This window comes from Pristiophorus japonicus, chromosome 8, assembly GCF_044704955.1.
Source record: "Pristiophorus japonicus isolate sPriJap1 chromosome 8, sPriJap1.hap1, whole genome shotgun sequence".
NCBI classification, from domain to species: Eukaryota; Metazoa; Chordata; class Chondrichthyes; family Pristiophoridae; genus Pristiophorus; species Pristiophorus japonicus.
Window position 1 is genome coordinate 10,085,548 of NC_091984.1, and position 71,940 is coordinate 10,157,487.

A 71,940-nucleotide genomic window follows, 5' to 3' on the forward strand; every position below is an offset into this window, starting at 1 on the left:
CAGTGAGCTGCAGACTGTGTCTATTCTCAGTGAACACAGTGAGCTGCAGTCTGTGTCTATTCTCAGTGAACGGTCAGTGAGCTGCAGACTGTGTCTATTCTCAGTGAACACAGTGAGCTGCAGTCTGTGTCTATTCTCAGTGAACACAGTGAGCTGCAGTCTGTGTCTATTCTCAGTGAACTGTCAGTGAGCTGCAGTCTGTGTCTATTCTCAGTGAACACAGTGAGCTGCAGCCTGTGTCTATTCTGAGTTATTTATACTTTGTCTGGTTTGCTGTCTCTCCGGATGTGAACGGTACGCGGCGCACGAGCAACGTCTGCGAGAGGCAAAGAAAGAGAAACCGGAAAAAGACTCGAGCGCAGCTCCACAATCTCAGAGACTCCCACGCAGGCAGAGAGAGAGAGAGAGAGAGAAGAGACTTCGCTTTGGATTCAGAGAGCTGGAAATGTCGGCGACCTCCAACGTCGCCACCATGAGGAAAGTGGTGCAGCAGCTCCGCTGTGAGGTCGGAATTAAGAGGTTGAAGGTGAGCCCCGAGCGCCGAGGGCTGGTGCCGTGCCCAGCTTGGCATTGTAGGGCGTGGGTTGCACAGGCAGCCGAGCTGTTGCCGGCTCTCAACGCCATTCCTGGAACACGCAGCCTTGGCACCACACAGAAAGCAGGATGTAATGACGGCAATTGCTGCTGTCCGGATTATAGAAACCCGACAGCACAGAAAGAGTTCTCTCGGCCCATTGTGCCTGTGTTGTCTCTGTGATAGAGCTGTACATTGAGCCCCATCGCCCTGCATTTCCCCCCTTTGAAAGTGGAACTCCTTTCAGACCCAATCTGCCCGAAATGTCCCTTGGGGTATGTGTGTGTCTGGGTGGAGCTTTATTTCAATTTAACCCTCCGATTGGTATCTCTGCTCTGGGGCTAACTCATTATTTTATAAAACATTCCTTTTTTAATGAGCTTCTCCCTTCTTCCCTTTCGGTAAGGATATTTATTCAGGTGACCACCTGAAATCTGGAAGCTTAAACTCCCATCGGGACTGAGTCTTTTTTTCCTCTGCTTTTTAAATGCCTTGTCACATCTCGCTTAAAAAATAACACGCCTTAATGTGTTTAAATGAGTAACTGGTGTGTCTCCCATCCTATCCTGAATCACCTTCCTCCCCCCAGTGTTAACAGCTCTGGATTTATTTCTCAATGTTTTAGTTTAAGGTTAGATGTAGCACTGATCTGGCAGTTACCATATTTGAAAGGGATGTAGCTGGTTCTGAGTGTAAAGGTTACACAATAGCACCCGTGAGGGGTGTTTTTCTTCCCATCCAGTCTTACCTAAATTTATAAGTAAAACGTTCAAACACCAGTGAGCAAAACCATTCCTTTGTTCTGCCCCTTTGTTTGAAGAAAAATAGAAGGTAGCTATTTGATAAACACTTCCTTGAAATGAGCACATTACCAAAGCTCTGTAAACTTCCATGTCAGTGTTCCATGTCATTGTTATGAGGAAGCACAACTTCAGCCTTCCAGTTCATAACATTATGGCATTTTAAATTGCAGATCAGACAGAATATCAAATTAATCCTCATTAAAGCATTAAAGGTTAAACAAGGAGTTAACATTTGTTTAAGAACTAAGTGACATTGAAATTGATTGGGTGACAACTTTTGTTCTGAAGCCTCTTGTCCTTGTAGTATTCAGCAAGATAGTTTTGCTCTCCCATTCAGTGTCCAGCTATTGACTCTGTTTCAGTTTCTGTAATTGACACATTAACTCTTAGGCCGAGGCAAGGGTATTGCCTCACCCACATACAAGCAGCATACCAGGAAGTCTGTCGGAATCTTACTGACTGTTGAGTTGTGGCATGATTGGACCATTGTTGTTTTAAGTATTGCTGTGCTTCTGTGTAATTAGAAATTTTGTAAATAAATCCTATTAGCTTTAGCCTAAACAATACAGTCTGACATCGTGGTGTTCTTTTCACATCAGGATGGTCGAGCTGTACTGATTCCAGTGCAAAATATCACAATAAAACTATTAATTGTGTGACACACGTACAAAGCTGTAAATTTCACAACATGGAGGAGGAAACTGAGATTTGCTCCAACTATAGTGTTGGGAGAGATTCCCCCAATTGCTACAGTTGTTCTATAAGTACACTACGGGTCCCTTTGGTATCACGGCTCACATTCGCTGAGCCCTTTGATTACACTCAACACCATCAGGGTGAATCTTATGTCACCCTTGGTTTGGTAAGTATTTCCTTTTAATAATTTAAGATATAAATGTAATTTGTAATTTGATTTTCTTTTAAAGAAAAACCTTTGTTTACATTAGCAATGTATTCGAGCTCAGTGTTTGTTCAGTGTATTAACAGTTGTATACTTTTTAGAAACTTGCCTAGTGTGACCAAATTCATGATAATGCCCCGAAAATGACCGACACCTGGATTGGACTTCTGTGTAGGGTAATAGAGGCAAAAGCAACAACTTTAATGTAGAAAGCATCACAGAGTTTCTGGAGGGATTGAGGAAAAAATATGGATAAAAGGAAGACCGCAACTGGAGAAGAACTTGGAGTGGGAGGGGAGGATCCAGTTGTTGTGGTCCATGTAGGAACCAATGATATAGGTACAACTAAGAATGATGTTCTGCTGAGGGAGTTTGAGGAGGTAGGGTCTAAATTAATAAGCAGAACCTCAAGGGTAATAATCTCTGGATTACTAGCTGAACCATGTACAAATTGGCACAGGGTCAAGCAGATCAGAGTGTTAAATGTGTGGCTCAAAGAGTGGTGTGGGACAAAGGGGTTTCAATTCATGGGGCACGGGAACCAGTACTGGGGAAAAAGGGAGCTGTTCAGTCGGGATGGGCTTCACTTAAACCAGGTTGGGACCAGCGTCCTGGCAAATCGAATGACTAGGGCTGTAGATAGGGCTTTAAACTAGAAAATGGGGGGGAGGAAAAATTTAGATATCTAAAGAGAAAGGACAATGCAATAGAGCAGTGCAGCGATTTGGGTAAAAATAAGCAGCGTTTGACAGGAAGGGACAGAGAGTTTAATGGTAGCAGTGCAGCATAGAATAAGGTCAAAATGGGGAATAATGGTTAAAAAAAATAATTAAAGGCTCTTTATCTGAATGCACGGAGCATTCGTAACAAGATGGATGAACTAGTGGCAAAAATGGCGATAAATGGGTTTAAGAACATAAGAATTAGGAACAGGAGTAGGCCATCTAGCCCCTCGAGCCTGCTCCGCCATTCAACAAGATCATGGCTGATCTGGCCGTGGACTCAGCCCCACTTACCCGCCCGCTCCCCATAACCCTTAATTCCCTTATTGGTTAAAAATCTATCTATCTGTGACTTGAATACATTCAATGAGCTAGCCTCAACTGCTTCCTTGGGCAGGGAATTCCACAGATTCACAACCCTCTGGGAGAAGAAATTCCTTCTCAACTCGGTTTTAAATTGGCTCCCCCGTATTTTGAGGCTGTGCCCCCTAGTTCCAGTCTCCCCGACCAGTGGAAACAACCTCTCTGCCTCTATCTTGTCTATCTCTTTCATTATTTTAAATGTTTCTGTAAGATCACCACTCATCCTTCTGAACTCCAACGAGTAAAGACCCAGTCTACTCAATCTATCATTATAAGGTAACCCCCTCATCTCCGGAATCAGCCTAGTGAATCGTCTCTGTACCCCCTCCAAAGCTAGTATATCCTTCCTGAAGTCAGGTGACCAAAACTGCACGCAGTACTCCAGGTGCGGCCTCACCAATACCCTATACAGTTGCAGAAGGACCTCCCTGCTTTTGTACTCCATCCCTCTCGCAATGAAGGCCAACATTCCATTCGCCTTCCTGATTACCTGCTGCACCTGCAAACTAATTTTTTTTGGGGTTTCATGCACAAGGGGTGGAGCCTTTCCTGCGCCTCTTGCGGACGAGGTTGACGGGACTGGCTCTGCAAGGGCCGGGCGTGGAGGTCGTCCTCTCGGCTTACGCCGATGACGTGCTCCTCGCGATAGAGGATCCCGCTGACCTGCGGAGGATGCGTGAGTGCCAGGAGATTTACTCGGCCGCGTCCTCCGCCAGGATCAACTGGGAGAAATGTTCCGGACTCCTGGTGGGTCAGTGGCGGGTGGACTCCCTGCCGGAGGAGCTCAGGCCTTTTGCCTGGAGCACGACCCATCTCCTCTATCTGGGAGTCTACCTTAGCCCCGACGAGGGAGCCTGGCCGGCGAACTGGCAGGAGCTGGAGGCCAAGGTCGCCGCTCGCCTAGGGCGCTGGACAGGACTGCTCCGAGTGCTGTCCTACAGGGGTCGAGCGCTAGTCATAAACCAGCTGGTGGCCGCAATGCTGTGGTACCGGCTGGTCACTTTGACCCCTCCCCCTGCGTTTGTCGCCAAGATACAGAAGAAGCTGGTGGACTTCTTCTGGAACAACAGGAAGCACTGGGTCTCTGCCGCGGTCTTGAGTCTCCCGCTTGAGGAGGGCGGTCAGTCGTTGGTGTGCGTCAGCGCCCAGCTCGCGACTTTCCGTCTTCAGACCCTGCAGAGATACCTTTACGTCGAGCCCCCTCCTAGGTGGTGTGCTCTGGCGAGGTATTTCTTCCGCCAGCAGCTCGACCTCAATTATGACACGCAGCTCCTGTTTGTGAACTTGGGGGGTGCCAGGACCGCCCTCCGGGAGCTGCCTGTCTTTTACAGGGAACTCATCAGGGTCTGGAACAAAGTCTCCACCAAGCGCAGCTCTCCACCGGCTGGAGTGGCGGCCGTCCTGCAGGAGCCGCTGCTCGGGAATCCGTACCTCCACGGCCGAGGTTTTATGTGGCGGTCGGAAGAGAGGGCTGTGGCTGGTGAGGTGACCAGGGTCAGGGACCTGCTCGAGGGCGGAGGAGCGGGCTGGATGGCGCCAGTCACGCTGGCGCGGCGCCTAAATTCTGCCAACGTCCGCCGCGCGGCCGATGCCATCGAGTCGCTAAAAACAGCTCTGGGCCCTGACTCCGTTAGGTGTATCGAGGAGGCTCAAGCACGTGGGGAGATCCCGTCCGAACTGACCCCCGTCCGGACGGAATTCCTCATCGGCGCCAAACCCCGGAACCTCCCTCGGGGGCCGGCGCCTCACAACTTGAGCCGCCTCGGGGAAATCCCCTCCGTGCCTTTCAGTTCCGCGCGGAGGGGTTTCCTGTACGGGCTGCTCCTGCACACCCTCAACTTTGCCATCCTCGCCGGCCGTCCGGACACGCCATGGCGTACCATCTTGCCGTCCGGAGGAGGCGGGGGTCCCCGATGGAGGGCACTCTACGCAGGGGTCCTCCCACTATTCATCGGGGACTTGGCCTGGAGGGTGGTGCACGGAGCAGTGCCGTGCAATAAATTTTTAAGCCGGTTCACGGACTCCCAGGCCGCCTGCAATTTCTGCGGTCTGGAGGAGTCCGTGTTCCATGTTTTTATTGAATGCACGAGGTTGCAGCCCCTGTTCCACTATTTGAAGGGGCTGCTCCTGAAATTCTGGCTGCACTTCAGTCCCACTCTCCTGATCTTTGGGCACCCTGTGCGGAGGGGAGCGGGTAGGTCCGAAGGCCTCCTCGTAGGACTGCTCCTGGGCACGGCCAAGGGTGCCATCAGCCGGTCCAGGCAGCGGGCGGTCGAGGGGGTCGTTCAACCTGACTGCCTGCCTCTCTTCCGCTCTTACATCCGGTCCAGGGTGTCCTTGGAGATGGAGCACGCGGTGTCCACCGGTACGCTCGCGGCCTTCCGCGAGAGGTGGGCACCGGAGGGACTGGAGTGCATCATCACGCCCGGCAACCAAATTTTAATTTGATTTTACGTTTTAAAGTTTAATTTGTTTTAATTGCCGGTGCTTTTAGTGTCCCCCTTCCCTTTTATAGGGGGCACTGGGGAAAATTGTGATTTTAGTGCCCAAAAAAAAAAACCAAAAAAAAAGAAAAACACAAAAAAAAAACCAAAAAAAAAAAAGGGGGGAAAAAAAGGGCCTTGAAAATGTCTGGAGTGTCACCCAGGTCGGGTGGCACCGTTTATTGTTTTTATGTTTTCACAGGTGAACTCAAAAGAGTTTCATGCACAAGGGTCCCCAGGTCCCTCTGCACCGCAGCATGTTGTAATTTCTCCCCATTTAAATAATATTCCCTTTTACTGTTTTTTTTTCCCAAGGTGGATGACCTCACACTTTCCGACATTGTATTCCACCTGCCAAACCTTAGCCCATTCGCTTAACCTATCTAAATCTCTTTGCAGCCTTTCTGTGTCCTCTACACAACCCGCTTTCCCACTAATCTTTGTGTCATCTGCAAATTTTGTTACACTACACTCAGTCCCCTCTTCCAGGTCATCTATGTATATTGTAAACAGTTGTGGTCCCAGCACCGATCCCTGTGGCACACCACTAACCACCGATTTCCAACCCGAAAAGGACCCATTTATCTCGACTCTCTGCTTTCTGTTCGCCAGCCAATTCTCTATCCATGCTAATACATTTCCTCTGACTCCGCGTACCTTTATCTTCTGCAGTAACCTTTTGTATGGCACCTTATCGAATGTCTTTTGAAAGTCTAAATACACCACATCCATCGGTACACCTCTATCCACCATGCTCGTTATATCCTCAAAGAATTCCAGTAATTAGTTAAACATAATTTCCCCTTCATGAATCCATGCTGCGTCTGCTTGATTGCACTATTCCTATCGAGATGTCCCGCTATTTCTTCCTTAATGATAGTTTCAAGCATTTTCCCCACTACAGATGTTAAACTAACTGGCCTACAGTTACCTGCCTTTTGTCTGCCCCCTTTTTTAAACAGAGGCGTTACATTAGCTGTTTTCCAATCCGCTGGTACCTCCCCAGAGTCCAGAGAATTTTGGTAGATTATAACGAATGCATCTGCTATAACTTCTGCCATCTCTTTTAATACTCTGGGATGCATTAGCTTGGATGATGTGGAATCTATGTGGGTAGAGCTGCAGAACACCAAAGGACAAAAAATGTTAGTGGGAGTTGTGTACAGACCTCCAAACAGTAGTAGTGATGTTGGGGAGGGCATCAAACAGGAAATTAAGGGTGCATGCAATAAAGGTGCAGCAGTTATAATGGGTGACTTTAATATGCACATGGATTGGGCTAGCCAAACTGGAAGCAATACGGTGGAGGAGGGTTTCCTGGAGTGCATAAGGAATGGTTTTCTAGACCAATATGTCGAGGAACCAACTAGGGGGGAGGCCATCTTAGACTGGGTGTTGTGTAATGAGAGAGGATTAATTAGCAATCTCATTGTGCGAGGCCCCTTGGGGTAGAGTGACCATAATATGGTGAAATTCTGCATTAGGATGGAGAATGAAACAGTTAATTCAGAGACCATGGTCCAGAACTTAAAGAAGGGTAACTTTGAAGGTATGAGGCGTGAATTGGCTAGGATAGATTGGCGAATGATACTTAAGGGGTTGACTGTGGATGGGCAATGGCAGACATTTAGAGACGGCATGGATGAACTACAACAATTATACATTCCTGTCTGGCGTAAAAATAAAAAAGGGAAGGTGGCTCAACCGTGGCTATCAAGCGAAATCAGGGATAGTATTAAAGCCAAGGAAGTGGCATACAAATTGGCCAGAAATAGCAGCAAACCCGGGGACTGGGAGAAATTTAGAACTCAGCAGAGGAGGACAAAGGGTTTGATTAGGGCAGGGAAAATGGAGTACGAGAAGAAGCTTGCAGGGAACATTAAGGCGGATTGCAAAAGTTTCTATAGATATGTAAAGAAAAAAAGGTTAGTAAAGACAAACGTAGGTCCCCTGCAATTAGAATCAGGGGAAGTCATAACGGGGAACAAAGAAATGGCAGACCAATTCACCAAGTACTTTGGTTCTGTATTCACTAAGGAGGACACAAACAACCTTCCGGATATAAAAGGGGTCAGAGGGTCTAGTAAGGAGGAGGAACTGAGGGAAATCCTTATTAGTCGGGAAATTGTGTTGGGGAAATTGATGGGATTGAAGGCCGATAAATCCCCAGGGCCTGATGGACTGCATCCCAGAGTACTTAAGGAGGTAGCCTTGGAAATAGCGGATGCATTGACAGTCATTTTCCAACATTCCATTGACTCTGGATCAGTTCCTATCGAGTGGAGGGTAGCCAATGTAACCCCACTTTTTAAAAAAAGAGGGAGAGAGAAAACAGGGAATTATAGTAGGTAAAATGATGGAATAAATTATTAAGGATGTCATAGCAGCGCATTTGGAAAAAGGTGACATGATATGTCCAAGTCAGCATGGATTTGTGAAAGGGAAATCATGTGAAAGGGAAATCATGCTTGACAAATCTTCTGGAATTTTTTGAGGATGTTTCCAGTAAAGTGGACAAGGGAGAACCAGTTGATGTGGTAAATTTGGACTTTCAGAAGGCTTTCGACAAGGTCCCACACAAGAGATTAATGTGTAAAGTTAAAGCACATGGGATTGGGGGTAGTGTGCTGACGTGGATTGAGAACTGGTTGTCAGACAGGAAGCAAAGAGTAGGAGTAAATGGGTACTTTTCAGAATGGCAGGCAGTGACTAGTGGGGTACCGCAAGGTTCTGTGCTGGGGCCCCAGCTGTTTACATTGTACATTAATGATTTAGATGAGGGGATTAAATGTAGTATCTCCAAATTTGCGGATGACACTAAGTTGGGTGGCAGTGTGAGCTGCGAGGAGGATGCTGTGAGGCTGCAGTGTGACTTGGATAGGTTAGGTGAGTGGGCAAATGCATGGCAGATGAAGTATAATGTGGATAAATGTGAGGTTATCCACTTTGGTGGTAAAAACAGAGAGACAGACTATTATCTGAATGGTGACAGATTAGGAAAAGGGGAGGTGCAGCGAGACCTGGGTGTCATGGTACATCAGTCATTGAAGGTTGGCATGCAGGTACAGCAGGCGGTTAAGAAAGCAAATGGCATGTTGGCCTTCATAGCGAGGGGATTTGAGTACAGGGGCAGGGAGGTGTTGCTACAGTTGTACAGGGCCTTGGTGAGGCCACACCTGGAGTATTGTATACAGTTTTGGTCTCCTAACTTGAGGAAGGACATTCTTGCTATTGAGGGAGTACAGCGAAGGTTCACCAGACTGATTCCCGGGATGGCGGGACTGACCTATCAAGAAAGACTGGATCAACTGGGCTTGTATTCACTGGAGTTCAGAAGAATGAGAGGGGACCTCATAGAAACGTTTAAAATTCTGACGGGTTTGGACAGGTTAGATGCAGGAAGACTGTTCCCAATGTTGGGGAAGTCCAGAACCAGGGGTCACAGTCTAAAGATAAGGGGTAAGCCATTTAGGACCGAGATGAGGAGAAACTTCTTCACCCAGAGAGTGGTGAACCTGTGGAATTCTCTACCACAGAAAGTAGTTGAGGCCAATTCACTAAATATATTCAAAAGGGAGTTAGATGTAGTCCTTACTACTAGAGGGATCAAGGGGTATGGCGAGAAAGCAGGAATGGGGTACTGAAGTTGCATGTTCAGCCATGAACTCATTGAATGGCGGTGCAGGCTAGAAGGGCTGAATGGCCTCCTCCTGCACCTATTTTCTATGTTTCTATTTTCTATTTCATCAGGACCAGGGGACTTGTCTACCTTGAGTCCCTTTAACCTGTCCAGCACTACCCCCCTAGTGATAGTGATTGTCTCAAGGTCCTCCCTTCCCACATTCCTGTGACCAGCAATTTTTGGCATGGTTTTTGTGTCTTCCACTGTGAAGACCGAAGCAAAATAATTGTTTAAGGTCTCAGCCATTTCCACATTTCCCATTATTAAATCCCCCTTCTCATCTTCTAAGGGACCAACATTTACTTTAGTCACTCTTTTCCATTTTATATATCTGTAAAAGCTTTTACTATCCGTTTTTATGTTTTGCGCAAGTTTACCTTCGTAATCTATCTTTCCTTTCTTTCTTGCTTTCTTAGTCATTCTTTGCTGTTGTTTAAAATTTTCCCAATCTTCTATTTTCCCACTAACCTTGGCCACCTTATACGCATTGGTTTTTAATTTGATACTCTCCTTTATTTCCTTGGTTGTCCACGGCTGGTTATCCCTTCTCTTACCGCCCTTTTTCACTGGAATATGTTTTTGTTGAGCACTATGAAAGAGTTCCTTAAAAGTCCTCCACTGTTCCTCAATTGTGCCACCGTTTAGTCTGTGTTTCCAGTCTACTTTAGCCAACTCTGCCCTCATCCCACTGTAGTCCCCTTTGTTTAAGCATAGTACGCTCGTTTGAGACACTACTTCCTCACCCTCAATCTGTATTACAAATTCAACCATACTGTGATCACTCATTCTGAGAGGATCTTTTACTAGGAGATCGTTTATTATTCCTGTCTCATTACACAGGACCAGATCTAAGATAGCTTGCTCCCTTGTCGGTTCTGTAACATACTGTTCTAAGAAACAATCCCGTATGCATTCTATGAATTCCTCCTCCAGGCTACCCCGTGCAATTTGATTTGACCAATCGATATGTAGGTTAAAATCCCCCATGATTACTGCCGTTCCTTTTTCACATGCCTCCATTATTCCCTTGATTATTGTCCGCCCCACCGTGAAGTTATTATTTGGCGGCCTATAAACTACGCACACCAGTGACTTTTTTCCCTTACTATCTCTAAACTCCACCCACAATGATTCAACATTTTGTTCATTTGAGCCAATATCATCTCTCACAACTGCCCTGATATCATCCTTTATTAAAAGAGCTACCCCACCTCCTTTCCCTTCTTGTCTATCTTTCCGAATCGTCAGATACCCCTCTATGTTTAATTCCCAGTCTTGGCCACCAAGCAACCACGTTTCTGTAATGGCCACCAAATCATACCCATTTGTAATGATTTGTGCCGTCAACTCATTTACTTTATTTCGAATGCTGCGTGTGTTTAGGTAGAGTGTTTTAATACTAGTTTTTAAACCATGATTTTTAGTTTTGACCCCTCCTGCAGCTCCTTTATATTCAGTGGCCCTTTTTGTTTTTTGCCTTGGGTTTCTCTGCCCTCCACTTTTACTCATCTCCTTTCTGTCTTTTGCTTTTGTCTCCTTTTTGTTTCCCTCTGTCTCCCTGCATTGGTTCCCATCCCCCTGCCATATTAGTTTAACTCCTCCCCAACAGCACTAACAAACACTCCCCCCAGGGCATTGGTTCCGGTCCTGCCTAGGTGCAGACCGTCCGGTTTGTACTGGTCCCACCTCCCCCAGAACCTGTTCCAATGTCCCAGGAATTTGAATCCCTCCCTGCTGTACCACTGCTCAAGCCACGTATTCATCTGAGCTATCCTGTGATTCCTACTCTGACTAGCACGTGGCACTGGTAGCAATCCTGAGATTACTACTTTTGGGGTCCTACATTTTAATTTAGCTCCTAGCTCCTTAAATTCGTCTCGTAGGACCTCATCCCTTGTTTTACCTATATCGTTGGTACCAATGTGTACCACGACAACTGGCTGTTCACCCTCTCTTTTCAGAATGTCCTGCACCCACTCCGAGACATCCTTGACCCTTGCACCAGGGAGGCAACATACCATCCTGGAGTCTCGGTTGCGGCCGCAGAAACGCCTATCTATTCCCCTTACAATCGAATCCCCTATCACTATCGCTCTCCCACTCTTTTTCCTGCCCTCCTGTGCAGCAGAGCCAGCCACGGTGCCATGAACTTGGCTGCTGCTGCCCTCCCCTGATGAGTCATCCCCCTCAACAGTACTCAAAACGGTTTGATCTAATAGTTATTACAGAGACGTGGTTGCAAGGTGATCAAGGTTGGGAACTAAATGTTCCAGGGTACTTGATGTTTCGAAAAGACAGGCAGAATGGTAAAGGAGGGGAGGGTTGCCCTGATAAAGGATGACATAAGGACATTAGAGAGAAAAGATCTCAGCTCAGCGAATCAGTATGGGTGAAGATAAGGAATAACAGGGAGCAGAAAACACTGGTGCGAGTAGTATATAGGTCCCATAATAGTAGCTATACCGTTGGACAGAATATTAATCAAGAAATATCATTTAAAGTAATATTTCATAATTCTCAATAAAAATACATTCCATTGAGAAACAAAAACTATGTGGCTGACTAAAGAAGTTAAGGATAGCATTAGATTGAAAGAAGCTTATAATTTTGCAAAGAATAGCAGTATACTGAGGATTGGGAGAGTTTCAGAAACCAGCAAAGGATGACCAAAAATTGATGAGGGAAAAAAATAGACTATAAGATAAAACTAGCAATAAATAGAAAGAGATTATCATAGCTTCTACAAGTATGTAGGAAGAAAGTAGCAAAAGTAATATTGGTGCCTTAGAGGTTGAGGCAGGAGAAATTATTGTGGGGAATAAAGAAATGGCACAAATGTTAAACAAATATTTTGTATCTGTCTCCACAGTAGAAGATGCAAAAAAAATACCTAAAATGGTGGGGAACCAAGGGTCTAATGAGGGTGAGGAACTTAATGTAATTCATATTAGAGAAACTAATGGGACTAAAAGCCGACAAATCCTCTGGAGCTGACGGCCCACAACCTTGGGTTCTGAAAGAGGTGGCTGCAGAGATAGTGGATGCATTGGTTTTGATCTTTCAAAATTTCCTAGATTCTAGAACGGTCCCAGTGGATTGGAAGCTGGTAAATGTAACACCGCTATTCAAGAAAGGAGGGGGAGAGAAAACCAGGAACTACTGACCAGTTAGCCTGACATCAGTCGTCGGGAAAAATGCTGGAATCCATTGTTAAGGAAGTGGCATCAGGGCACTTAGAAAATCATAACATGATTAGACAGAGTCAACGTGGCTTTATGAAAACCAAGGGCAGCACGGGCCAGCCCACACTGCGATATGTGTGTGCACTCGGTCTGTGCAGCAGAGCTAGTCTCTGGTTAGTCTTGGGTAATCCTTGCCACTGGACCAAGACCTAGCTCTGTCAAGCCCGTGTGGTGGCTGGTGTGCAATGGCCACCACACGTTAAAAAAATCCAAGTACAGGCATCTTCCACCCTTCACGATGTAGTTTGGGATCTGGACTATTAGGCCTTTCATTGAAACACCTGTGAACTCATTCCTTTTTGGCATGGAAGCAAGTCATCCTCGCTTCTCGGGACTGCCTATGATGATGATGAAAAGGAAATCGTGTTTGACAGATTTATTATTTTGAGCATGTAACCAGCAGAGTATATAAAGGGGAACCCAGTGAATGCAGTATATTTGGATTTCCAAAAGACATTCAAAAAGGTGCCCCATAAAAGATTATTACATAAGATAAGGGCTCATGGGATTCATCATCATCATAGACAGTCCCTCGGAATCGAGGAAGACTTGCTTCCACTCCTGAAGTGAGTTCTTTAGTGGCTGAACAGTTCACTACGAGAGCCACAGACTCTCACAGGTGGGACAGATAGTCGTTGAGTGAAGGGGTGGGTGGGACTGGTTTGGCGCATGCACTTTCCGCTGCCTGCGCTTGATTTCTGCATGCTTTCGGCATTGAGACTCGAAATGCTCAACGCCCTCCCGGATGCACTTTCTCCACTTAGGGCGGTCTTTGGCCAGGGACTCTCAGGTGTCAGTGGTGATGTCACACTTTTTCAAGGAGGCTTTGAGGATGTCCTTGTAACGTTTCCACTGTATTAGCATTGTTCGAGGATTGGATAACGAACAGACACAGAGAGTAGGGATAAACTGGTCTTTTTCAGGTTGGCAGGCTGTAACTAGTGGGGTGATGTAAGGATCAGTGCTGGGGCCTCGGCTAGTTACAATCCATATTAATGACCTAGATGAAGGGATCGAATGTAATGTATTCAAGTTTGCTGATGATACAAAGCTGTGAGGAGAACACAATGCATCTGCAAAGGGATATAGATAGACTAAGTGAATGGGCAGTAAGGTGACAGATGGAGTATAATGTAGGGAAATGTGAGGTTATTCACTTTTTAGTAGGAAGAATAGAAAAACAGAATATTTTTTAGATAGTGAGAAACTTTTAAATGTTGGTGTTGAGAGAGATTTGGGTGTCCTTGTGCAAGAAACACAGAAAGCTAGCATGCAGGGCAAGTAATTAGGAAGGCAAATGGCATGTAGTCCTTTATTGCAAGTGGGTTGGAGTATAAGAGTAAGGAAGTCTTGATACAATTGTGAGGCCACAACTGGAGTAGAAACATAGAAAATAGGTGCAGGAGTAGACCATTCGGCCCTTCGAGCCTGCACCACCATTCAATAAGATCATGGCTGATCATTCACCTCAGTACCCCTTGATCTCTTTAGCCGTAAGGGCCATATCTAACTCCCTCTTGAATATGTCCAATGAACTGGCATCAACGACTCTCTGCGGTAGAGAATTCTATGGGTTAACAACTCTGAGTGAAGAAGTTTCTCCTCATCTCAGTCCTAAATGGCTTACCCCTTATCTTTAGATTATGTCCCCTGGTTCTGGACTTCCCCAACATCGGGAACATTGTGCACAGTTTTGGTTTCCTTATCTAAGGAAGGATATATTTTCTTTGGAGGCGGTGCAATGGAGGTTCACTAGATAGATTCCTGGGATGAGAGGACTGTCTTATGATGAGGGATTGCATAGAATGGGTCTACACTCTCTGGAGTTTAGAAGAATGAGAGGTGATCTCATTGAAACATACAAGATTCTGAAGGGGTTTGACAACACAATGCTGAGAGGTTGTTCCCCTGGCTGGAGTGTCTAGAATTAGGGACACAGTCTCAGGATAAGGGGTAGGCCATTTAATACAGATGAGGAGGAATTTCTTCACCCAGAGGGTTGTGAATTCTCTGCCCCAGAGACCCAGCATCCACAGCCCTCCGAATATATTCAAGGCTGAGATAGATAGATTTGTGGAGTTGAAATTGATGATCAGCCATGATCTTATTGAAAGGCGGAGCAGGCTCGAGAGGTTATATGGCCTACTCCTGCTATTTCTAAAAAAGATCAGATAATGAGCAGTGGTGCAAGCTATCAAAGGTGGGTTTTGAGAAGATTTGTAAAGGTGGAGGAGGAGCGGTTTATTGAAGGAGTTCCAGAGAGTAACAGCCAAAGTGGCTGATGGCGCCCCATCAATAATGGGCTGAATGAAGGGAATTGGGAATCCATACAGAGTCAAAGTAGGAAAGGGATGTGCGATTGAAGGAGGGAGGGGGCGGGCAAATCTGTGGAGGGATTAATTTAAGACCCTATGGAATAATTTAAGAAACATTTGTGACGAGGCTACTGTTAAGGTAATTCTGAACGGAGGAGTGGAATGGCTTTCCTCGTCAGTGTTTCGTGATTTTTTTTCGACTACCAATGTATCAAAACTTTACAAACTAGTTCTCTATTTGGTGATTCGGCCGGTCGCCATATATCTGTCCTCCCGCTGCAGAGTGCCACTTCCCATCCAGCTGTAGAGAACCGAAAACTTGTACAACTGTTGTTCCAGTATAGAGTGACCTTCAGAGCATTAGCCAACCGTAGCAGGAACTAGCGTTTGTTTTAATACTGATACTACAGTGATGTAAACATGGTCTTTCGTTGGTCACCGGAGATAGTCCTCAATCCTTGTTGTGAGGCAAAAAAGGTTGCCTTGAGAGAGCTTGACATTGCTGGTTTCTGAAATGATTCTAAACTGCTATCTGAGGGTTTTTACCAATTATGTCTGGTTCCAATGTAAACCTGGTGTTTGTGTCACATACAGATACCTTTTTTAAATAAATTTGAGAACAACATAAGTTATGGCAGCAGTAAAATAGTAATTTACTGGTTCAATAAAACGGCAATTAAAATAATGTTCAAAAATGCAGTTCACGACTTTGTCCTGCATAATCAGATCAAACTGGATGTCTTCTGTTTCACCCTCCCCTTAAACTTTAGGATCAAAAGAAGTTCACTCAGAGATGTCTACACTTCCTTGGTCATGAAATCTCATTTTGGGGGATTTAGATTACATCAAACTTTCTTCTGTTCTTTCTAGGCTCCAGATACCTCCTCCTACATGTTCATTCTCTTTCCTACATTCTCATTGGGCTAGAAATTGAGGTCGGGGGTATCCGACCAAATTTTTTTTTACGGGGAACGAACACTTCGACTCCGAGGCCTAGATGCGGAGTCCAGCGCAGAGGCCCACACATCCCAGGAGCATACATAAGAACATAAGAAATAGGAGCAGGAGTAGGCCATTTGACCCCTCGAGCCTGCTCCACCATTTATTAAGATCATGGCTAATCTGATCATGGACTCAGTTCCACTTCCCTGCCCGCTCCCCATAACCTTTTACTCCCTTATCGCTCAAAAATCTATCTCTGCCATAAATATATTCAATGACGCAACCTCCACAGCTCTCTGGGGCAGAGAATTCCACAGATTTACAACCCTCAAAGAAGAAATTCCCCCTCATCTCAGTTTTAAATGGGCAGCCCCTTATTCTGAGACTGAGTGGAAACATCCTCTCTGCATCCACCTTGTTGAACCCCTTCATTATCTTACATGTTTTGATAAGATCACCTCTCATTCTTCTGAACTCCAATGAGTATAGGCCCAACCTACCTTCATAGGTCAGCCGTTTCATCTCCAGAATCAACCTAGTGAACCTTCTCTGAACAGCCTCCAATGCAAGTATATCCTTCCTTAAATACAGAGACCAAAACTGTGCACAGTATTTTAGATGTGGCCTCACCAATACCCTGCACAGTTGTAGCAGGACTTCTCTGCTTTTATTCTCTATCCCCCTTGCAATAAAGGCCAACATTCCATTTGCCTTCCCGATTACTTGCTGTAACTGCATACTAACTTTTTGTGTTTCATGCACAAGGACCCCCAGGTCTCTCTGTACTGCAGCACTTTGCAATTATGGGCATCCTGGGATCACGTGGGCCTGGACCACCAATGAAAATGGAGTATTCTCATTGAAAGTAACGATTAATTTTGTTTGTACGGAGCTCCCATTATGATCAATGAGAATACCCTACAAAACACAAAACACAATACATAAATGAAAAAAACATCGCCTATATTTAACATTAATTGAAATTAAATTAAATGTTTTAGAAAAAAAATTGTTTTGAAAATATTTTAAAGATGTTTTAATAGGGTTAAAATAAACTTGCCTTAATGGACAGGGTTTTTAATATAAAAATTTAGAGATAACATTTAATGTTTCTGTTTTTTAAAACTCTTATGCTGGTAAAAGCAGGCTCGAGGGGCCAAATGGCTACTCATGCTCCTAATTCTTATTTCAAATACAATTAGGCACCACGATGGAAGAGTTAATGTAATTGAGCAACCTTTGATGGGCTGAATAGCCTTTTGCCGTGGTTCTTTTAATATACCTAATGGTCAGTGTTTCTCAGAACTTCCTTCCCTTATTCTTATTGAACTGCAAATATGTCATTCTATGCTCCCCTCTCCTGCATTGAAATCTGCATCTCTTAGTGTTTTACTTTAACTCATTCTGTCCCAGAATCCTAAGTGTGGAAATCCTTCTCCTCCCTTATTCTCCTCATTTTTCTTACAAGATGCAAGCCTTTAAAACCCAAGTTTGGCAGCATCCAATTGCTACTTCCTCGGTTACCTCACCTCTTCAAATATGGTGGTGTCTACTTGTGGACCTTGTCCCTTCATCTTGATTTCTCAATAATAAAAACACGGTAGGTTCCATGACTACTGCAGCATATCTGTCATTAAACAAACCGTCCTATCTCTGCTTGTGAGTTCTAACTTTTTTAGAAACTAGGAGATAGAGCAGCTCTATGAAACTACGAATCACTGCGATTGCAATCACTCGCTATTTCATTGAAATTATAATACCCTAACCTTTGACAGAATTGCGTAGAATTTTACAGCACAAAAACAGGCCATTTGGCCCAACAGATCTATGCCAGTGGGTATGCACCGCACGAGCCTCCTCTCACCATACTTCATCTCAGTCTATCCACATAACCGATTCCTTTCTCCCTCATGTACTTATCCAGCTACACCTTAAATGTATCTGTGCTAATCGCCTCAATCACTCCATGTGGTAGCGAGTTCCACATTCAGACCACTCTCTTGAGTAAGGAAGTTTCTCCTGAATTCCTTATTGGATTTAATAGTGACTTTCTTGTATTTATGGCCCCTAGTTTTCATTTTGAATTGAGTGGTCAAAGAATGCAGAAAAGCTTCAGGTAGGTGGTTATTGCCAGATGATTGTCCACCATCTACTGGTCAGTTCCTCGAAGAGCAGAGGGGAATCCTACAATGTAAACTATGCTAACGGATACAATTTCCTGAATTCTGCATCAAATAAATAAATAGTTTTTAAGTAGTTGCAGAAAGGGACAAAGGAAAATCAACGGTGAAATTACCCAACTGGAAGAGAGGCAATTTCAGTGATTTGAGAAGGGATCTAGCACGGGTAGACTGGAAACAAATATTGGCCAAGAAAACAGTATATGAGCAATGGCTGGTTTTCAAGGCAGAGATAGTTCGGTAGGTAAACCAAGCATATCTCCATAAGGTGGAAAGATGGGGCATCCAAAGCTAGAGCTCCCTGGATGACAAAGGAAACACAGATTAAAATAATACTGAAGAGGTTTATGGCAAATGTCAAGTAGAGAATACAGTTGAAAACCAGGTGGAATAAAGAGAGTGCAGGGGAAAATTGAAATAGGATACAAGGGCAAACAGAGAATGAGAGAGTAGATTAGTGGGTAACATAAAAGGGAAGCCAAAATATTTTATAATCCTATTAAAAAGTAAAAGGATAGTTACAGGAATGGTGGTGCTGATTAGGGACAAATTAGGAAATCTTCTTGTGGAGGCAGAGGGCATGACCTGAGGTACTGAATGAGTACTTTGCATCTGTCTTCACAAAAGAAGTGGATGAAATTAATGTCACAGTAGAGGACGAGGGAGTAAAGATATTAGATAGGATAAAAATAGATAGAATGGAGGGGCTAAATAGGTTGGCATCGCTCAAAGTTAACAATCACCTGGTCCATATGGGATGCATCCTAGGTTGTTGAGGGAAGCTAAGGTGGGGATAGCAGAAGCTCTGAGCACAATCTCTCAATCCTCCTCGGATATGGAAGTGGTGCCAGAGGACTAGAGGATTGCAAATGTTACATCCTTATACAAAACAAGGGGAGAGCGATAAACCTGGTAACTACAGGCGAATCAGTCTAATGTCAGTGGTGGAAAAACTGAGACCTATATCAAGGACAAAATTAGTTCTCACTTGGAGAAGCATGGATTTTGTTAAAAGCAAATCATATCTGACTTACCTGATTGAGTTCTTTGATGAAGTAACAGAGAGGGTTAAGAGGATCTGGAATGTGTTACCTGGCTGGGTGGTGGAAGCAGGTTCCAGAGGAAATTTCAAAAAACAATTGCGCATGTACTTGAAGAGGACTCATTTTCAGGGTTATTGGGGGGGGAACAGCTGTGGTGTGGGACTAAATTTGACAACTATTTCAAAAGGCACGACGGGCTAAATGGCCTCCTTCTGCACTAAGTTTCTATAATGGGGAGTTGTTGAGACCATCTCACAAGTTATGTTCTGTAAGACTTGAGTGAACTCCAGCCATGTGCTCAGCCAACAATTGGGGACCAGATTTCTTCCCTTTATTCCATTCAACTCATTCAACTTTCCCCTCCCCCCCACCCAGCCACCCCTTGTAAAAAAAAAAATAACCAAAATATCTGGCCCAGATAGGGTGGGTTAGCTGCACGTAATGTCTCTGCTTGCAGGTCTAAAATGCCTCATTTGTTTCTGTACTGAATTTCAATGAATAGCTTCTACCAACCAGTGGGCGATCTCTTGAGTGGCAAGCCAGAGTACTTTGTTTTATAACAATATATATTTGTCCAATGAAAATCTTCTCCCACGATCTTGCAACTCGAAGTTATAATGCTGTATTATTCTATCATAGAATTAGTTAACTGCGCAGCCCACGATTTGCTTTTACAAAATAATCGGGAGAACAGGGTGGAAAAATGTATCTTTTTTCTCGGTCACAGTGATCAGTATGGAATTGGGAATGTTCTTAAATTGGGAAGGGTGGAGAAAGAAATACTTGCAAGATCTTCCAATTTCCAGAATGACGAGAAAAGCAGTTAGCTTAATTCCAGGTCTGTATCTACACTGATGGTGAGTTACGGAGAGGGGTTGGAGGAGGCCGGTATGGTGCATGGGCCAACATGGACTAGTTGGGCTGAATGGCCTGGTTCTGTACTGTACATAATGAGTTAGCTGTTAATAACTGTGATTTTCCAAGTACTTTAATAAAATGGTGATTTGGTAAAATGCTGGGCAGTTCTAATGTTTCTCTTCACTCGAATTTCAGTGGAGTGTCGTGGTGAGCAGGTACAGTCATTGTTTACTTGAACTGTCAAACAGCCAGTAACACACTTTTTAAAATATTTTTGTCTTTCCACACTTTAGTTATTCAGAGAGTATCTTGAAACGGTGCTGGGAGGGGAAGGGAGTTTGAAGTTATGTATTTACACAAGCATATTTGTATAATAAAGTATGTTGGCTCAAGTGTGAAGTTCTTTTTCTCTCTTTCTTCTCTCTCGCTAGTGTTTCCCTTTCCCAGGGGCCCCCAGAAGTTATTGCAACTGGTTTGCATTTTTCCCAGAAAAGTGAACAGAATTGCGGACTGAAATTCCCCAACACGTATAAAAATCCTGGATTCCAAGACAATGAAAGCATAATGTGACTTATTTAAAATCATCATAAGTCAGTGGCCCTGCCAATCTTCATGGAATCATAGAAATTTACAGCACAGAAGGAGGCCATTTTGGCCCATCGTGTCCGTGTCGGCCGACCAAGAGCTATCCAGCTCTTGGTTCATAGCCCTGTAGATTACAGCACTTTAAGTGCACATCCAAGTATTTTTTTTTAATCTGGTGAGGTTTCTGCCTCTACCACCCTTTCAGGCAGTGAGTTCCAGACCCCCACAACACTCTGGGTGAAGAAATTTTCCCTTGTATCACCTATAAACCTCCCCCCCCCCCCCACCAATTATTTTAAATCTATGTCCCCTGGTTGTTGACCCCTCTGCCAAGGGAAACAGGTCCTTTCTATCCAGGCCCCTCATAATTTTCTAACCTCAATCAGCCTCCTCTGTTCCAAAGAAAACAGACCCAGCATCTCCAATCTTTCTTCATAGCCAAAATTCTCCAGTCCAGGCAACATTCTTGTAAATCTCCTCTGTACCTTTTCCAGTGTAATTACGTCCTTCCTGTAATGCGGTGATCAGAACTGCACACAGTACTCCAGCTGCGGTCTAACTAGTGTTTTATACAGTTTAAGCATAACCTCCTTGCTCTTTTATTCCAAGCCTCGATTAATAAAGGCATCCTTAACCATCCTACCTACCTGGCCTGCTACCTTCAGGGATCTGTGGACCTGCACTCCAAGGTCTCTTTGTTCCTCTACACTTTTCAGTGTCGTACCATTTAATGTGTATTCCCGTGCCTTGTTAGATCTCCCCAAATGCATGACCTCACACTTATCCGGATTGAATTCCATTTGCCACTGTTCCACACACCTGACCAGTACATTGATATCTTCCTGCAATCCGCAGCTTTCTTCTTCATTATCAACCACACAGCCTATTTTAGTATCATCTGTAAACTTCTTAATCATACCCCAACATTCAAGTCCAAGTCATTTATATATAACACAAAAAGCAAGGGACCCAGCACTGAGCCCTGCGGAACCCCAGTCACAAAAACACCCATCAACACCCTTTGCTTTCTGCTTCTGAGTCAATTTTGGATCCAACTTGCCACTTTGTCCTGGATCCCATGGGCTTTTACTTTCGTGACCAGTCTGCCATGTGGGACTTTATCAAAAGCTTTGCTAAAATCCATATACACTGCATCATACACACTGCCCTCATCGACCCTCCTGGTTACCTCCTCGAAAAATTCAATCAAATTCAACCTTAGTACAAATATAAGTCTAATGTGCTCAGAGAGGAATAAGATTGTATATTTGTGCACCTCCTTTCCTTTTCCTTGCGAGTGGTGTTTTCTAGACAGATTGCGAAAGAAAAACTTGCATTTATATAGCGTCTTTCAGGACTTCCCGAAGTGCTTTACAGCCAACAAAGTGCTTTTGAAGTGTAGTGACTTGTAATGTAGGAAACATGTCCCGTTCCTATGATCATATTTAATGACTTAGGAAAGTTGTACGAGACTGGAGGTCAGGTCTGACCAAAATATTAGCCAACAAATTGCCTATTTTCAGCAACGTTGAATGCAGTATAAAGTAACTATTTATCTTGTTTCTTCTTTCTCCCCCCCACCCCCCACCCCCACTCCCTCCAAAAAAAGGTGTCTCAAGCAGCTACAGATCTGAAGCAGTTCTGCCTGCAGAATGCACAACAGGATCCTTTACTGACGGGAATACATCCAAATACTAATCCTTTCAGGCCAGCTAAACCCTGTTTGCTATTGTAGCTGAAATGTGATTCTACTTTCTTTTGGTAAGTAAATCCATCTCTGGTTTTCCAAATAAACTGAGATATTATTCCTGTTCTAGATCTTCTAAATTAAAGTATACAGTGCCTTTAAATGTCGGTGTTTGACTTTAAGATGGAGGGGCCTGTTTTTGCTCTGGATTAGTTGGTGTGATATAGGCCAGAATTTACTGGAGCGGAGTATAGTTAGTTAGACTTGTTAGTGCACATTTAGCATTTAAAAAATTTATGCCCACAAAGTTGTTGGAAGTGTGAGCTGATAACAGCGCAGCGAGGGCAACAGGGCATCTGGGACCTTGATGAACAATGGCACCAACAGTGTATCTCCTTAACCAAGGATTGAGGAAGAACTGAGAAGACGGGTGAATTAAGAGTGATTGAGGAATTCTGGCGAGAACACTGGGAGAACTCCTTGTTCTTCTTTGGAATAGTACCATGGGATCTTTGTGTTCACCCAAGCAGCAAAATAGATCTTAGTTTAACGTCTCATCTGAAAAAGAGACGCTCCCAACATTGCAGCACTCCTTCAGTACCATATTGAAAGAGAGGTGTCCTACCATTCTATGGCTGTTTAGTGATATAGCACCTCTATCACTGATCAAACAAGAGTCCTTACTCTTTCATCATCATTATAGGTGGTCCCTCGAACGAGGATGACTTGCTTCCACATGAGTTCACAGATGTATCAATAAAGGACTCGATGTTCCAGTCCTGAACTCCAATTGAGGGGGTAGAAGATACCTATGCATGTTTGTTTTTAAACGTGTAGTGACCATTGCACATCAGCCACCACACAGGCTTGACAGAGCTAGGCCTTTATCCAGTGGCAAGGATTAACCAGAACGAATGGAGGCCTGCTCTGCTGCACGGACCTAGTGCGCACACATACCGCAGCCTTGGCTGAGCCCCGTACCCTCATTCGCCGCTCCTCCGCCACAAAAACATTTGCCACACCTCACACACTAAGTGATTCCTGATGGAATGATACTGGATTATCAAGTCCTTTCTGACTGAAGGGCTATATCAATAGTGAACACTTGCGATTAAGGGTGGGGCTGTTGAATTATTACAGTGGTATTTTATTGCCTTTTAAGTGGGGGTGGGGAGGAGAAGAGGGATGAGAGCCTAATCTGCATCTGTTAACATTAACGGTAAAGCGAGGTTGGGGGACAGGGGAGTGCTCCCACTCCAATACTGCCTTTGTCCTGCAGACAGATGTGAATATAATTTATGTTACACTCTCCTATCTACAGTTAACTTGTACAATAAAACCGTTCAGAAATTGTCTTTTATGGAGAGGTGGGAAAGAGACCTTGGGAGTAAATTTTAACTTTGGTGGGAACACAAAACAGGCATTAGCAGATTGGCCACCCATTGTGCCTGGTTTTCCTTTCCCTTGACCTGAAGTTGAATTTAACCTCTCGTGTCAGACGTAGTTCCCGTTTTTCAGGAATGTTGTGGTCACTAATGATTACTGGAAATTAATCTTTATTCCATGAATTTGTTTTCCCTCCTTGCAGGTTTTCTGGGTCTTAAGTGGGAAATTCACCCTTGGTGCATGTTCTGAAAACAATGAAGATGTTTACACTAATCCTGATTCTCAGTGGCCTTTAAACCAATGGATAAGCCATGTTGGATCTGTTTTTAAAAGCCTCTCAAAATCTGTGCCAACTTTCCTTACTGTCACTTTGTAAATTGCCTGTTCTTTGATACTGATGTACACCTACCTCGCTGAAGCAATGAGGTGCTGTATGTACGATTTTAGTTGCTGCTTGTGCACAATCCTGTTTCTAGAAAACTTTGTACACTGGTAGAGAAAAATTTCAATAAAGATCTGACTTGATTTATGTATTTTATATGGCTAAACCGATCGTAAAAATATACTGTATATACTAGTGTATAAGGATGAACACTTAGTACAACACAACCAACCCCACTCCCAAAATATCCATGACTCTCAACGAGGTTCAACCATACAATGCTTCTTGCCACCGAAATTCATACCTGTTCTTTGTTCTTTCTCAATTCAACCAGCGTGTTCTTGTCAGCTCGTGAGGATGGGATGTCATATGTGAGGCATTGGTTAATACTTTTAGTAGCTGTGATCTAGGGATGGTTCCTGTTTGAGATACAGTTATAGGGGTGACTCGATATGACCTCACTAAAGTGGATGAAGGATGTCTACTGGATATTGGCTGCATAACCTTTATAGATTTTTGCAACGGTCCACCAGACAGCTATCAGAAAGATTATTAAATTTCACAGTATTATTGGGGTAAGTAGGATAGTTGAAATTATATAAAGAGGGAGCAATTATTAATGGGACGGGCTGAAATCAGGACTTGGTGACAAATAGAGTTCCTCAAGATTCTGTACTTGTTCCTTTATTGCTCATTACTTTTATCAGCTTTGAGTAGCATTAAATTTACAGATAAGATGTATGAAAGAAGGACATTAGTAGGTTGCAAGCTGCATTAAGTGGATGGGCTGATAAATGGCTGCTGTAATTTAATATGAGGTTATGTACACGATGTACAGGTAATTAAAAAGACATGTATATGTCATGTCTGGCTGCCCATTAAAAGTAACAGTAGGAAAGAGGCCAGTGGTTAGCACACCATAGGGAAAGCAAATCGGGTTGTGGACAGTATTACTAAATCAATAAAGTATTATACTTTGATTATGAGCTTTGATTCTTTCTCGCTTTAAAAATATGGTTTTTGTTGCATCTAACTAGACATTGAGACTCTAGAGGACGCAAAGAGAATATCTCAAATTAGCCCTGATACGAGGTTAGGCTTGGAGAGTTTGCATTTTTCAATTTGAAGAAAAATCACTGAGGAAGGTTGGATACGATTTTTAAAATTATGAATGTTTTAGAATTTGCAGTTTTAGGGAAGATATTAAAGTGGACTGCGATGGGCCAGGTCAGTAAAATACGTGCGCAGTTCAGCATCATGGTTAAGTTTCCTGTAGGCTGTCCTGTAGAATTTCCCCACAGCTTTTGCTGCAATTGGTCATAAGCTTTATTTATCTTCCCCACGATTCTCCGTTGGAAGCTGTTGGGGATTGGGTTGCACCATTGAGCGGATAAGACCCAACAGCAGTTTTCACATTCTTTTCATATGTTTGTATATTTAAGCCGTGTCTCCCAACACCCAGTCCTTGCCACAGCCACTGCTAATTTTAAATTGTCTCAACTGGTATCTCTCTGCTGCCCCGTCTCCAATTTTAAACCAACGATGGAAGTTTGGTCTGAAGTAGAGAGGGAAGGCTGCTACTTAAATGCAACAGCTGGATCCACTACCTTTTTGCTCCACTGGGAGCAAAGCCCAAATGAAGATTTAGCCTGAATGAAGATTTAACCTGTATGACAGGCCCCCATTCCCACTTTTGGCCCAAACACACAATGCATTTCTAGTCTTAGACATTAGTATATACAGTACCTAATCAATTGAAAATTGTCACATCTTGTCTCCACTTCCTTCAGACTGTTATGTAATGTTATAAGCATAGCCTATCCCTTTAAGGATCAAATTCTTCAATAAAGTTTTAAAAGTGCAGATTAGGAGTTACTGTTTGGAAAGTTAATTATACTGCAAGTCTTATGGTCAACCAAAATGGTGGTGAAGGGAGCAAAGCTGATTCATCTCCTGTAGAACAGTTCCATATGCCCTGGATTGGGTTAGAAACATTCAATTCTCAATCAAATCAAAGCCAAGCTGCATCTGCAGAGTACTTTTTTTGGTTTGTTCGATTACTCTGCTCACTGAGGAAAATGTCAGCCTTTCAGTTTAGTTAACTTATGTAAGCACCAGGCACTCCCAGATCAGAACTAAGTTTCTTTTATTCTGCCTCCGGCAAGCACTTCTTAGTTCAGCAATGTATCCTACACAAATCATACTATAACTTTGGAATGAGACAGGCAATTGAGTAGCATAATGCATGATAAATTAATGGCAGTTTTGTGCTCGCGAGGAATTGGGTTGAGATCATCTCCACTTATTTCATGTAGGAACCATGGAGTAGGAAGAGGATACTTTCAATCCATCAGTTTGTGTGGAATTGGAACCCGGGTCCCAAAGTCGAACCGCTGCACTATCACATACCCAGTTGGTGACCACGAATACATGATAGTGTTATTTTTGTACCATTTCAAACTACAACATATTGGACAATGTTCCCAATGTGAACGATTCAACTGATTCTAGATGTACACATTTTCTTAATTTTAATGCCGAGAAAGTGCCTAATTCTGGAATGTTTAAACCATTTAATCTGAACTAAGCGCCCAGAGCAGCTAATCTAGCAACTTGCAACAGTTCAATCTTTGAAGCCACGAATACTTTTAACATATAATCAAGAGCATACCCTTCACCGAAATTCTGTATCCGCACAGGTCAAACATGCAACACTGAAAAATGAGCAAATAAATGAGCCACTGATGCAAATTAGCTACAAAGGCCGTGGTAAATGATTTATTACTCAAGATGCCTGCCTTTTTTTAACTGCCTCACGATTTAAAATAATTGGCAGAAAGGCCAGGGCGAGATGAATTATTTTTTTTAAACTCCGAGTTGTTGCCTGAAAGCAGATTCAGTCATAACTTTCAAAAGGGAATTAGATCTCTACTTAAAAGGAAAAATATTGCTGGGCTATGGAGAAAGAGCAGGGGAGTGGGATTCATTAGATAGCTGAGCTGGCACAGCCACAATGGGCCAAATGGCCTCCTCCTGTACTGTGAGATTATGGCATTTGGCATCAAATCACACAGTAAGTGTAGCGATTTGCAAGAGGTCATGAAATCACTTGTGCTAACCTCAGCATAATGCTGATTTGAGACCTGGGTGGCACAATCTTGGTGTAACCAAATACAGCTCATTTTGAAAGGCTGTGTCCACGCTTGGTGAATTCTCCTTCCAAAGGGTGACCAGCTGTGTTCCACACAAAACTCATGAATACTTCCAGCAACACATCCAAATCTCTGCTGCCCATGTCCTAACTCGCACCAAGTCCTATTCTCCCATCACCCCTATGCTCGCTAAGACATTAGCTCCCGGTTAAGCAACGCCTCGATTTCAAAATGTTCATCCTTGCTTTCAAATCCCTCCATGGCCTCACACCTTCCTACCTCTAATCTCCTCCAGCCTCACAAGCTTTTCCTCTCTTTTCCCCCCCCCCCCCTCCCCCCAGGAGATATCTGTGCCTCTCTAATTCTCCCCTTTGATTATAATCGCTCAACCATTGGTGGCTGTGCCTTCTGTTGCCTAGGCCCCAAGCTCTGGAACTTCCTGCCTAAACCTCCCTTTACAACGCTCCTTACAACCCAACTCTTTGACTAAGCTTTTGGTCATCTGCCCTAATTTTGTCAAATTTTGTGTCTATAATACTTCTGTGCAGCAGGTGCTTATATAAATAAAGTTATGTCTTATTTCATACATTACAATGAGTGCACTTCAAAAGTACGCTGTTGGTTTTGAAGTGCTTTTGGGACACCCAGAGGCCGTGAAAGGCACTACATAAATAAGTATAAAAGCAAAATTCTGCATAAGCTGTAAATCTTAAATTAAATTAACAGAAAATGCTGGAAATACTCAGGTCAGGTAGCATCTGTGGAGTTTCCCCTAAGGTAAGAGACCCATTTTTTTGGACGGCCATTCCCATTTACACCTCTTCTAGACCCATCTTTTGTTTCAGTACTTGACCTACTACTGTCCCCTTTGTCTTTTAATATCGCCTGCCTTCCATTTCCCAAAGCGCGGGAGCCTCTTTATCAACAAAAGCAGACATTGATACGGAGATTCAACATTGCCGCCAGTGCAGCCTTTGGCTGCCTGAGGAAAAGAGTGTTCGAAGACCAGGCCCTCAAATCTACCACCAAGCTCATGGTCTACAGGGCAGTAGTAATACCCACCCTCCTGTATGGATCTGAGGCATGGACGATGTACAGAAGACACCTCAAGTCACTGGAGATATATCACCAACGATGTCTCCACAAGATCCTGCAAATCCCCTGGGAGGACAGGCGCACCAACATCAGTGTCCTCGACCAGGCTCACCAACATCAGTGTCCTCGACCAGGCTAACATCCCCAGCATTGAAGCACTAATCACACTCAATCAGCTTCGTTGGGCAGGCCGCATTATTCGCATGCCAGACACGAGACTCCCTAAGCAAATGCTCTATGCGGAGCTCCTTCAGCAAACGAGCCAAAGGTGGGCAGCGGAAACGTTACAAGGACACCCTCAAAGCCTCCCTGACAAAGTGCAACATCCCCACTGATACCTGGGAGTCCCTAGCCAAAGACCACCCTACGTGGGAGGGCGTTGAGCACTTTGAATCTCAACGCCGAGAGCGTGAAGAGGTCAAGCGCAGGCAGCGGAAGGAACGTGCGGCTAACCAGTCCCACCTACCCCCTCGACGAATGTCTGTCCCACCTATGACAGAGTCTGTGGCTCTCGTATTGGACTGTTCAGCCACCAAAGAACTCACTTCAGGAGTGAAAGCAAGTCTTCCTCGATTCCGAGGCACCGCCTATGATGATGCCTTCCATCTGATCACAGACCTCCCCTTTTGTTCTTTCCTCCCCTACCCCATTCCCTGCCCTGCACTTGTTTAAAACCGGTTACATCTCAAACTTTTCAGTTCTGACGAAAGATCATCGACCTGAAACATTAAATGTTGCTCTCTTCACAGCTGCTGCCTGACCTGAGCATTTCCAGCTTTTATTTTATAAACTATATAAATGCAAGTGTCTTTCTGTATAGTATCTAAGCATAAGTATCTACATTTATGTTACCTATTCATAAACATCTGAACAGGATTACATCTAATTCTTTAGTATGATTTGTTGGTTGATTCCAAAATAAAGTACCTGTATACTAAATTCTTTCAATTTAGTATACTGTATTCGCTGTTCACGATGTGGTTTCTACATTGGGGAGACCAAATGCAGATTGGGTGACTGTTTTGCAGAACACCTTCCTTCAGTCCGTAAGCGTGATCCCGAGCTTCCGGTCAGCTGTCACTTTAATTCTCTGCTCCAGTCCCACTCCGACCTCCGACCCTGTTCCAATGAAGCTCAAGGAGCAGCACCTCACTTTTATTTAGACACTTTCCTCCCCTTTTAGTGCTCCTTAAGAATCTGTTACATTTTGAACTTTTGCCAGTTCTGACAAAGGGTCATCGACCTGAAACATTAACCCTGTTTCTCTCCACAGATGCTGCCTGACCCGCTGAGATTTCCAGCATTTTCTGTTTTTATTTCAGATTCCAGCATCTGCAGTATTTTGCTTTTGCAACAAAGCATTAACTATTTTGATGGGAGTTGATTTCACATTCGCCAACTTGGGCTGAAATCTTAATTTTGACCACCAATTGCATGTTTACTTAAATAACTTGCGTACATCCAAATTATCCATGCCCTATTCCAAATAAGATATCTTAATCTTCCTATTCATCTTTTCTCTAAAGAATAGTTCAATACTGCAAAAATCTCTCCCTAATTTAGAATCCCAAGATTATCTGAGATGCTGTTAGAAATTTCTCCTGTGAAATATCCTTTAGAAAATAGAATTAAACAATATTCTAAATGTGGTTGTACCTTTACATTTACAGGGTTAAAATAAGTCGTTTAAACAAATTCGTATTCACCCAACTTGAAAATGCAAGAGCATCACACACAATCCTGGATGGGTATATTAAAAAAAAAATGACTTAATTGATCCAAAACTTTATTCCCTTTACAAAGTACATTTACAAGGAGTCTTTTATATTTGATTTGACGACAGAGTAGGTTCTAGGGCAGAACTTTCACACAAGAGTGTATAATACTTAACGGAAACATTGCTCCAGGATTTACTTTTAAAGCTTCTCGTTGACATTAGTTTTGCATAAAAACTGTGAGGACTGTTTCGTTTGCCTTCAAGATAACCAAAATACATTGGAAGTAAAGGCAGTGCTGCTTCATGGCATCGACCACACCCATTACAAGTCCTACTTTACAAGTGGAACTTCCTTCGGCTCGTGTCCATTTCATGGCGCTGAAGAAAAAAAATGCAATGCAAGTCAATAATATTAAACAATGAAATGATCTGCATTACTCAGCACGTGTTAAATGGCAGGAAAATCCCCCAATCCCAATTAGTGGTAGAGATTCATTCCTCTACTGACCAAATTTATAACTGTGCATTGTGTCTGAAGGGTCAGCTGCCAGCACCCTCGCCTTGGAGTCAGAAGGTTGTGGGTTCAAGTCCCACTCCAGAACTGGAGCTCAAAAATCTAGGCTGACATTCCATTGCAGTACTGAGGAGTGTTGCACTGTCAGAGGTGCCATCTTTCAGATAAGACGTTAAACCGAGACCCCGTCTGCACTCTCGGGTGGATATGAAAGATCCCATGGCACTATTTCGAACAAGAGCAGGGGAGTTACCCCTGATGTCTGGCCAATATTTATCCTTCAATCAACATCATGAAAAACAGGTTATCTGGTCATTATCACATTGCTGTTTGTGGGAGCTTGCTGTGAGCATATTGGCTGCTGCGTATCCTACATTACAACAGTGACTACACTTCATTGACTGTAAAACGCTTTGGGACGTCCAGTGGTTGTGAGAGATGCTATAGAAATTCAAGTTTTTTTTTTTAAAAAGGGGAACAGATGAGGGACTTATGACATGTAGGAAGAGCTGTAGCAAATCACAATATTTTCATAATCCGGTCTCGATGGAATGGGCTAAATATGCATATTTATAAATTTATCTCGCATATTTATGGAAACAGAGGTGACAATAAGTCAAAGCTAAAAGTTAAAATTCTGTTAATGGCCATGCAGGCACCTCATTTCTAGCTTTAATCACAGCCACTAGAAATTTCAAGATGGCCAACAAATTATTCTGTATCATAACATACGTGACAAGGACATGCCCACAATACAGTGGAATCTACAGAACGGCCTTGTTACCAATAACATTTTACATATCCCTTACCCTCCCCCATTACATAAAAGCAACACAATGAACTAACTTGCATGATATTTCATACCATAACCCATGACGACACAGCTATTCTCAATAAACAAATGTAACTTAAATCTTCGTAGCATTTACAGGATCTTTACTCACTGATTTGATTTGAGACTATAGCCAGAATCTTAAAAGGGTTCAACTGATTACAGCTACAAAAATTAATGCCCAAAATCACCTTTGTTAAACTCTTCCAAAAAGATTAGGTCATATTAAAGGCAACAACAACAAAAAAAAAATAGATAACTGACCTTGTGGACCCATTCGTATTCTCCATATTTTGAATCAAAGGTCCCTTTCTGCAAAGATCGAAGTTTCAGGGTGAATCGCGGTCCAAGTTCCTGAAGGCCCACTTTTTTTTCATTCCTAAATATATACCTTAAAAAAAAAAAGCACTGTTAGAGTCTGGTTCTAATGAACTCATGGGACACCAGTTCAACATATTACTTTATTAGTCAAAAGTCCCCAATAGCTTAATTAGACACTGCATTATTAGATAGTTAACTAGTGTATCAGACTTATTCTAATATAAGCTGCAAGTAGTTGACCTCCGCTCACTCATGGCACACTCCGCTGGGCTCAAATGCTTCTCCTGTTCTCCAAATTTCAAGAGCTTTTCCCTCTTTTTTTAAATACCCAGTTCATTGGTCATATTTGTGACTTTGACAATTCACTTAATAGAATCATTTGGCACAGAAAGAGGCCATTCGACCCATCGTGCCTGCTCTTTCAAAGAGCTATCCAATTAGTTACATGTCCCCCTGCTAATTTTTCCCCTTCAAGTATTTATCCAATTCCCTTTTGAAAGTTATCAAATCTGCTACCAGCACCCTGTTCAACAATGAATTCCAGATCATAACGACTCACTGCGTAAATGTTTTCCCCCTTCATGTCGCCGCTGGTTCTTTTGACGCTTGGGTCATCAAGTTTAAACTTACTGGACATTTTATGACCCTTAGATTATCAAACAGATTGCTGCACATAACTGATTCCAGCACTCTGACCTCTAATAACCTGTACCATTGTCTGAAGTGGTTTTAGCTATCTTTTATTACACCCACCTCTGCTGGAATGCCTTCCTGTTTGTTAGCAAAGTAAGAAACCTCAGCTTCCTGTTTGTTAGCTTTAAGATGTTTTTATCCGGACTCGAGGATTTCAGAAAGTCCCACTTCTTTTACCCATATTGCTACATTTTAACATACCCACAATTGCTATATTAGCTATTCTGCCATGGTTTTAGTAAGAAAAACTACAAAAGCAAATATATATAACATATACACATCATCATCATCAGCGGTGTCTCGTATCGAGGATGACTTGCTTCCACGTCAAAAAGGGATGAGTTGACAAGTGTTTCAATGAAGGACCTAATATTCCAGGTTCGAGCTACATCCTGAAGGGTGGAAGATGCCTGTGCGTGGATTTTTTTTTTAAACATATGGTGGCCATTGCACACCAGCCACCACACGGGCTTAACAGAGCTAGGTCTTGGTCCAGTGGCAAGGATTAACCAAGACAACTTGAGACCAGCTCTGCTACACGGATCCAGTGCGCACACATATCGCAGTGTGGGCTGGGCCTGGGCTCACGCCTCTCCTGGGCCCCGAACTCACGCCTCTCCTGGGCCCCGAACTCACGCCTCTCCTGGGCCCCGAACTCACGCCTCTCCTGGGCCCCGAACTCACGCCTCTCCTGGGCCCCGAACTCACGCCTCTCCTGGGCCCCGAACTCACGCCTCTCCTGGGCCCCGAACTCACGCCTCTCCTGGGCCCCGAACTCACGCCTCTCCTGGGCCCCGAACTCACGCCTCTCCTGGGCCCCGAACTCACGCCTCTCCTGGGCCCCGAACTCACGCCTCTCCTGGGCCCCGAACTCACGCCTCTCCTGGGCCCCGAACTCACGCCTCTCCTGGGCCCCGAACTCACGCCTCTCCTGGGCCCCGAACTCACGCCTCTCCTGGGCCCCGAACTCACGCCTCTCCTGGGCCACGATCACTCGCCGCTCCTGCGCCCCAACCTCGCCGCTCTTGACGTAGCTGCCCGTGCTCCAATCACCGACCTGGACCGTGATGACATCCAATCCAGTCGCCCTCTTCGCTGCCGTCGCCCTCCTGCATCAGCTCACGCTGTACCTTGGAGGTACACGCCACTCCAGGCCGCCGCTGGCCATTCATTTTATGGCCCCGACCTGCGAGAGACCATCAGCGGCAGGTCGGGGTCATAAAAGGAGCGGCGAGCAGCAGCAGCCTGAAGCTACACACACACACATACAACAAGCACTATAGAATCTTCAGCACAGCTTGTATTACCACACACTTTAACATACCTGTGAAATCTGAAAAAGATGTAGTCACGCTGGTTATGAAAGGTTGCCACCTGGCGTCCCACAAATTGCGGATCATGAGGGAACAGGGAAGCAAACATTCTCCCGATGGTGTGACCCAGACGGGTAGAGAAATTATTCAGGATTACTTCTGGTGTATGTTCCGTCGGATCCTTCCCTCTCCTCTGCAACAAAGATCATCACAGATGAGCACTCTATACTTTTTTTTTTGAAAGTGTGCTTGACTAACATCTGCAGCTATATATTAACCATCATCCACTCCAAGCCACTAGGTTTCCCTAGTGACAAGAAAAGCAATCTACTCCTGCAACACTCAAAATATTTCCGTCACTCATTGCTCGCTAAATTAAAATATGCGAACCAGACAACAAAGGCATCGCAAACCTCATTGCCTGGACAAGGTGGCAAGTGAAGATTTGGATTATGATCTCTACTGTCACGGTCCATCAACAGACTGGAGCCCTTCATCCAGAGCAATGCTCCACAGACCAGTCTGGGGTTTTTTCTGGTATTGGTTGAGAAATTTAAACGTGATAAAATACAAATATATATAATTTACGAAGAATTATTAATATTCATTTACCCACCAGGTGGTGCGAATGTTTTAAATCCATCAAGATTCAACACGGGAGATTAGTTCATACAATCAACTACAACGTATATAAATAACAAAGCCGTTCTATAGTTTTCTATGTTTTTCAGTACACACTAACCAAAGTTCCTTAACATCTTACCTTAAGTTCTTTTGCTAGACGGGCACTAGACATCTTGAAATGTGCTGTTGGTCCATTGGGAAGGTGGCTAAGAATTAATCCATCTGTCAGTATTTGGTTAGGGAAAAATAAGTTTGGTTTCTATGAAACTTCATGAAATGATCAGTTGAGGAAGACAAGTTTCTCTTTAAAAACAAGATGGTGATGGAGTTGAAAGACTTCAGAAACTCCCTAAAGTGCCACCCACTGGTCTACATTGTTACAAAGATGGGTGGGAAAGCAAATTGTGAGGAGGACACAAAAAATCTGCAAAGGGATATAGACAGGCTAAGTGAGTGGGCAAAAATTTGACAGATGGAGCATAATGTGGGAAAATGTGAGGTTATCCACTTTGGCAGAAATAATAGAAAAACAAGTTAGAATTTAAATGGAGAAAAATTGCAAAATGCTGCAGTACAGAGGGATCTGGGAGTCCTTGTGCATGAAACACAAAACGTTAGTATGCAGGTACAGCAAGTAATCTGGAAGGCAAATGGAATGTTGGCCTTTATTGCAAGTGGGATAGAGTATAAAAGCAGGGAAGGCCTACTACAATTGTACAGGTATTGGTGAGGCCACACCTGGAGTACTGTGTACAGTTTTGGTCTCCGTGTTTAAGGAAGGATATACTTGCATTGGAGGCCATTCAGAGAAGGTTCACTAGGTTGATTCCAGAGATGAGGGGGTTGACTTATGAGGATAGACAGAGTAGGTTGGGCCTCTATAAACTGGAGTTCAGAAGAATGAAAGGTGATCTTGTAGAAACTTATAAGATAATGAGGGGGCTCGACAAGGTGGATGCTGAGAGGATATTTCCACTCATAAGAGAAACTAAAACTGGGGAATATAGTCTTAGAATAAGGGGTCGTCCATTTAAAACTGAGATGAGGAGAAATTTCTTCTGAGGGTAGTAAATCTGTGGAATTCTCTGCCCCAGAGAGCTGTGGAGGCTGGGTCATTGAATATATTTAAGACGGAGATATAGACAGATTTTTGAGCGATAAGGGAGTAATGGGTTATGGGGAGCAGGCAGGGAAGTGGAGCTGAGTCCATGATCAGATCAGCCATTACCTTATTGAATGGCGGAGCAGGCTCGAGGGGCCAAATGGCCTACTCCTGCTCCTATTTCTTATGACAGCCAACTGGTTACATATAAAATTTCCATTCTGTTTGCACAGGCAGTTTCAATGTTAAATCTGGAACTAAAATCATAGCAGGAAGTTGAACAAGCAGCATGTGCATATACAAGATTTCAACATATAGATAAATTGTGGAAACCAGTAAAGTTCCAGTTTACTCAGGCCCAGACACACTGCACAACAAGCAATGCCATGTGCACTCAAACATCAAAGGCCCAATGTCATTATTACTGTGCATAACGCATAGTATTGTGGGCTGTTCCTATCTAATCTATGTCAGCCTATCGGACACCCACTGGATTTGGATCTTCCTGCTTCTGAATTGTTCTCAATGTACAGTAATCAGAAATTTTCACTGTTTCTCAGTTTGTGAATAGCTGTAGCTGGACTAAAGATGACAAACGTCACTCAATATTACATCTTACAGAAGATAATTAGATGATGCAAATGTTTAATTATCGATCACAAGTACTTATAAGGACCATCTAGAAACACCCACCATATCATTCAACTGTCTCAAATATCATGGCTTTTGCCTCCACTGTCTTGTCATGAAATCCAATCCAAGCTTTGATTGCTCTTGGCATGAAGAGAACATCCAGATATTGGTCCTAAATTTCCCTTTTATTTCTTTGAGTGACAGTCGCAAGGCAGTATTCTGTTACCCAACCTTAGTTGCTTTGAGAGCATTAAGTGCCAACCACGCACTGTGGGACTGGAGTCACATATATGCCAGACCAAGGAGGGGTTCCCTGAAGGACATGAATGAATTCTTTTTTAAAAACAACAATCGGACAGTTTTCACGGTCACTTTTTTGGTGGCAGGCTACAAATTTATTGAATTTGATTTCACAACTTATCACGATGGTATTTGAACACCAGGCTTATTTCCATTGAAGCAGTGCTGTGGATTTACCATTTCTATGCTAGTTAGTACCATATTATGCACACACATCTGCAAGGTCCCCCCTTATCTGCTCCTTTCAAAGCTGAAGTGCTCAAATTCCTTACAATACCTCAAACATCACAGCCAGTCAATGCATGTTTATAAGACTGCCAGCTATCCCATAAGAACATAAGAATTAGGAACAGGAGTAGGCCATCTAGCCCCTCGAGCCTGCTCCACCATTCAACAAGATCATGGCTGATCTGGCTGTGGACTCAGCTCCACTTACCAGCCCGCTCCCCATATCCCTTATTGGTTAAAAATCTATGACTTGAATACAATCCTCTTAGTTTATTAAAACGACACTGCTGAAATGCACTACAAAAAAGGAAAACTTGTATTTATATCGTGCTACTCAGGACATCTCAAAGTGCTTTGCTACAAAAGTGACTTTCAAAAAGGAACCAAATAAATATTGCGTTGGCAATATTTGAAATCTCCAAGAGGATTCTAGTACACAAAACACTCCTGCGACAAGTTCAAGTTTAAATTGGAATATTGAAGAGCTGAAGAAAACTAACTGCTGCTTCAAGCAAGCTCAGAAATGTAAAAGATACTTGGTACTTTCCGGTCTTCATTGATGACAAGCAAGTCTGTAAAACCTCTCGCGACGCATTGTGGGATGACCTTTTTCAGAGCCAAACCTCTCCTGTAGTAGACGTGCGAATTTGGTATTATCTTTGCCAGCTGTTCACATAGCCTTACTGTTCTCTGAGAACCAAAAGCAACATCCATTCGAAATGTTAACATATGAGGCGAGCAGTTAGGGCATCACAATTGGATGGTGAAACCCTGAGCTTAGGAGGGAAAAACTTAATCATTATCCAACAAATTCTACTGGAACATCCATTCGGGCTAGACTGATGTATGATGGTTACCGTGGTCATTTAACACAGTCTACAACAAATTACATGCACATGGTGCCTTTATAATTTAATCGAACACTTCTAGGTGCTTCTCAATTGAGATAGATAGGGGACTGGACACCAAGTCGTGGAAGTGGAACTTAGGAGGGGTGGCTGAAAGCTTGTTCAAAGAGATGGGTTTTGCAGGTTTTAAAAAGAGCAGAAGGAGGGAGTGCCAGAGTAGAGTCAGGACTGACTCCAATTGTGGGGTGAAAGAAGAGGAGAGATGCATAAAAAAAAAAACAGATTCTCGTCTCGTATATGGAGAATAACCAGTCAGGACTTCATACATGAATTCAGTGCCTTAAGAGAAAAACTGGCACAAAATGTCCTCTTTACAATGACATGCCTCGTTTGTCCTGTTAGTATTTACTTTCACATACCCCTCGCGGCCTGTCAGATGTTGTAATGAGGATCCTAGGACTTGTTTCTCGACTGAAGTAGGAAGAAAACTCATCGGTTGCTTCATCAAAAGCCACCTGTGGAAGATTGATTTCAAAATTAAATCTGTTCCTTCTCGAACTAAAAGTTTATATATTAATAATCACTCAAAAAAGGAATACATTTGCCACGCTTCAATCTCGCCTAGTTCCAATTTAAAGCATTTAAAAAATATTATTTTCTTACGTCTGAGAATTTTCCATGTAGCTAACACAATATGGAGGCAAGAGCACTGAACGCTGGCACTGCCCTAATCTCAGCAACACCCAGCATAAAGGAAGCATGTGGCCCTCACCTGTCTGCCAAACAAAACTTTGAACCGTTCACCTAAAGATTTAAAATGGAAGACTATTGGTGCTTAACCCAACCATAGTGGTAATATGTACTAACATTACTGGGCACCAACGTTCCCGTTAAGATGCGTAGCCACGCAGTAATCTCAAAGGTCCTGCGCAGGCCACTCACCGGCTTTTACACTGTAAATACCGCACATGCACGGAAATGTAAATGTACCACGCATTAAAAAAAACAGGCTGCGCAGAACAAAGTGCAGCTTAGAGGGAACATTGCTGGGCACCCGAGTACAATGCAAGGATGACATGCCAAAGGCAGCCTTTTACACTAATTCACGGGCAGTTTGGCAAAAATTGTAATATTTACCTCTTCGTCATTCGGGTCCACAGTTGTCTCATCATATACCCGCTGGTTTTCAATCGTCTTCGGAACTGGTTTTGGTGGTGCCTTGGACAGAAAGGTGTAAACAGGGAAACCAAAGTTGAATTCACTTTAAGACACGAGATCAGCACTTTTTGGTTTAGCTTTGAAACATGAATCCACATTCTCATTTGTCGTACCCTTAAGCACTTTTTGCAAAGTCGGCATTCTCAGCACCAATCCTTCGGATGCGAGCAGCCACTTACGTCTCCCCAAATTTAAAAACCGAGCTCTCCTACTTAATATGGAATGGTTTAAAATACAACATATATTTACAGATGATTCAACTTAAATACAGAGACCATACATCCATGCTATAGCACTGCGTTTGTGAAGAATAAATTCCCCCCCACCCCAGTAATGGTATAGCTGCGCACAAAAGCCAAACAAACCAAAAAACACAGGTTTTCTTGGGCAGCAATGGGTGCTCCAATTGGCCACAGTGCCTGTGGACTGCGGAGACAAAAACCAATCTATTCCATCTAGCCACCTTGGTTCCATAACCCTCAATACCCTTAACCTAATAAACATCTTATTGAAACATCTTAACCTAATAAACATCCAAGCCATGATCTTATTGAATGGCGGAGCAGGCTTGAGGGGCCGTATGGCCTACTCCTCTTCCCATTTCTTATGTTTTTATCTATTTCAGTTTTGCAATTTTCAATTGGCCCCCAGCCTCAGCAACTTTTTGGGGAGAGAGTTCCAGATTTCCACTCCCCTTTGTGTGAAGAAGTGCTTCCTGACATCGCCCCTGAACAGCCTAGTTCTAATTTGAAGGTTAGTCCATCTTGTTCTGGACGACAAAAGAAAACAAAACTGTTAACGATCAGCCACTGGAACTATTCCCCTTATTTTCTCCATCAAAACCCTCCATGATTTTGAACACCTGTTAAATCTCTCCTAAGGAGAACAACCCCAGTTTCTCTAGACTCTCCACATAACCGAAGTCCCGCAACCCTGGTACAATATACACCTTGAACTTGTACATTAAGCGACAGTCACCTTGTCCCCAAGTGCCTCCCTCTCCTTCTGTCGTTTCTTTTTGGCTGCCAGTTGCTCCTGAATAATAATAGAAAAAGATAAATTATAAAGTAAGTTAGCATCATTCAGCATCAGAAGGTATACAAAATCTGGTCGCCGTCAGAAACCACAGCTCAAAATTTAGGCTCAACAATCTACATGTGCAAAAGTCTGACTGTAATTATTCTAGTGTTTTCTCAAAAACACTGTCGAACGACGGTCAGTTGGGAGGGCAGTTTGACAAGACTGTAGCTAGGGTCAGCAGTAAAGTTCAGGTTTGGGGAAACATCAACTGCAAAACCACTGAAAACGTAAGTACGAAAAGTCCAATGGAATTTAGCTTTGCTTTACCATATAGGATTGCCCGTGTCAGTAAGCACACCTTTAGAAGCATTTATATAGCACCTTTCACCACCCCAGGACGTCCCAAAGCGCTTTACAGCCAATGAAGTACTTTTGACGTGTAGTCGCTGTTGTAAATGGAGAAAACATGGTAGCCAATTTGCCATACTTCCACAAACAGCAATGTGACAATGATGCGATAATCTGTTTTGGTGATGTTGGTTGAGGGATAAATATTGTCCAGGACACCGGGGTGAATGCCCCTGCTCCTCTTCAAAATAGTGCCATGGGATCTTTTGCGTCCACTCTGTTTAACATCTCATTCAAAAGACAGCATCTCTTGACAGTGCAGCGCTCCCTCAGTACCGCACTGGAGTGTCAGCCAGCATATAAACACAGCGTCAGTGGCACTGAATCCCTCCCTTTCCTGGTTGCCTCTGATGGCAAAGATAACCAGGATGACGGGTCAGCAAAGGGCTCGACTTGCAATTCAGCTGTACAGAGGAACGCCCGACCTGAATAAAAGTCTTAAACAAGCTTTGCCTGCTGTTGCCCAATCTGCCACTGCATAAATGGGGCAACTCTGCAACAATGGGAATAATTTTCCATTGGAAAGCAGTCCCATAATATTAAAAAGGCACCAGTGTTCCTGTGATTAGATTCTCAAATATGGGTTTTGAGAGTCTTCTCTGAAAGGGTTCTTTAATTTGTTGTAGAGAGAGATTAAAACCCCAATTCAAGAAAATACCTGCCCGAGACCGTGGGAGGGAAAATAGAATCTTCTAAGTAAATATCGCATGATACCACTAAAACATGCCTTGAATATTTGTCTAGCTCTTGCTCATGTATTTTTTCCCTTTTAAAAAGACTATTACCCACCTACCCAAACAAACATTGTCAGCTTGATCACACCATTACCGCAGCAATTGTAACATGTGGTAAACTAAGTTAGGCCGTTCTTGTTTTCCTAATTGCAATTCTGTCACAATGACTCTTTACCATTTTGGTAAAGAAAGAATTTACATTTATAAAATGCCTCATCACTTACTCAGAATGAATACCTATTTTTGAAGTGGAGTCACAATGATATGGATAAAAATGGCAGCCAACTTATGCACAGCAAGGCTTCACAAACCATAAATGAGAGGAATGACTAACTAAACTATAGCTGGCGGTGTTGGTTAAGGGATTGGGCGGGATGTGGGGAGAATTACCCAGCTGTTCTTCAGAGATTCCCCCCCGCCCCCCCGCGTTGTAAATGTAGGAAACATGGTAGCAGTTTGCCATGTTTCCACAAACAGCAATGTGATAATGATGAGATCATCTGTTTTGGTGATGTTGGTTGAGGGATATTGTCCAGAACACCGGGGTGAATGCCCCTGCTCCTCTTCTAAATAGTGCCAACGGACAGATGGGACCATGCGTTAACATCTCATCCAGGAAACGGCACCTCCAACAATGCAGCACTCCCTCAGCACTACGCTGAAGCGTCAGCCTAGACGGCCTGCTCACGTCCTAGAGAAGAAATAATGTCAACTTTCATAGAGGGTCACTGCCGCAGCTGGTTAATCTTCATTCTAATCCAGAATGTGGGCAGCGTTGGCATGGTCACAATTAATGTCCATCCCTAGTTGCCCTGAGGTGGTTGTGCTGGTCCGTTTTCTTGAACTGCTCTTGTGGTGGCGGCACTCCCACAATGATGAGAATTTGGGAATTCAGCAACGTTGAAGGAACGGCGGGCGTTATACGTCCAAGTCAGGGTGGTGTGTAACTTGGGAGGTAATGGTGCTCCCACTGCAATGATGTGTTCCCTTCTGGACAGCAGTACAAGGTGCTACTGAAGTAATCTAGACAAGCTCCTGGAGTGCATCCTGCAATCACGATACACCGGTGATGGAAGGGACGGATTTCAAGTCCAGTGACAGGGGCAACAATCAAGTCAAGTACCCTGTCCTGCATGTGTCGAGCTTCTGTGGACTTCTTCGGGGGGCTTTTGAGGACCGAATAATTCAAGCAAGTGATGAGCATTCCAATACTCTCCTGACTTTTTGTGACAGTTTTAATTCAACATCTTAAATTGCTCTCACTACCAGTAACAGACCTGTAAGCACCAGTACTTCACCCTAGTGCTATGCAGCTTAAAATATTCTCTCCAGTGACAACTTGGAGGCACAGTAAAAAAAAAAACAATTGCATTGCTGTGTGTTTATCATAGTTCAAGTAGACACGGGATGAAAATTTCACTTCACTGCCACTGTACTTCACTGGAAGCGGTGAACAAATCTGTTTGGGCATAACTGCTGTCACCACTCTGAACAAATGTCATTGTTTATACAACGGATGACAGACTAAACCAGTTTTTAAACAACCACCACTTACTGATACTGCCTTATTTAAATATGGCCATATATCCATTTACATACATGTATATACATCAGACTGCAGCATTTAAATTCGACATAATATTTGCATGGCCCAACTGTCTCACTGCCTGCAAATAGGGTTCCCAGTGTTCGGTTTCAACCAAAACTATTCAATATGCCTCGAACAGAAGAGGTTGGCCGATGTTTCGTGATTTATCTTTATTTTATGTGTTACCAGTTCTGACAAATATGCTTTTCTTTCTCTTAATAAAAAATATTTTACTTCCCTCAATACTGATAAAATATCCCTGAAGTAACTGAATCTGTCCCGAGATGAAACAGCAATGGTTTAACAACTCTTTATAAACATAAAGCATTGAGAATAACCAGAACCAGGTACCTGTACCAAAAATAACAAAACCATGAAACGGTAACACTGCAAACTCTCTCTCTCTCTCTGATTTGTAGCTATTACAGAGAGGATACAATTCGGACCAGTCAGTTTGTGCTTATCCGCTACACAAGCAGTAATCTTAATCCCATATGCCGGCCCAGTTCTCCGTTCCCCTTTCCTTCAACCGCCTAGCTAATCAATTCATAAAATGTTGACATTGTCTTTGTTTCAAATCACTAGTTCCAGGAATGCACTCCACAGCCTCACAACCCACCGTGTAAAAAAAACCTTTCTCCTGCTCTCTATCCCACATCTGACATTTACAGTTCTGATCTCCGTATTATAAAAAGGATAGAGGCACTGGAGAAGATGCAAAATGGTTTCACAAAGTTGATATTGGAACTAAGAGGACATACTTATCAGGAAAGGCTGAAGCTCTTTTTCTTTCTCTTTCGCTTAATAAAAAATATTTTACTTCCCTCTACTGATAAAATATCCCTGAAGTAACTGAATCTGTCCCGAGATGAAACAGCAATGGTTTAACAACTCTTTTATAAACAAAGCATTGAGAATAACCAGAGGCCGTGGGGTAGCCTAATAGAGATCTTCTATGAAGGGGTTGGATAGGATAGACTTAGAGATGTAGGTGGGTGGGGATACAAAAGTACGGGCCATAAATAAAAGATAATCGCAAATGAATCCAATAGGAAGTTCAGGAGAAATACCCAAAGAGTGGTAAAAATGTGGAACTCGCTCTCAAAAGGAGTAGCTGAGGCGAATAGCACAAATGCATTTAAGGGGAAGCTCTTCTCAATCTTCCTCGCTGCCATGCTCCACCTCACAGACAACAAGCTCCCCGCTGGAGTGGAACTAAACTACAGAACCAGTGGGAAGCTGTTCAACCTTCACCATCTCCAAGCCAAGACCAAGACCACCCCAACCTCTGTCGTCGAGCTACAGTACACGGACGACGCCTGCATCTACGCACAGAGGCTGAGCTCCAGGACGTAGTCGACGTATTTACTGAGGCGTACGAAAGCATGGGCCTTACGCTAAACATCCATAAGACAAAGCTCCTCCACCAGCCTGTCCTCGCCGCACAGCACTGCCCCCCAGTCATCAAGATCCACGGCACAGCCCTGGACAACGTGGACCACTTCCCATACCTCGGGAGCCTCTTATCAACAAGAGCAGTCATTGGTGACGAGATTCAACACCACCTCCAGTGCGCCAGTACAGCCTTCGGCCACCTGAGGAAAAGAGTGTTTGAAGACCAGGCCCTCAAACTGCCACCAAGCTCATGGTCTACAGGGCTGTAGTGATACCTGCCCTCCTGTACGGCTCAGAGACACGGACCATGTACAGCAGACACCTCAATTCGCTGAAGAAATACCACCAACAATGCCTCCGCAAAATCCTACAAATCCCCTGGGAGGACAGACGCACCAACATTAGCGTCCTCGACCAGACCAACAGCCCCAGCATTGAAGCACTGACCACACTTGATCAGCTCCGCTGGGCAGGCCACATCATTTGCATGCCAGACACGAGATTCCCAAAGCTAGCGCTCTACTTGGAACTCCTTCACGGCAAACGAGCCAAAGGTGGGCAGAGGAAACGTTACAGGGACACCCTCAAAGCCTCCCTGAGAAAGTGCAGCATCCCCACTGATAGCTGGGAGTCCCTGGTCAAAGACTGCCCTAAGTGGAGGAAGTGCATCCGGGAGGGCGCTGAGCACCTCGAGTCTCGTCGCCGAGCACATGCAGAAATCAAGTGCAGGCAGCGGAAAGAGCGTGCGGTAAACCAGTCCCACCCTCCCTTTCCCTCAACGACTATCTGCCCCACCTGTGACAGAGACTGTGGTGCTCATATTGGACTGTTCAGCCACCTAAGGACTCATTTTAAGAGTGGAAGCAAGTCTTCCTCAATTCCGAGGGACTGCCTATGATGATGATGAGATAAGCACATGAGGGAGCAAGGTGGTAATGCTGATGGGGTTAGATGTAATTGGGTGGGAGGAGGCCCGTGTGGAGCATAATTGCCAGCTTGGACCAACTGGGCCGAATGGCCTGTTTCAGTGCTACAGACTCTAATTTTAGGTACTATAATCTTGTATCCATGTAGATGACTACCCTGAAGCAAGCTGATTACACACTGTGTTGATGCTTGTAAACAAGAGACAGATTTTGTTTGTCTCTAACTTTATTCTCAAGTTCACACAGCCTTGCTGCGAGTAACAACTGGCACCATCAGACAAAACAAGGGGAGGAATCAAACCATTGACTTGATTTTGAGCTGCACATGTGCAAGTTTGAATAGACAGCAATAAAATGAGATGATTTGCCTTGCCAAAATGAAATTATAGGTTAAAAAAATACACTACTTCCGAAAGAGTAGAAATGAAGGGGAATTAGCAGAAGGCAGGAAAACAGCAGACGGCAAGCAGAGGGGCAATTTAAAACATAGTAAATGGCGAGCAGGTGGCAGTCCAAGTCAGACACACCACAGCGATAAAAACAGGTATGAGAGTTCAAGGAAACATCTCAACCGAATTAGTTCAGATCATATCTTCCACCATCTACACCCACAGCATCTGGGCCCCGCCAGACTGAAGTTTTGTCCCACCCTACTCCTTAGACTAGATTTATCAGCCATCACGATCCTTTCTCCTCCTCCCCCACCCCCTCACCCCAGCTTTTTCCTCCTCCTCACAGCCCCACCTCTGCCCCCTCACCCACTCCTTTCCATCATCTTACCTCCACTTACAACAGTGACTATACTTCAAAAGTACATTGGCTGTAAAGCACCTTGGGATGTCCTGAGGTTGTGATGGGCACTATATAAATGCAAATCAATCTTTCTTTCGCACCGCTCTACCTACTAATTCCTCTACTACCACACCCCCTACACATTCACACCTCCCTCCTCCACCTGCCCTTCCCCACCCTCTCACACCTCTCTCCTGTCCCCACCCATCTACTCCTCTTCCCCTTCCTCCGCCTGGTCTTTCTCCTCTCACTCCCAGGAACAGGAACCAATCCGCTCTCCCCCAGATCTCAACCATCCTCTCTCCTTCCTCCCTCCCAGATCTCAACCACCCTCTCTCCTTCCTCTCCCTCCCCCTCCTCCTCCTCCTCCTTCTCCTTCTCCTTCTCCTCCTTCCTTCCTCCTCTCCTCCTCCTTCCTCTCCACCCCCCCCCCCACCGAGATACAGATCATCTTCCTCTTCCATGGCCCAGGATCACCTCTCCCTCCTCCCCCAGGGCCCAGGATCACCTCTCCCTCCCACCCCCAGGGCCCAGGATCACCTCTCCCTCCTCCCCCAGGGCCCAGGATCACCTCTCCCTCCTCCTCCCCCAGGGCCCAGGATCACCTCTCCCTCCTACCCCAGGGCCCAGGATCACCTCTCCCTCCTCCCCCAGGGCCCAGGATCACCTCTCCCTCCTCCCCCAGGGCCCAGGATCACCTCTCCCTCCTCCCCCAGGGCCCAGGATCACCTCTCCCTCCTCCCCCAGGGCCCAGGATCACCTCTCCCTCCTTCCCCAGGGCCCAGGATCACCTCTCCCTCCTCCCCCAGGGCCCAGGATCACCTCTCCCTCCTCCCCCAGGGCCCAGGATCACCTCTCCCTCCTCCTCCCCCAGGGCCCAGGATCACCTCTCCCTCCTCCTCCCCCAGGGCCCAGGATCACCTCTCCCTCCTCCCCCAGAGCCCAGGATCACCTCTCCCTCCTCCCCCAGGGCCCAGGATCACCTCTCCCTCCTCCCCCAGGACCTCCTCGCCCGCTCCATCACCACCCTGCCCCCTCCTCCTTCTCCTGCTGTCCCCTCCTGGCCAATATTTATCCCTCAATCAACAGAACAGTAACATATTATCTGGCCATTATCACACTGCTGTCTGTGGGAGCTTGCTGCGCAAATTGGCTGCCGTGTTTCCCACAATATAATGGTGACGACCCTCCCAAAGTACTGCATGATCGGTGAGGCGCTGTGGGCGGTCCAGCGCTATATAAAGGCCACCCTCTCTGGGCCGGTGCTATATAAAGGCCACCCTCTCTGGTCCGGCGCTATATAAAGGCCACCCTCTCTGGTCCGGCGCTATATAAAGGCCACTCTCTCTGGTCCGGTGCTATATAAAGGCCACTCTCTCTGGTCCGGCGCTATATAAAGGCCACCCTCTCTGGTCCGGTGAAAGGCCACTCTCTCTGGTCCGGCGCTATATAAAAGGCCACCCTCTCTGGTCCGGCGCTATATAAAGGCCACCCTCTCTGGTCCGGTGAAAGGCCAATCTCTCTGGTCCGGCGCTATATAAAAGGCCACCCTCTTTGGTCCGGCGCTATATAAAGGCCACTCTCTCTGGTCCGGTGAAAGGCCACTCTCTCTGGTCCGGTGAAAGGCCACCCTCTCTGGTCCGGTGCTATATAAAGGCCACTCTCTCTGGTCCGGTGAAAGGCCACTCTCTCTGGTACAGTGCTATATAAAGGCCACTCTCTCTGGTCCGGCGCTATATAAAGGCCACTCTCTCTCTGGTCCGGTGCTATATAAAGGCCACTCTCTCTGGTCCGGTGCTATATAAAGGCCACTCTCTCTGGTCCGGCGCTATATAAAGGCCACCCTCTCTGGTCCGGCGCTATATAAAGGCCACTCTCTCTGGTACAGTGCTATATAAAGGCCACTCTCTCTGGTCCGGTGCTATATAAAGGCCACTCTCTCTGGTCCGGCGCTATATAAAGGCCACTCTCTCTGGTCCGGCGCTATATAAAGGCCACTCTCTCTGGTCCGGCGCTATATAAAGGCCACTCTCTCTGGTCCGGTGCTATATAAAGGCCACTCTCTCTGGTCCGGCGCTATATAAAGGCCACTCTCTCTGGTCCGGTGCTATATAAAGGCCACTCTCTCTGGTCCGGTGCTATATAAAGGCCACTCTCTCTGGTCCGGCGCTATATAAAGGCCACTCTCTCTGGTCCGGCGCTATATAAAGGCCACTCTCTCTGGTCCAGCGCTATATAAAGGCCACTCTCTCTGGTCCGGTGAAAGGCCACTCTCTCTGGTCCGGTGAAAGGCCACTCTCTCTGGTCCGGTGCTATATAAAGGCCACTCTCTCTGGTCCGGCGCTATATAAAGGCCACTCTCTCTGGTCCGGCGCTATATAAAGGCCACTCTCTCTGGTCCGGTGAAAGGCCACTCTCTCTGGTCCGGCGCTATATAAAGGCCACCCTCTCTGGTCCGGTGAAAGGCCACCCTCTCTGGTCCGGTGAAAGGCCACCCTCTCTGGTCCGGTGAAAGGCCACTCTCTCTGGTCCGGTGCTATATAAAGGCCACTCTCTCTGGTCCGGTGCTATATAAAGGCCACTCTCTCTGGTCCGGTGCTATATAAAGGCCACTCTCTCTGGTCCGGTGCTATATAAAGGCCACTCTCTCTGGTCCGGTGCTATATAAAGGCCACCCTCTCTGGTCCGGTGCTATATAAAGGCCACCCTCTCTGGGCCGGTGCTATATAAAGGCCACCCTCTCTGGTCCGGCGCTATATAAAGGCCACCCTCTCTGGTCCGGCGCTATATAAAGGCCACTCTCTCTGGTCCGGTGCTATATAAAGGCCACTCTCTCTGGTCCGGCGCTATATAAAGGCCACCCTCTCTGGTCCGGTGAAAGGCCACTCTCTCTGGTCCGGCGCTATATAAAAGGCCACCCTCTCTGGTCCGGCGCTATATAAAGGCCACCCTCTCTGGTCCGGTGAAAGGCCAATCTCTCTGGTCCGGCGCTATATAAAAGGCCACCCTCTTTGGTCCGGCGCTATATAAAGGCCACTCTCTCTGGTCCGGTGAAAGGCCACTCTCTCTGGTCCGGTGAAAGGCCACCCTCTCTGGTCCGGTGCTATATAAAGGCCACTCTCTCTGGTCCGGTGAAAGGCCACTCTCTCTGGTACAGTGCTATATAAAGGCCACTCTCTCTGGTCCGGCGCTATATAAAGGCCACTCTCTCTCTGGTCCGGTGCTATATAAAGGCCACTCTCTCTGGTCCGGTGCTATATAAAGGCCACTCTCTCTGGTCCGGCGCTATATAAAGGCCACCCTCTCTGGTCCGGCGCTATATAAAGGCCACTCTCTCTGGTACAGTGCTATATAAAGGCCACTCTCTCTGGTCCGGTGCTATATAAAGGCCACTCTCTCTGGTCCGGCGCTATATAAAGGCCACTCTCTCTGGTCCGGCGCTATATAAAGGCCACTCTCTCTGGTCCGGCGCTATATAAAGGCCACTCTCTCTGGTCCGGTGCTATATAAAGGCCACTCTCTCTGGTCCGGCGCTATATAAAGGCCACTCTCTCTGGTCCGGTGCTATATAAAGGCCACTCTCTCTGGTCCGGTGCTATATAAAGGCCACTCTCTCTGGTCCGGCGCTATATAAAGGCCACTCTCTCTGGTCCGGCGCTATATAAAGGCCACTCTCTCTGGTCCAGCGCTATATAAAGGCCACTCTCTCTGGTCCGGTGAAAGGCCACTCTCTCTGGTCCGGTGAAAGGCCACTCTCTCTGGTCCGGTGCTATATAAAGGCCACTCTCTCTGGTCCGGCGCTATATAAAGGCCACTCTCTCTGGTCCGGCGCTATATAAAGGCCACTCTCTCTGGTCCGGTGAAAGGCCACTCTCTCTGGTCCGGCGCTATATAAAGGCCACCCTCTCTGGTCCGGTGAAAGGCCACCCTCTCTGGTCCGGTGAAAGGCCACCCTCTCTGGTCCGGTGAAAGGCCACTCTCTCTGGTCCGGTGCTATATAAAGGCCACTCTCTCTGGTCCGGTGCTATATAAAGGCCACTCTCTCTGGTCCGGTGCTATATAAAGGCCACTCTCTCTGGTCCGGTGCTATATAAAGGCCACGCTCTCTGGTCCGGTGCTATATAAAGGCCACCCTCTCTGGTCCGGTGCTATATAAAGGCCACCCTCTCTGGTCCGGTGCTATATAAAGGCCACTCTCTCTGGTCCGGCGCTATATAAAGGCCACTCTCTCTGGTCCGGTGAAAGGCCACTCTCTCTGGTCCGGTGAAAGGCCACTCTCTCTGGTCCGGTGCTATATAAAGGCCACTCTCTCTGGTCCGGCGCTATATAAAGGCCACTCTCTCTGGTCCGGCGCTATATAAAGGCCACTCTCTCTGGTCCGGCGCTATATAAAGGCCACTCTCTCTGGTACGGTGCTATATAAAGGCCACTCTCTCTGGTCCGGTGAAAGGCCACTCTCTCTGGTCCGGTGCTATATAAAGGCCACTCTCTCTGGTCCGGCGCTATATAAAGGCCACTCTCTCTGGTCCGGCGCTATATAAAGGCCACTCTCTCTGGTCCGGTGAAAGGCCACTCTCTCTGGTCCGGCACTATATAAAGGCCACCCTCTCTGGTCCGGTGAAAGGCCACCCTCTCTGGTCCGGTGAAAGGCCACCCTCTCTGGTCCGGCGCTATATAAAGGCCACTCTCTCTGGTCCGGTGCTATATAAAGGCCACTCTCTCTGGTCCGGCGCTATATAAAGGCCACTCTCTCTGGTCCGGCGCTATATAAAGGCCACTCTCTCTGGTCCGGCGCTATATAAAGGCCACTCTCTCTGGTCCGGCGCTATATAAAGGCCACTCTCTCTGGTCCGGCGCTATATAAAGGCCACTCTCTCTGGTACGGTGCTATATAAAGGCCACTCTCTCTGGTCCGGCGCTATATAAAGGCCACTCTCTCTGGTCCGGTGCTATATAAAGGCCACTCTCTCTGGTCCGGTGCTATATAAAGGCCACTCTCTCTGGTCCGGCGCTATATAAAGGCCACTCTCTCTGGTCCGGCGCTATATAAAGGCCACTCTCTCTGGTCCGGTGCTATATAAAGGCCACGCTCTCTGGTCCGGCGCTATATAAAGGCCACTCTCTCTGGTCCGGCGCTATATAAAGGCCACTCTCTGGTCCGGTGCTATATAAAGGCCACTCTCTCTGGTCCGGCGCTATATAAAGGCCACTCTCTCTGGTCCGGCGCTATATAAAGGCCACTCTCTCTGGTCCGGCGCTATATAAAGGCCACTCTCTCTGGTCCGGCGCTATATAAAGGCCACCCTCTCTGGTCCGGCGCTATATAAAGGCCACTCTCTCTGGTACAGCGCTATATAAAGGCCACTCTCTCTGGTCCGGTGCTATATAAAGGCCACTCTCTCTGGTCCGGCGCTATATAAAGGCCACTCTCTCTGGTCCGGCGCTATATAAAGGCCACTCTCTCTGGTCCGGCGCTATATAAAGGCCACTCTCTCTGGTCCGGTGCTATATAAAGGCCACTCTCTCTGGTCCGGCGCTATATAAAGGCCACTCTCTCTGGTCCGGTGCTATATAAAGGCCACTCTCTCTGGTCCGGTGCTATATAAAGGCCACTCTCTCTGGTCCGGCGCTATATAAAGGCCACTCTCTCTGGTCCGGTGAAAGGCCACTCTCTCTGGTCCGGCGCTATATAAAGGCCACTCTCTCTGGTCCGGCGCTATATAAAGGCCACTCTCTCTGGTCCGGTGAAAGGCCACTCTCTCTGGTCCGGTGAAAGGCCACTCTCTCTGGTCCGGTGCTATATAAAGGCCACTCTCTCTGGTCCGGCGCTATATAAAGGCCACTCTCTCTGGTCCGGCGCTATATAAAGGCCACTCTCTCTGGTCCGGTGAAAGGCCACTCTCTCTGGTCCGGCGCTATATAAAGGCCACCCTCTCTGGTCCGGTGAAAGGCCACCCTCTCTGGTCCGGTGAAAGGCCACCCTCTCTGGTCCGGTGAAAGGCCACCCTCTCTGGTCCGGTGAAAGGCCACTCTCTCTGGTCCGGTGCTATATAAAGGCCACTCTCTCTGGTCCGGTGCTATATAAAGGCCATTCTCTCTGGTCCGGTGCTATATAAAGGCCACCCTCTCTGGTCCGGTGCTATATAAAGGCCACTCTCTCTGGTCCGGCGCTATATAAAGGCCACTCTCTCTGGTCCGGTGAAAGGCTACTCTCTCTGGTCCGGTGAAAGGCCACTCTCTCTGGTCCGGTGCTATATAAAGGCCACTCTCTCTGGTCCGGCGCTATATAAAGGCCACTCTCTCTGGTCCGGCGCTATATAAAGGCCACCCTCTCTGGTCCGGTGAAAGGCCACTCTCTCTGGTCCGGCGCTATATAAAGGCCACTCTCTCTGGTCCGGTGCTATATAAAGGCCACTCTCTCTGGTCCGGCGCTATATAAAGGCCACTCTCTCTGGTCCGGCGCTATATAAAGGCCACTCTCTCTGGTCCGGCGCTATATAAAGGCCACTCTCTCTGGTCCGGCGCTATATAAAGGCCACTCTCTCTGGTCCGGCGCTATATAAAGGCCACTCTCTCTGGTCCGGCGCTATATAAAGGCCACTCTCTCTGGTCCGGCGCTATATAAAGGCCACTCTCTCTGGTCCGGCGCTATATAAAGGCCACTCTCTCTGGTCCGGTGCTATATAAAGGCCACTCTCTCTGGTCCAGCGCTATGTAAAGGCCACTCTCTCTGGTCCGGCGCTATATAAAGGCCACTCTCTCTGGTCCGGCGCTATATAAAGGCCACTCTCTCTGGTCCGGTGCTATATAAAGGCCACTCTCTCTGGTCCGGTGCTATATAAAGGCCAGTCTCTCTGGTCCGGTGCTATATAAAGGCCACTCTCTCTGGTCCGGTGAAAGGCCACCCTCTCTGGTCCGGCGCTATATAAAAGGCCACTCTCTCTGGTCCGGCGCTATATAAAGGCCACTCTCTCTCCACGCCCGGCCTCACCTTGCGCTGGGCCCGCCTCCACCGCTGGTACATGAACTGCCGCCGCTGCTTGTTTTTAATCTCCGACACGCTGAAGTTGGGCGGGAATTCCGGGGCCTGCAGCTCGGGCTGGGCCTCCGCCGCCTCGGCCTCCCCTGCGCCCGGCTCCCGCCGCCTTTTCCCCTTCGTCCCCGGCTCCATTTTCCACTTCCCCTCGGTGCGCATGGCAACACCTGACCTTTCACCTCGCCCGGCTTCCGCTTCCGGGTAAGGGTGCACATCATTCAGCCGTGACGCTGCTATTCCGCAGCGCCACCTCCTGGTAGGACCTCAGCTTGCAGGCTGCAGCTTGCTCCCACCTCACACTTGTCATTACACAAAGACTTGCATTTATATAGCGCCTTTCACGGCCACCGGACGTCTCAAAGAGCTTTACAGCCACTCATCATCATAGGCGGTCCCTCGAAATCGAGGAAGACTTGCTTCCACTTTAAAAATGAGTTCTCAGGTGACTGAACAGTCCAATATTGGAATTACAGTCTCTGTCACAGGTGGGACAGACAGTGGTTGAGGGAAAGGGTGGGTGGGGAGTCTGGTTTGCCGCACGCTCCTTCCGCTGTCTGCGCCTGATATCTGCACGCTCTCGGCGACGAGACTCGAGGAGCTCAGCGCCCCTCCCGGATGCTCTTCCTCCACTTAGGGTGGGATCTTTTACGTCCAATCTGGGAGAGCAGACGGGGCCTCGGTTTAACGTCTCATCCGAAAGACAGTACCTCCGCGAGTCAGCCTAGATTTTCGTGCTCAAATCCCTGGAGTGGGACTTGAGCCCACAGCCTTCTGACTCCGAGGCGAGTGTGCTACCCACTGAGCCATGGCTGACACTGGACTCCACTGAGGGCGGTCTTTGGCCAGGGACTCCCAGGTGTCGGTGGGGATGTTGCAGCTTATCATGGAGGCTTTGAGGGTGTCCTTGAAACGCTTCCTCCGCCCACCTGGGGCTCTCTTGCCGTGTGGGAGTTCCAGGTAGAGCGCTTGCTGTGGGAGTCTCACGTGGACGACTTGGCTCGCCCAACGAAGCTGGTCCGAGCGAGGTCACTGCATCGATGCCGGGGATGCTGGCCTGAGCCAGAACACTGACGTTGGTGCGTCTGTCCTCCCAGTGGATTTGCCGGGCCTTGCGGAGGCAGCGCTGGTGGTACTTCTCCAGCGCTTTGAGGTGCCTGCTGTATATGGTCCATGTCTTTGAGCCATACAGGAGGGCGGGTATCACTACTGCAGTACTTTTGGAGTGAAGTCACTTGTAAGAAAAGAAGAAAGATATGATGGCGCTGCTTCATAGCAAATTTTGAATTGCAGTTATTGTTGCGCTGTCTGAGGCAGAACCAGATGGTTCACAAACCTTGGCGTCATTAATTGTCCACACTCAGACCCCAACAGTTCAGAAACTGATACGGAGGCGGGTTCAGAGCGGATCGTACCCACCTTCTGATAACTGATGGAAGAGGCCAAGCCGAAACACATCTTCCAACCCAAGAAATATTTTATCAGAAATAAAAACAGAAAATGGTGGAAACACGCAGCAAGTTCGGCAACATCTGTGGAGCAAGAAACACAGTTAATTCGCTTTCACAGCCACATCTCCTTCCTCAGCAATTGTCTTCTATTTCTCATGGATTCCAAGTTAAATTTCACCCTCCATGTTTCGGATCAATCCATGATCACAGATATCTCCGTGATTTCTCCCTCTGTAAACAGTAACCGATTGATCCTGCAGACTCTTAGAAATGACATCTCCCATAAGGTATGGGACATTAGAATCTCTCATAAACCAACTGTCCTTGTTCGCTACAGGCTGCCCTCCAAAATCGTACAGCAGAGAAGGAAACTGTTCTGTCCATCGTGCCTGTGCCAGCTCTTTAAAAGAGCGATCCAATTAAACGCACTCCCTTGCTCTTTCCCCATAGCCCTGCAAATTTTTATACTTCAAATTTTTATCCCATTCCCTTTTGAAAATTATTATTAAGAAGGTTCACTAGGTTGATTCCGGGGATGAGGGGGTTGACTTATGAGGAAAGGTTGAGTAGGTTGGGTCTCTACTCACTGGAATTCAGAAGATTGAGAGGTGATCTTATCAAAACGTATAAGGTTATGAGGGGGCTTGATAAGGTGGATGCAGAGAGGATGTTTCCACTGATGGGGGAGACTAGAACTAGGGGGCATAATCTTAGTATAAGGGGCCGCCCATTTAAAACTGAGATGAGGACGAATTTCTTCTCTCAGAGGGTTGTAAATCTGTGGAATTCACTGCCTCAGGGAGCTGTGGAAGCTGGGACATTGAATAAATTTAAGAGAGGGATAGACAGTTTCTTAAACGATAAGGGAATAAGGGGTTATGGGGAGCGGGCGGGGAAGTGGAGCTGAGTCCATGATCAGATCAGTCATGATCTTATTGAATGGTGGAGCAGGCTCGAGGGGCCGTATGGCCTACTCTTGCTCCTATTTCTTATATTCTATTATTGAAACTGCTTCCAACACCCTTTCAGACAGTGCGTTCCAGATCATAACAACACGCTGCATTAAAAAAATCTTCGTGTCGCCTCTGGTTCTTTTGCCAATTACATTAAATCTGTGTCCTCTGGTTACCGGTCTGTCGGCCACTGGACACAGTTTCCCCTTATTCACTCTTATCAAACCCATTCATGATTTTGAACACGATATCAAATCCCCCCTTAACCTCTGCTCTAAAGAGAACAGCCCCAGTTTCTCTCGTCTTTCCATGTAACTGAATTTTTTCATCCTTGGTACCATTCCATGAATTCTCCTCTGCACCTTCTCTGGGGCCTAGGCATCCTTCCGGAGGTGTGGTGCCCAGAATTGGACACAATGCTCCGACTGTGATATAACCACGAGGATGGGATATTCCTGTTGCCATTATTTGCTCCAGATGGTGCTGCACTGTGTTGAATCCTGCATGGGAATTAGCATTGGAAATGGCATAAGTCTTCACCATCTGTCTCAGGCTCTCTGAGATGGTCATCAGTGCCGTTGTGTGTGATTCTCATTCAGAATCTTTCTTTTTAAAACCAGGACCTCAGAGATCAGAATCCACTTCCTATTGTCCTGAAAGTGTTATTAAAAGTGGAAGAGATCTCTTGTTGCTCCAACCCAGCGGTAACCAAACCCATTTCAGTCACAGATGTTGTAAGCTCACTATCATGGCTGAGTTCATTGTGAGCTCCTCTAATCACTTCTTGTGCAAATGATTTGAAACATAAACTGTTAAGAATCATCTTTCTGGTAAGGCAGGTAGAAATTTAGCAACAGCTTTTGTTGTGTATGGAGAAAGAGTCAGACTGAATACTGTGAGCTCAAAGTAAAGTGCGACCATAGTCTTTTATTGCAGGTCTCCAGAGTCTTCTCCAACCTGTGAAGGCTCCTTAAATACCTGTGCTCCCAAGGGATCCCATAATCCCATAATCCAGGGGATGAGCCCTCTGGTGGCTGTACAGAGCAAATATACAAGTCCACATATAATACAACACTTCCCCCCGCCAAAGTTAATAGTGTAACTATTTACAATGTGAGTCGATCTGGGGCCCTTCTTGCCCTGGTTGATCGTCTCGGTGTGAAAGCTGGTGTTGTTGAATCATTTGTTGGGCCCTCGCTGGGCTGCTGTGCAGCTGGCCTTGCTGGGCTGCCTGGTGTATTAGGCCCTGCAGGGCTGCTGTGGATGATGGGTTCTGCTTCGTGGTCAACCGTGGTGTCAGTTGCCACTGGTGTGTGTGTTGGGAGATCAAAAAAGGTAGGGTCCAAGGTGGGTTGCTCAGGATAGTCTGTGAATCTGAGTTTGATTTGGTTCAAGTGTTTCCGGTGAATGAGTCCATTTAAAAGTTTGACCCGAAACACCCTGCTCCCCTCTTTGGCCACGACAGTGCCGGGAAGCCACTTGGGACCTTGTCTATAATTTAATACAAATATAGGATCATTGATTTCAATCTCGCATGACACATGCATGGTATGCACTTTGCTGAAGCCGCCTGCTCTCTACCTGTTCATGTAGATCAGGGTGAACTAACAAGAGCCTTGTCTTAAGTGCTCATCTCATGAACAGTTCAGCAGGTGGGATCCCAGTCTCGTGCAGTAGCTAAGCAGGACTCGGGATAGGCGAGTCTGCAGTGAGCCTTCAATTACCCTCTTCAAGCCTTGCTTGATGGTTTGCACTGCTCTCTCTGCCTGACCATTGGACGCTGGTTTAAACAGGGCAGATGTGACATGTTTGATCCCGTTACAGGTTATGAATTCTTTGAACTCAGCACTGGTAAAACATGGCCCGTTGTCGCTCACCAGGACATCGGGTAGCAAACATGGCCTGTAGGCTTTCAGTGGTGGCAGCGGATGTGCTAGCCAACATTATCTCACATTCAATCCACTTGGAGTACAAGGAACATTTTACCCAAGAACGGGCCTGCATAGTCGACGTGTACCCTAGACCATGGTTTGGAGGGCCAAGACCATAAACTTAGCGGCGCCTCCCTGGGTACATTGCTTAACTGCGAGCATGTATTACATCTGTGAACGCAGGACTCTAAGTCCCCATCGATACTGGCCGACGACACGTGGGATCTGGCTATCGCTTTCATCATTACAATGCCTAGGTGTGTACTGTGGAGATCATTGATCAAGGTGTCTCTGCCCTTCTTGGGGACCACTACTCAATTGCCACAGAAGGCAGTCTGCCTATATAGACATTTCATCTTTGTGCCACTGGAATGGCTTTATCTCTGGACCAGCTCCCGTGAAGCACACAGCTTTTGACTAGAGATAATAAGGGGTCCTGGCTTGTCCAGGTTTTGGTCTGCCGGGCAGTGACGGGTGATTGCTCACTCTCAAATGCTTCCATAGCCATGGCTAGATCTGCGGGCTGTGCCATTTCCACCCCCGTGGTGGGCAATGGTAGCCTACTGAGAGTATCGGCGCAGTTTTCTGTGCCTGGCCTGTGGCGGATGGCATAGTTGTATGCGGACAACGTGAACGCCCATCTCTGGATGCAGGCCAATGCGTTGGTATTTATCCCTTTATTCTCGAAAAACAGGGATATAAGTGGCTTATGGACAGTTTCCAATTCGAATTTTAGCCCAAACAGGTATTGATGGGTTTTCTTTACCCCATAGACACACGCTAACGCTTCTTTTTCAATCATGCTGTAGGCTCTCTCAGCCTTAGACAGACTCCTGATGCATAAGCAACCGGTTGCAGTTACCCGAAATCATTAGCTTGTTATAATACACACCCGACTCCATATGACGATGCATCACATGCTAGTACCAAACGCTTACATGGATCATACAACACAAGCAATTTGTTTGAGCATAACAATTTTCTCGCTTTAGCAAAGGCATTTTCTTGGCTTTTGCCCCAAACCTATTCGTCCCCTTTTCATAACAAGACATGCAGTGGTTCTAGCATTTTGCTGAGACCCGGTAAGAAGTTACCAAAGTAGTTCAAGAGTCCCAGAAACGATCGCAGCTCCGTCACGTTCTGTGGCCTCAGTGCGTTCTCGATTGCCTCCGTCTTCGTGTTGGTGGGCCTGATGCCCTCAGCTGTAATCCTCCTCCCCAAGAACTCCACTTCAGGCACCAGGAAAACGCACTTTGAGTGTTTTAACCTGAGCCCCACGCGGTTGAGACGACTACGAGCCTCCTCCAGGTTCTGCAGGTGCCCGACTGTGTTCCAACCTGTGACCAAGATGTCGTCCTGGAAGACCACGGTGTGCAGGACTGACTTTAGTAAACTTTCCATGTTTCTCTGGAATATCGCCGCCGCTGATCGGATTCCAAACAGGCATCTGTTATAAACAAAAAGACCTTTGTGTGTGTTGATGCAGGTGAGGGCCTTCGATGATTCTTCCAGTTCCTGCGTCATGTAGGCTGAAGTCAGATCCAGCTTCATGAACGTCTTTTCTCCCGCCAGCATTGCAAAGAGGTCGTCGGCTTTTAGTAGTGGGTATTGATCCTGCAGGGAAAAACGATTGATAGTTACTTTGTAATCGCCACAGATTCTGATAGTGCCGTCTCCCTTGAGGACTGTGACAATAGGACTGGCCCACTCGCTGAACTCGATTGGTGAAATGATGCCCTCTCTTTGCAGCCGGTCTAGCTCAATCCCTACTCTTTCTCTCATCATGTACGGTACTGCTCTCGCCTTGTGATGCGCGCCCCCAGAATTAGGTGGATCTGCACTTTTGCTCCTTGCCTGGTTCGAACAGCGACGGAAATTTGTTTAAGACCTGGGCACACGAAGTGTCGTCAGTGGGCGATAGCACACGGACATCGTCCCAGTTCCAGCGTATCTTTCCCAGCCAGCTCCTGCCGAGCAGCGTGGGACCATCACCCGGTACCACACAGAGTGGTAGCTTGTGCACCGATCCAGCGTAGGAGACCTTTACGGTAGCACTGCTGATTACAGGAATCAGTTCTTTAGTGTAAGTTCTTAGTTTCATGCGAACTGGAGTTAAGACTGGCCTCAAGGCCTTGTTGCACCACAACCTTTTGAAAGTCTTTTTGCCCATGATGGACTGGCTCGCGCCTGTGTCCAGCTCCATTGACACCGTGAGTCCATTTAGTTCAACATTCAGCATTATGGGGGAATAATTCGTGGTGAATGTGCGTACCCCATGTACCTCTGCCTCCTCTATCTGAGGCTCTGGTTCGTCGTGATCCTTCGTGGATCTGTCCTCCTCTGCAACATGGTGGTTTGCAGGTTTAACAGGCTTTGCAGCTCGCCTGCACACTCGTTGGAGGTGTCCCATTGTTCCACAGCCCTTGCAAACGTACTCTTTGAATCAGCATGAACGGAAACGATGATCACCCCCGCAGCGCCAACAAGGTGTTAATGGCCTTGCATTCATCACCCTTGATGGTGGACTCAGACATCTGCAGACATGCAGCTGTAGATATGTTTGACCTGCCCTGTACGTTACGATTCGTAAACAACATCACTTTGTTCACAGTACTTGTAGCAGCACTTGTGTGCTGAGAGATTTGCTTCGTACTGTCACTGGTGGCAATGAACGCCTGGGCTATCGCGATGGCCTTACTCAAGCTTGGGGTCTCCACAGTCAAAAGTTTGCGAAGTATGGTTTCGTGGCCAATGCCAAGTACGAAAAAGTCTCTGAGCATGTGCTCCAAATGTCCTTTAAATTCGCAATGTCCTGCAAGGCATCTTAGCTCGGCGACATAACTCGCCACTTCCTGGTCTTCAGACCTTTTGTAGGTGTAGAACCGGTACCTCGCTTTCCTTCTGGTTCAAATGCTCTCGGACCAGTGTGCACAAATCGTCATACGATTTCTCTGTGGGTTTCGCTGGAGAGAGCAGATTCTTCATGAGGCCATACGTTGGTGCCCCACAGATGGTGAGGAGGATCACCCTTCATTTGGCAGCGCTCTCTTCCCCATCTAGCTCATTGGCCATGAAGTATTGGTCGAGTCGCTCCACAAAATTCCCCAATCATCTCCCTCCGAGAATTTCTCCAGAATGCCCACTGTTCTCTGCATCTTTGGGTTCGCTATCTGTATCTCGTCGCCAGTTGTTGTGTATGGAGGAAGAGACTGAACACTGTGAGCTCAAAGTAAAGTGTGTCCTTAGTCTTTTATTGCAGGTTTCCAGAGTCTTCTCCAACCTGTGAAGCCTCCTTAAATACCTGTGCTCCTAAGGGATTATGGGATCCATTGGGACTCCAGGGGATGAGCCCTCTGGTGGCTGTACAGAGTAAATACAAGTCCACCTATTTAACAACCTTCTCCCCCCCCCCCTTTCTGCTTCCGATTTATTTTAATTGTTTTAAAATTACATTGGTTGATGTATCCACTTGTTTTCAACCATCCCCAATATTGAAGCTACCTCATGGGGATGGTTCAGGGACACACCTAAGGGTGGCTGATGTCCACAAACCTGATGCACCTCATCTTACATGGAAGGCCATCGAGACTAAACCTTCAATTCCCCCACCCCCTACTGCTTCTCAAATGGTTCCAGGGCTTTTGTCCCCACCACTCCATCAATGGGAAGACTATTTCCCATTTCAAGTGTCGATGGGTTGCTGAGTGAAGAGGAACTTCCTGACATGATCCCTGAATTTGTCTTTGATCAGTTTGAACCCTTGCAGCATTGCCCTCCTGTCAACATTTATCATTGACAGCAAAAGCAGCCGTTCACAGAGCATGCCACGCCTTACTGTTTGCCTGGTTGAGTTCCATATCAGCAAGTAACACAATGCAAGCTCGGGACATGTAATTGAACTCAAGCCCCATGCCCTGAAGAGCAGGAAGGACTTTGGAAGATCAAGATATTGCAAACCCAAGGGACTGAATTTTCAGGACTTCCACCCAGTATATATAGAGCAGTATTGAACAGAAAATAGAATAAGAGCATAAGGCCCCTTAAGCCTGCTCCACCATTCAATAAGATCATGGCTGATCTTTAACCTCAACTCCACTTTCCTGCCTGATCGCCATATCCTCTGATTCCGCTAGAGTCCAAATGTAAGAACTCTGTGCCCATCGCAGGGAGACCAACTCCGGTTGGGAGTATTCCTGGACATTTGATCTTCAAATAGTGCCATAGGGATCGTTAACATTCACCTTAGATGGCAGACGCAGTCTCAGTTTAACGTCTCATCTGAAACAGTGCAGCACTCCCTCAGCACTGCACTGGGGGCGTCAGCCATGAATTTGTGCACAAGCGTCTGGAGCGGGACTACGAACACACGCCCTTCTGACTCGGAGGCGAGAGTGCTGCCCACTGAGCCACAGCTGACACCCGATTCTGTGCGAGTAGTAAACACCAGCAGTTCGTCAAAGCAAATCGCCAAACCGAGAGGCTGAGGAGACAAGGCCAAATTTCCATTGACATATTAATGTTTTACTTCACAATATCCTGATTTGTTGCAACCAAAATAGGGCAGCATTGGAATGACTACAAAACCTCAGCGATTTAAATGAGGACACCATTAATTAGAATTTAAAAAAAACAGATGGCCTGCTCTTAACTAAAACTACATGCCGGTTATTTAAGTGGCAATTGGGAAATTTAGGTCAATTGAACAATCAATGTACTTAAACTGCGTTGGACTTATCAGTTTGATTACCGTTCCTCTCTCTATGCTTCCTGCTCTGCCCATGATGTCAGTCAATGAGCAGCACCTGCGCCAGTCGGCCTGCTCGAGCCACAGCCAGCCAGTGATGGACAGGTAGGCTGAGGCGCGGCTTAAATCCTGGTTTTTCCATCATTTAACTGAAGTAAATTACAGAACAGTAGCAACTCTCTGGTCCCCAGAAATTTACACCGCAAGAAACTGGGAGGCATCGAACAATAAAGTCTCAAATCTAAATTGAGCAATAAGCTGGAACTCCAGACTGCATAACATAGAAAATGCACCAAAACAGCACGGCACATTTTTTTTTAAATATTCGTTCACGGGATGTGGGCGTCAATGGCAAGGCCGACATTTATTGCCCATCCCTAATTGCACACTTGAGAAGGTGGTGGTGAGCCGCCTTCCTGATCCCATGTGGTGAAGGTACTCCCTCAGTGCTGACTTTGTTGTAGCGGTTTGTTACAACGGAGTGGCTTGCTAGGCCATTTCAGAGGGTAGTTAAAAGTCGACCACATTGCTGTGGTCCTGGAGTCACTTATAAGCCAAACCAGGAAAGGACGGCAGATTTCCTTCCCTAAAGGACATTAGTGAACCCGGATGGAGTTTTACGACAATCATGATAGAATTTTTCGAGGAGGTAACCAGGAGGGTCGATGAGGGCAGTGCGTGTGATGTAGTGTATATGGATTTTAGCAAAGCTTTTGATAAGGTCCCACATGGCAGACTGGTCACGAAAGTAAAAGCCCATGGGATCCAGGGCAAAGTGGCAAGATGGATCCAAAATTAGCTCAGAGGAAGGAAGCAAAGGGTAATGGTTGATGGGTGTTTTTGTGTTTGGAAGGCTGTATCCAATGGGGTTCCGCAGGGATCAGTACTGGATCCCTTGCTTTTTGAGGTATATATCAATGACTTGGACTTGAATGTCAGGGTATGATTAGGAAGTTTGCAGATGACACTAAAGTAGGCTGTATGGTTGATAATGAAGAAGAAAGCTGCAGACTGCAGGAAGATATCAATGTACTGGTTAGGTGGGCAGAGCAATGGCAAATGGAATTTAATCCGGATAAGTGTGAGGTAACGTATTTGGGGAGGTCTAACACATTAAATGGTACAACACTGAAAAGAGTAGAAGAACAAAAGGACCTTGATGTGCAGGTTCACAGATCCCTGAAGGTAGCAGGCTAGGTAAATAAGGTGGTTAAGAAGGTGTTATGTATTGATGTGTGTATCGTCCTGGTACCTTAAATGTATAATAAGCACAATTGTACACCACAGAGGGCGCTGTGGTGGGAGACCTGAAAGTACCTGCAAGAAGCAGTATAAAAGGCTGACCACCACACCTGAGAGGCACTCTGGAGCTGTTCAATAAAGGACCAAGGTCACAGCAGTTAGATTAACACCAGACCGTGCGGAGTCAGTGATTTGTGTGCTACATACACCACAGAAGGGATATGAAATACTTGCCTTTATTAGTCGAGGCATGGAATACAAGAGCAAAGGCGTTATGCTTGAACTGTAAAAAACACTGGTTAGGCCGTAGCTGGAGTACTGTGTGCAGTTGTGGTCACCACATTACAGGAAAGATGTGATTGCAATGGAAAGGGTGCAGAGAAAAATTACAAGAATGTTGCCTGGACTGGAGAATTTTGGCAATGAGGAAAGATTGGAGATGCTGGGTCTGTTTTCTTTGGAACAGAGGAGGCTGAGGGGAGACCTGATTGAGGTGTGTAAAATTATGGATAGAGTGAATAGGAAGGATTTGTTTCCCTTGACAGAGGAGTCAACAACCAGAGGTCATAGATTTAAAGTATTTGGGGGGAGATTTAGCGGAGATACGAGGGGAAATTTCTTCACCCAGAGGGTTGTGGGGGTCTGGAACTCACTGCCTGAAAGGGTGTTAGAGGCAGAAACCCTCACCACATTTAAAAAATACTTGGATGTGCACTTAAAGTGTCTTAACCTTCAGGGCTACGGACCTAGGCTGGAAAAATGGGATTAGGCTGGATAGCCTCTTGTTGGCCGGCGAGAACACAATGGGCTGAAATGGCTTCCTTCCGTGCTGTAAATTTCTATGCTGACCATGACTGAGACTAGCTCTTTTATTCCAGATTTATTTATTAACTGAATTTAAAATCCCCAGCCACCGTGGTGGGATTTGAACTCATGTCTCCAGATCATTAGTCCATGCCTCTGGATAACTAGTCCCATAACATAATCACTGCACTACTGTACAGTGGGGGTACACTATTGGGGGTAATGTACTGACGTGGATAGAGAACTGTTTGGCAGACAGGAAACAGAGAGTCGGGATAAATGGGTCCTTTTCAGAATGGCAGGCAGTGACTAGTGGAGTGCCGCAGGGCTCAGTGCTGGGACCTCAGCTATTTATAATATACATTAATGATTTGGATGAAGGAATTGAGTGTAATATCTCCAAGTTTGCAGATGACACTAAGCTGGGTGGCGGTGTGAGCTGTGAGGAGGACGCTAAGAGGCTGCAGGGTGACTTGGCCAGGTTAGGTGAGTGGGCAAACGCATGGCAGATGCAGTATAATGTGGATAAATGTGAGGTTATCCACTTTGGTGGCAAAAACACGAAGGCAGAATATTATCTGAATGGTGGCAGATTAGGAAAAGGGGAGGTGCAATGAGACCTGGGTGTCATGGTACATCAGTCATTGAAAGTTGGCATGCAGGTACAGCAGGCGGTGAAGAAGGCAAATGGTATGTTGGCCTTCATAGCTAGGGGATTTGAGTATAGGAGCAGGGAGGTTTTACTGCAGTTGTACAGGGCCTTGGTGAGGCCTCACCTGGAATATTGTGTTCAGCTTTGGTCTCCTAATCTGAGGAAGGCGTTCTTGCTATTGAGGGAGTGCAGCGAAGGTTCACCAGACTGATTCCCGGGATGGCAGGACTGACATATGAGGAGAGACTGGATTAACTGGGTCTTTATTCACTGGAGTTTAGAAGGATGAGAGGGGATCTCATAGAAACATAAAATTCTGACGGGACTGGACAGGTTAGATGCAGGAAGAATGTTCCCGATGTTGGAGAAGTCCAGAACCAGGGGACATAGTCTAAGGATAAGTGATAAGCCATTTAGGACTGAGATGAGGAGAAACTTCTTCACTCAGAGAGTTGTGAACCTGTGGAATTCTCTACCGCAGAGAGTTGTTGCTGCCAGTTCGTTGGATATATTCAAGAGGGAGTTAGATATGGCCCTTATGGTTAAAGGGATCAAGGGGTATGGAGAGAAAGCAGGAAAGGGGTACTGAGGTGAATGATCAGCCATGATCTTATTGAATGGTGGTGCAGGCTTGAAGGGCCGAATGGCCTACTCCTGTACCTATTTTCTATGTTTCTATGTTTCTATGTACCCGTGTGATAAGGATCATAGAAGGATACAGTGCAGAAGGAGGCCATCATGCCTGTGCCTTCGGTAGAGCTATCCAATACCCCCACTCCCCTGCTGTATCACCATATCCCTTCAATTATTTATCTTTTGAATGTTTCTACTGTTCTTCCACCATCCTTTCAGGTGTAAAAAAAATTGTTTCATCACATCCCCAATGTTGAATAATGCATGAGTATATTTTTATAACAAACCATGTGCACCATTGGAATTTCCGAACCTTGTTCACTTTGTATAATAACAAAAAAAACTCTCAGTTGGGAACATAAGAAGTAGGAGCAGGAGTAGGCCATTTGTTCCCTCGAGCCTGCTCCGCCATTTAATAGGATCATGGCTGATGTGATCATGGGCTCAACGCCACTTCCCTGCCTGCTCCCCATAACCCTTTATTCCCTTCGCGTTTAAAAATCTGTCTATCTTCACCTTAAATATATTCAATGACCCAGCCTCCACAGCTCTCTGGGGCAGAGAATTCCATAGATTTACAACCCTCAGAGAAAAAATTCTTCCTCATCTCAGTTCTAAATGGGCGACCCCTTATTCTTAAACGATGCCCCTTAGTTCTAGATTACCCCACGAGAGGAACCATCCTCGCTGCATCCACCTTGTTGAGCCCCCTCAGCATCTAATACGTTTCAATAAGATCACCTTTCACTCTTCTAAACTCCAAGGAGTGTAGGCCGAACTTGCTCAGCCTTTCTTCATAAGTCAACCCCATCATCTCAGGAATCAACCTGGTGAACCTTAGTTCACTAAGGGAAGAGTGAAACTGAAATGGACACGTTTCTGTCACTTTACCAGTGGACATGTTAGTTAGACACAAGATGAGCAGAGTTTCTCTGTTGAAATTCTCAGAGATCTGTTATGTATATGAACCTCACCTATGTGTAAGACTTGCCACTAGGGGGCACACCTGTGGGAGACCTATGGGTCTCCTGTGTACCCTGGAGCAAGCAGGTATAAAAGGCAGTCCACCACGCTTCTGCCTCACTTTGAAGTTATATTAAGGAGACCACGGTCACTATGGTTTGAGCTTACAACACAGTTTCGTGGAGTTATTCTGAACTTAACAAAGCCAGCACCAGGAATTCCCTTGTTACGAGGTCCCGCTCAACCGCCGTAACTTCGCTGGCAGGAAATTCCAGCAGAGAATGGCTGAGAGTGAAGATAGACAGCGCCCCGATGTCAGGGAAGCAGGTAGGATGGTGCAGGGCGACCGGGGCACACAGTCCTGAACTGGACAACAAAGTACTTTTCTCCCAGGTTGCCAGCAGCAGCGCCCGGGAGATCAACGGTCAATTCCAGGAGACTCCCATACAATCCGGGAGGCCTGGCAACTCTGAGCTGGCTGTCGCCATTTTGATTGGGTCCTCTGGATGGCGGCTCTGGCGGCTGCCAGCTGATTGAGGTGTTCAAATCGGGGTTCTATGATGGGGGTCCGATGCCAATGTTTGTACTGAGATGGGCGGAGCATGTGCCCTGCACAAACCAGCCAGTGTCAGCTGGTGGCTGGGCAAAAGCAGAACCGAGAGGCTTGTTAAACTTTATTTTTGTAGGGCCAGGAGAAGCAGGAGTGGTCCTCCAGGCCCCACAAATCCAGACCAGGCCGCTGCCGCTTCCCCCGTCCCGTGATCGGGCCCACCCAGCTCATGTCCCCAGGAGCCGACCTTCTTCCGGCCTGAGGCTTGATGTTGGGGCAGCCCGGAGCCCCCAAGGGCCTCAAAGGCACTGAATCTCCGTCCGCAGTGCACCGGTCTAATGCTAATGAGACCTGGTCCACATTGGTAGCCGGGGCTATTGGGGGACAGGTGGAAAGATGCCAACCCATTTGCCCAAAGTCCGCTCTGGGGGGAAATCTAACCCGAGGTTACAAACAGCAGAAATTAAAGAAAGAACTTGCATTTATATAGCGCCTTTCATGACCTCAGGGTGCCTCAAAGCGCACTACAGCCAGTGAAATACATTTTTTGAAGTACAGTCACTGTTGTAATGTAGGAAAGATACAGCAGCCAATTTGCGCCCAGCAAGCTCCCACAAACAGCAATGTGTTAATGGCCAGACTATCTGGATTTTTTTGGTGTTGGTTGAGAGATAATTATTCCCTGGGACACTGGGGAGAACTGACCAGGCAAGTAGCCTCATCGAAGGATTCAAAAAGAACATGTTTAGGACTTCACCACTGGAAGTCTTCATGAACACATTGACAACATCACGAGCCACAGCGACCACCGGAAATCTGCTTCTGTCATCTCACAGTGGAGCAAATAATGCACGCAATAGCCACAAGGTGGCAACAGTCTTACAACTTTTACACTCATTTTGGAATTATATTTATAATAAAGAAATAAATATTTATAATCCAAGCCAAGTGGCAAAAGCAATTTGTTCCCACAGTTTAATTTAAATTTCTGTTTGGTAAGAAGAATTAGAGGAGCACAGATATCTTGGGAGGGTGGGGGGGGGGGGGATGTTGTGAGGCTGGAGGAGATTACAGAGATAGGGAGGGACAAGGCCATGGAGGAATTTAAAAACAAGGATGAGATTTTTTAAATCAAGGCGTTGCCAAACCGGGAGCCAATGTAGGTCAGGGAGCACAGGGGTGAACGGGGTTTGGTGCGAGTTAGAATATGGACAGCAGAGTTTTGGATGAGTTGAAGTTTACGGAGGGTAGAATGTGGGTGGCCAACCAGGAGAGCGTTGGAATAACCTAATCAAGAAGTAACAAAGACATGGATGAGATTTTCAGCAGCAGATGAGCTGATGCAATGGAGGGTTCGGGTAATGTTATGGAGGTAGAAGTTGGCAGTCTTCATGATGGAGCGGTGGTCAGAAGTTCATCCTGAGGTCAAATACGACGCCAATGCTGTGAACAATCTGGTTCAACCTCAGACAATTGTCAGGGAGACGGCCAGAGTTGGTGGTGAGGGAACAGAGTTTGCTTCATTTATTTCATTCTTCAACAGTCGTCTGTCTCGCCTGCATTTGAATCACTACAGCAAGTCATAGGCTGGCTACTGTAAAGTCCTGTCCCCTCAGTACAGATTCACACGAGGCATGTAGTGAAGTTAAGGTCACTCTGGACCTGCACCTTTTATTTCACAGCTCTGGAATGCTGCACTTGCCTGAGACCTGTCCTTATATACCTGTCTCTTGCAAGTACACTCCTGGTGGTATGCTGGTGGTTACAGGTCATATCTTATTACAGTCATGTATAGCATGTTGGGATACAGTTATATATAATAATGTAAGATACATGACAGCTACTAGCAAGGGTTATCCCCTCACCACATGGCTCATGAACCCGCACAGGAACCCATACACATGTGCACAGCAGACCTACCGTGAGAGCCATGCAGCCAAAAGGAGCATTACAGAGCACACCATTAGCATCCTCAAGCAACGCTTCCGCTGCCTGGTCCGCTCTGGAGAAGCCCTGCAGTTCTCAGCTGAGTGGGTATCAAAATATGTGTCAGGTACTACATGCTGCACAACCTCGGCCATTAAGAGGGAACAGCCGTTGCCACCACCGACAGACAAGAAGCTGAGGAGCAGGAACATGAGGAGAAGAAAGTGCAAAAGGAAGTGGAGAAAGAGGAGGAAGGGAGGTTACAATGTAGACAGCCCTTTCTGCCTGAGTCTACGTGATCAGATTATTCATGAGCGATAACCTCAACTACATCTCCGCATTCACCAATAGTCTCACAATCCATACCTTTCCTCTAACACTGGCCATCATATCGTCCATTTTCTGACAACCACCAGAAAAAGCAAATTCAAATTCAATTTCAGAAATTCACTCATTAAATAATGCATACAAAATTAAACTAAGCACCCTTGTGCATTCCCTTAGCGCCTGTCTTCCGTCTGCCTTTGCCTGTCCTGGTGCTCCTATGATGTGCTTCCCGAGTGGCTGCAGCATGGCTGGTGGAAGGCTGCTGACCTTCAATTGAGGAGATGGCCTTTGAGGACGACCTCAAATAGCTCTGGGCCTAGAGGGCCCAGCTTCAGATTGCACCATCTCGGCCTTGACTGCAGCAGTTTGGGCAAACTAGCTGACGGGCCATAGCAAGAGCATTGGCGAGTGGCAGGGGCGGGAGCAGGAATGTTGTCGTCCTGAGAGGGGACAGAAGGCTCCTGTACCACGGAGCCACTGCCATTCTCCTGGGCTGACATCTCAGCAATCCTGTTGGAGAACAGTTTGATGGACTGCTGTGATGCAGCCATTTTGAACAGAGCCATGATTGCAGCAGTCTGACCTTCCACTGCAGCGCTCAGACCGTTGACGGGCTCCAAGCTCTGTGCAAAGCCCTGTGCCAAATTGGTGCTGGACTCCTCCATGCTCCTTGACATTGAGAGCAGGCTTTCTGGCTTGGTGTTACAGTGCACCAAGCATTTGGTTGTGTAAGCCCATCACCCTATTTCTGTAGCCGAGACTATCACATGACTCTCTGCAGCAGAACTAGCGAGCTGGTACCTGCGCTATCCTTTCCACCTGCCCTGGCTGCTGTGCACTTGTGTCTAGTGTCTCACCACTTGCAGAACCCTCTACCCTCGCCTTTAAAATACATGGAGTGTCAGCCTCTGAGCTGGTGGCTGTGAGTGTAAGATCGAGTATCGTGTCTCTTCATCTTCACTGTCTTCTTCCTCTTCCTACTCTGAGTGGGAAGCTTCCAGTTCTTGAGCAGCTGAAATGAAAAAGGGCCAAGGATTGGTTGTGGTGAGGGGAGAGGAGAAAGCAAGAAGTGCGCACTTACACCATTTACAGCGTGAATCAGAAGAGAGTGTGGGATGAAGGAGATGTAGGAAGCGAGAAGGAGGATTAACTATGTAGATACCTTCATCATCGATTCCCTCCAGCACTGGCAGCAGTCACAGCTTCAGCCCCTTCCCATGATGGCCAGCACTGTCTCCTCCATGGGAGTTAAAACATGCAGATGTGTTTGTGTTTCTCCTCATCCAGTTCTTTGCTGCTGCCTCCAGCTATGTGCCACCTTTTCCTGCAAGAAAGAAGGAAGTGCATCAGTGAGTGTCCTGCAATCTGTGATGTGACTGTCATAGTGGAATAGCTGCCAGTGTGTGCGAACTGTGAGTTGTGGGTGCGAGTGCTTGCAACAGTGCTGAGTGTGTGAGGCTGAGAGTAAAGCATATGAATTGAAGGGTTGGCTGCTGATTGATAGAGGTTGTTGGTAGGTGGGTGATGGGGATGTGGTGAATTTGAGCAGTGGACGAGGCTAGTGGTGCAGTTGATAGGATGTGCCATTTGAAGATTGAACCCACTCATCTTGACTATCCGTGTCAGATCGTTGAACTTCTTCCTGCACTACACCCATGTTCTTGGAGCTGTATTCCTGGCGTTGACCTCCACCATTGCTTCAGCTCACTGTGTCCTGAGCATAAGTGTCTGGTGGGCCTCCCGCTGACACAGGATGTCTCTCCTCTGCAGGTCTCGCGCCAAGATCCCATGAGCCTTATCAGAAAAACTGTGGCGCACTCCCTCACATGTTCAGACATTCTTCAATATATTGCAGCACAAATTCAGTCCACAAAGGACTTCCACCATTTCTTGGACACGTGGCATATTAAATTTAACGCAATAAAGTGTGAAATGATACATTTGGGTAGGAAGAATGAGGAGAAAACATTTAAATTAAACAGTACAATACTAAAGGGGGTGCACGAAGAGAAAGTCCTGGGGCAATGTGTGCATAAATCATTGTTTACCAGTTCCTGGGCTTCATAGTCGGGAAATTGTGTTGGGGAAATTGATGGGATTGAAGGCCGATAAATCCCCGGGGCCTGATGGACTGCATCCCAGAGTACTTAAGGAGGTGGCCTTGGAAATAGTGGATGCATTGACAGTCATTTTCCAACATTCCATTGACTCTGGATCAGTTCCTATCGAGTGGAGGGTAGCCAATGTAACCCCACTTTTTAAAAAAGGAGGGAGAGAGAAAACAGGGAATTATAGACCGGTCAGCCTGACCTCAGTAGTGGGTAAAATGATGGAATCAATTATTAAGGATGCCACAGCAGTGCATTTGGAAAATGGTGACATGATAGGTCCAAGTCAGCATGGATTTGTGAAAGGGAGATCATGCTTGACAAACCTTCTGGAATTTTTTGAGGATGTTTCCAGTAAAGTGGTCAAGGGAGAACCAGTTGATGTGGTATATTTGGACTTTCAGAAGGCTTTCGACAAGGTCCCACACAAGAGATTAATGTGCAAAGTTAAAGCACATGGGATTGGGGGTAGTGTGCTGACGTGGATTGAGAACTGGTTGTCAGACAGGAAGCAAAGAGTAGGAGTAAATGGGTATTTTTCAGAATGGCAGGCAGTGACTAGTGGGGTACCGCAAGGTTCTGTGCTGGGGCCCCAGCTGTTTACATCGTACATTAATGATTTAGATGAGGGGATTAAATGTAGTATCTCCAAATTTGCGGATGACACTAAGTTGGGTGGCAGTGTGAACTGCGAGGAGGATGCTATGAGGCTGCAGAGTGACTTGGATAGGTTAGGTGAGTGGGCAAATGCATGGCAGATGCAGTATAATGTGGATAAATGTGAGGTTATCCACTTTGGTGGTAAAAACAGAGAGACAGACTATTATCTGAATGGTGACAGATTAGGAAAAGGGGAGGTGCAACGAGACCTGGGTGTCATGGTACATCAGTCATTGAAGGTTGGCATGCAGGTACAGCAGGCGGTTAAGAAAGCAAATGGCATGTTGGCCTTCATAGAAACATAGAAAATAGGTGCAGGAGCAGGCCATTCAGCCCTTCTAGCCTGCACCGCCATTCAATGA

The 71,940-nt window shown here is 46.1% G+C and overlaps 2 protein-coding genes across 2 annotated transcripts; one reads left to right on the forward strand and one right to left on the reverse strand.

Annotated features, from left to right (window-relative positions):
• The first annotated feature begins 351 nt into the window (after positions 1-351).
• On the forward strand, positions 352-26,016 carry gng5 (guanine nucleotide binding protein (G protein), gamma 5). The gene is made up of 3 exons (XM_070886505.1): positions 352-526; positions 22,303-22,454; positions 23,969-26,016. The coding sequence occupies exons 1-2, from the start codon at positions 446-448 to the stop codon at positions 22,426-22,428; spliced, it is 207 nt and encodes a 68-aa protein (XP_070742606.1). The 5' UTR covers positions 352-445; the 3' UTR covers positions 22,429-22,454; positions 23,969-26,016.
• Positions 26,017-30,130: 4,114 nt separating this feature from the next.
• rpf1 (ribosome production factor 1 homolog) lies at positions 30,131-52,810 on the reverse strand. Its single transcript, XM_070886507.1, has 9 exons — positions 52,593-52,810; positions 39,717-39,773; positions 38,658-38,738; positions 37,940-38,035; positions 37,209-37,362; positions 34,549-34,631; positions 33,797-33,978; positions 31,723-31,849; positions 30,131-30,490 (listed from the first exon to the last, which is right to left on the reverse strand). Exons 1-9 carry the CDS (start codon positions 52,794-52,796, stop codon positions 30,449-30,451), a joined length of 1,026 nt encoding a protein of 341 aa, XP_070742608.1. The 5' UTR covers positions 52,797-52,810; the 3' UTR covers positions 30,131-30,448.
• Between the last annotated feature and the right edge of the window lie 19,130 nt (positions 52,811-71,940).

Bases quoted from the DNA above. Each gene is read 5' to 3' on its own strand.
- gng5 (XM_070886505.1), top strand. From the start codon at position 446: ATGTCGGCGACCTCCAACGTCGCCACCATGAGGAAAGTGGTGCAGCAG. The intron at 527-22,302 runs GTGAGCCCCGAG...CTCCAAAAAAAG, and splicing joins TCGGAATTAAGAGGTTGAAG to GTGTCTCAAGCAGCTACAGA.
- rpf1 (XM_070886507.1), bottom strand. From the start codon at position 52,796: ATGCGCACCGAGGGGAAGTGGAAAATGGAGCCGGGGACGAAGGGGAAA. The intron at 38,036-38,657 runs GTAAATATTACA...AATCTTCCACAG, and splicing joins TGGACCCGAATGACGAAGAG to GTGGCTTTTGATGAAGCAAC. The intron at 37,363-37,939 runs GTATGTGAAAGT...TTTGGTTCTCAG, and splicing joins CATCTGACAGGCCGCGAGGG to AGAACAGTAAGGCTATGTGA.